Below are 72,089 nucleotides of genomic sequence, written 5' to 3'. Positions count from 1 at the left end.
CCATGCGTAGGTACTAGACTTGTGGATGGTGCATGCCATTTTGATGGCATTTTTGGTCTCAGAAGCCAATATTGTTGTACTAGAAAACAAGTGGATAATATGATATGTTCCTTTAACTTCAACCTTGTGTCATAAGCCTTATGGAAGTCACAGTTCGGTTCTTCTAAATTGCTACCACACAAGACCTGTAAAACCTAATTCTATTTTGTTGGTTGACTGATTAGAATGGTGTCATCAACATGGCATGGTTCTGCCATAGCTACCAAACTTACAAGGCGAAACAATGACTCCATGGGACTTGAAATTGAGATAATTAAGATTAACTATAGCTCATGAGTTTCCAATGTTTGTACCATTTGTGCATAATATACTTCCTTAGTATTGGATTAGGAATTTGTAACAAACATGTAACACTTAGAACAAAGCACCAAGGATACTATCCTAAGTGCTACACAAGAAGAAAAGTTGCATTTATTCAAGTATGCAGGACTTTGTGGCTTGTGCAGGCTCTTCTCTGGCACCTCCTTGTACCAAATTTTTTGTTATTATTAACCATTTTTTAATAACAAAATAAGTCTCATTCCTTTTCTGCTCCCCTTGCCTCTATATTAAATACCTATGGGCAAGGATACCCCTTTATTCCATGCAAATGATATAACCATTTTAAGGGGAGTAAATGCATCCTAACAGTGGGGCTTTATGCACTCTACATGTGGTGAACATTAGTTATTTATTCTTCACTTGTCAAAATTAAGATCATGTCATGGAAAATTTATAACAGAGATCTATCTTATATTAAAAACCACATAAGTATGTCATGAAACAACAACTTCAGAGTAATATAATCTCTTCATTCTCTAAATATTCTATTCAACAACGTAACTTTGTACAAGTAGTAAGAAGAATAGTTTTGTACCATTAACATTCAGAGTTAGACATGTGTGTGCAGGATGGACTGATGCACTCACAATATGGTGTTGATGTGGTGAAGTGAGACAGCAAGTTGACGTAGTCAAGGTTAAAGCACATTAACTTTATTGATGTTTAAGAACGATCATCCTCAATGTAATTCTGGGAGCACCAGCAACTAACAATGTAAAGACCAAGTCAACTTTGATCATTGATCAATCTAAGACAGTAAATGTAAGGGTGAGAAGCCTGATTATGATTAGACAAGTTAATTATGGTTTCTTTGTGAACCACTCATGTCACAATAATAGAGCAATATAGCAGAGTAAATTTGTCTTCATATGTTGAATATGGAGATAGTGAGCTTGTAGAGGTTATATGTATGGGACAACATAGCCCTAAATATTGAGCAGAGAGTTAATTAGTCATTAGTTGTACATGCAACATTTTTTTGTTGTAACATTAACATCGTACTAGTAGAGTCATACATCAAGTATTAAGTGAGAACTAGGTTGTACATGCAACAATTTGTTGTTTTAGCATATGTATTGTATTTACAATAGTTTAGGTAAGTGAAGTAAATAGCTTTTCTGTCAATCTATTGAGCAATAATTGCATGAATTTGAAATTTAAGTTCTTGTTATAGGTACATGAATAATACCCTTCTTCATTTAAAACATCGTGGCACTATCATTTTGAGTTTAGGTCCATTCCATTTCCAAGCATTGCCCATCCAGGGAGCATTGTGCGTTGATGCATTAAAAGATGTTGGTTGGGTAATTTTTGGTATTAAAAAAAAAGATATAGGTTTGTTACCTTTGAAGAAGGTAATAATTTCTTAGAGGTTGGGCATGGAGTTGTATAAGCATTAGAACCACTTTACCCATGTCGGTGAGGAATGCTTGAGTTGAGGGGGTATTGTTGGAGTATGACCATTTTTCTCAAAAGAGTGCTTAACATGTAGACACCTGAACTTGGGGAACACACCACCTTGGTTGTACAAACCCTATTGTTCCATGTGGAATTTATGCTTAATCTAGAATTTATGATAAGACTTATTATACTAATTTGGAATGAACTTAGGTATACTACTTTATCTAATATATTGTGATAATAAGGAGTTGAACCATTGTTGTCTTAAATTATCTTTTATCACATATATGATATTTATGTGTTTTGGGCAAGATTCATTGCTTTTTGGGTGTTCCGGTTTGTTGAATTAGCGAGACTTAAATGTTGAGTGATGTGGCACACTATTAGTTGAAAAAAAGCATATCTGAAATGTATTTTTATAGTTTTGTTGTCCACGAATGTAATTTTTATATTTTCATACTTAATTAGCTGCCCCTAAAGGGTTGTTGTATTGATCCAATTTTGAAGTATTTTATTTGGTGTTTATCTATTTGAACTTGCCAAGACTAAGGTTTGCATATGAAAATACTTTAGTGCAGCCCTAATTTTGGAAGTTCTGTGTGATAAATTCATGACCTAATTTAAAGTGAGGTGGAAATTTCAAAATTGGGCAGCTTTTCAAAATTTCTACAAATGTCATTAAGACATTGGGCTAGGATAATAATACCCCAAGGAATAATTCTTAGTGGCGTAACCTACTCCCCGCATGGCAAATATAGAAGGGAGATCTTTCATAACATCTAAGGGCATTTATTTCCCCACAAAAAGATATGGAACTAATGATGCATTGAGAAAATGTGTAGCTCTTTCCCAATCGGTGATGCATTGAAAGTTTTCATCTAACCGTATACGGTGATGTCAAGTAGCTTTAAGCACTCCCTTCTAATTCGAGAACTTGAATTAGAGTGTAATCCTATTATGGTCCTATCTTTTACCGTCTACTAAGGCCACAATGAGTGTGCATGGTCACTTCACCTTGTGCCTTTGTGGTGTAGGAATATCCTCTCTGCGAACAGAGACGATCCCTCTAGCCCAAGAGAGTGGGTCTAGCCACAAACAAGACAATCTAATGTAAATTTCCTTAGATTAGAATCGAATAAGAGGGCCTACCTCTTATAACACTAATCCACTTGATGGTGATCTTGCTTCCTTGCTCCAACTTCCTTTCATTCCTTTCGTTCAAGTACCTAAAACAAACATGTAAGAAACAACAACAAACATGATAGCATAAAATCGAATCCAATCTACTTAAAAGGTCAAGGAGTTCTAAGCTATCAAATGTAATATTACACTCGATATAGGAAATAAACCATTAGTTGTATTAAAATAAACTTCAAAGAGAAATACAACCGAAGCCTTGACGTTGGAGATCTCCTTTGCGGTATCCAAGTCCCACTACACGCCTTTTCAGCACTCTTTTCCTCCTCTAGCTTGAAATGAAATGGATTCCAATCTCTAACTCTCTCTCCACATGCTTTAGCTACCAAAGACTAGTCTTTTGTCATCTAAGACTAATAGTATTCTATCAAAAGTTATAGATTTCATAATTTTGTAGTTGGTTCTATCTCTCCACCACTTTCACTATGTTTTGTATTGTCTAACCAAAAAGGGTAAGAGGGAGTGGTTTATATAGGGAGAGGAGGATAAGAATGAGATCCACTGAAGGGGGAAGAAGGTCTTATCTCCTTGGGAAGGTCCACTTTTAAGGGGGAAATAACCTTATATGGAGTTCTCGGTCCTTATCCAACCAAATGAACATCCAGCACAACGCCACTAGAAGTTTGTAGACATGAAACTTTGTTTCCTTTTATAAAAACTTTCCAGAAGTAGACTGGCGTGGGTATTGGGCTAACAATAGCGCTGATCGGCACGGGTCGCAGTGTAAAACTCTACCATCAGTGGGGTGAGACACTAAGAAATAGTGATGCTCTTAAAAACTGGGTTTTAAGAAGGATTCTCTGGAAATTGTTGGAAATAATACTAAGAAGGGGGTGAATTAGTATTATCAGATCAATAATTTTATTTCCAAAACAGATTTATATAAGCTACTTCAGTGAAGTGAACTAGCATGTACACGCAATTGTGATTAAGGAAACCAACGCATATCCAGAGAACTTGTGATTTAGACAATTTATCATGTGTTGATCTTAAATCAGTATATCAGAGATTTATTAGAGAGTGCAATAAAAGAAGAATAAAGCATCTCGCATAAGCAACACACATGAACACCATGATGTAAAGTGGAAACCCAATGTGGGTAAAAACCACCTGTTGTTGTCGTCTTTGTCTTCTTTTAATAATAAGAAAAGTTGTTTACAATCTTGTATTGGTGCAGACTCATACCAGTACACAGGCTTCTACCTGCAGATTGTTACAACCTTCTCTCATTCTCCAGATTATACTGGAAGGGAGCTACAACCCCCTAGCTCTTGTACTAGCTAATATGTTTACTAATACGTAGGTGTCAGCCTACAGAAAAACTCCACACTTCCACCATGGACTACGTTTCATGAATTTTCAGACTAGATACTCTCGGATCACAACACCACAATATGAAGACCACGTTTCATCAAATTTTCACACTGGACCCATCATAAATTTTAAACTTAAACTGCATCAACCAATATTCAGATAATCTGAACAATTAGATCACTAACACCAGAAAACTATGCTGAACCCAGGACCGTGCATCATCATTTAGAACCAGCTATAACCTCAAAAATCATGCATTAGAGTGCATACGCTACTTGGCTGCATCCAAACTGTGTGTATACGCTACATCCGTTAATTGAACCTGCGTATACCTTCAGAACTACTGCAAACATAAACTTTTGAATCAAGTCTGTACCAACTATCAATATTCTGAATATCTACTGTCAACTTTCAGAGCTTTACATAGGTGGGATAGAGATCACTTCTTCTCACTTATACAATCAATCAATCCAATGCCAACCTCCTTATGAATTTAGTTTTACATTCATATCTAAGAAGACTTCATTGACAGACAGTAGTAAAATAACAGAATTTTATCAGATAGATCAATCAGATCTGAAAAGAAGCTTTTCTTTTATATACGCTACTTCAAAGAACCGAACCTACAAGAATACGCTCTTTGGCTGAGACAAACTTGCATACAGATCTGCAAATATTGACTCGGAACTTTGCTGCAATTCTAGACTTTAGAAAAACCCAAATCATGATAGATAACGAATAGAACAAGCGCAAAACATCAGATCTAGTCTCACCCAATATTAGATCATTCAAAAATAAGTTATTTCAAGTCTCATGATTCCTAATCCAATATTGAACTCAAGTTGCACATGAATATTTCAGATCTAGTCCCAAACATAACCCTGCAACATAAAATATACTTTAGATAGAAGTATTCCTTAGAATCTTATTGCTTGCACACCTGGCCTAATGATCTTCTCCTCCTTATATACTCTTAGGCCTTTCTCAATATCTTGGACCAAAACCACTTAGGACCAATACCTTTGACCAAATACCTAGGGTCAATACCTAGGACCAAATACCTCAGACCAAATACCCTGGACCAATACCTTGGATCAAATACTTGGTTTTCCAACATGTACATGCTTTTCCTCCTTTGAAAGTGCATGTATACATTATACGCTTATTTTTTTTCTGTTAACCTGCATGTATACACTTCTTGGACAAAGTGAACCAGCATATACCTCTCTCTCTTCATTCTTTGGAGTTTGATCTATAATCCTTTGTTGTTAACCTACTACACTGTGAATTGTCATCTGAGAGAATTGCCATCAAGGACAATACATGTATCATAATGCCAAAAATCTCCCCCTTTGGACTTGATGGCAACAACAACACCAAGACACTCTCCCCCTTTGACATCAAGGGCAAAGGGCGGACCAAGATATGCTCCCCTTTTGACATACATTATGTTGTCCATTCTCCCCTTGAGTACATGTTGAATTCTTTGATTGAGCTCCCCTTTGTACATGCTAAGATGTACTAAAACTGTCCATGCTCCCCCTGAGCACATGCAGAGTCTGCAAAAATATTTTCCAAAAGAATAACATGACTCTATAACTCAACTATGTGAGTATGACCTTCCTATCACCAAAGACTCATACATACATCCATCTCCCAACCAAGTGGGGATATACCAAATTTGACTCATCCACCCAACCAAGTGGGGATATACCAATTGTTTATACATGACAAAAATACAATAAATATTACATCATCCATCCCATGCAAAGTGGAGATACAAATTACATCATTTGTCCAATAAGACTCATTCAAAGGTATGAGAAGACATATCACATCCTAGAATTTTACATGACTTAAGCAACAAATGGTATAAATATTTGAAGCCATAGCTGGACTCAGCAACCATAATGCTAACAATGCAGAATGTGTGTGAAGACTAATGCTCCCCCTAAACCTATGCTACCTGTGCATTGTTAACAAGTAAATGATAAAGGCATCTTTGTCAGTAGATAAAAATTAATGAACAAAGCATATCGATAGACCATAATCATCAACAACAGACAGAGCACCCATATCAGAGTCTACCCCATTGTTTTTCTTGACTGAAAAACATATACGCTCCTTCACCCATAGAAACTCACGTGTATACGTGACTATACTTTATGAAACCTGCATATAATAACCTTTTTCTGAAGAAAAAAAAATGTATTTTAACAGCAGGATGATGCAGCAACTACTCCCAGTTTTTGTCCGAGATATTCAAATGTTTCTCTGGGTTGTGGCTTAGTGAGTATATCAGCAACCTATTCTTTGGAGGGAACATACTCTAATTTGACATTTTGTTCAAGCACTTGTTCTCGTAGAAAATGGTACTTGATGGGTATGTGCTTGGTCTTGGAGTGCATGATTGGATTCTTTGAAATACTGATGGCACTTGCATTATCACATAAAATGGAGATGGGTGGAGTACATGTGATCTGAATGTCTTGCAAAGTTTGCATCATCCAAAGTAATTGTGTGCAGAAAGATGCAGCAGCCACATATTATGCTTCAGCTATTGATAAAGCAATTGAACTTTGTTTCTTGCTAAACCAAGACACTAACATGGAACCCATATAGAATGCACCACCACTAGTGCTTTTTCTATCATCGACACTTCCTGCCCAATCTGCATTTGTATATGCATGAAGAGTGAGATATGCATCTCTAGGATACCATAAAAAAAAGTCCTGAGTTCCTTGAAAATATTTGAAAATTCTTTTGACTTCCTGAAGGTGTGATCCCTTTGGATTTGCTTGGAATATTCCAACTATTCCTATTGCATGCATGATGTCAGGTCAGGTACCTATTAGATAAAGAAGACTGCCAATCATGGATCTGTAAGTTGGTTGATGTACTGTTGTTGATTCATCATTTGAGATGATACTGCATCCTGTTACCATTGGGGTACATATAGGTTTAGAATCTTCCATTGCGTACCTTTTCAAGATATGTTTGAGATATTCTGTATGTGAAAGAAAAATACCTTCTTTATCTTGTTGAACTTGTAGACCAAGAAAATAGGTAAGTTCACCAAGCAAGGACATTTCAAATTCTTGTTGCATCACTGAAGCAAAATTCTAACTCATGGATTCTTCATTGCTACAAAAAATGATATCATCAACATAAAAAATAATAATTAGCAATTTATCAGTTTCAATCTTTGTATATAGATTGCTATATGTTGAACCTTTTGTAAAACCTTGTTGGTGTAGATATTTGTCAAGGTGGTAATACTAGTCCCTTGGTGCTTGTTTCAGACCATAGAGATCCTTTTTGATTCTGCATACAAGTTTTGCATCATTTCCAAGAATGAATCCTTTTGGTTGTTCAATATAAACTTCTTCTTCTAAATCTCCATTAAGGAAAGCTGATTTTACATCCATTTGGTATACTTTGAATTTATGAAAGCTAGAAAGAGCAAGAAACATCCTTATGGCTTCAAGTATGGCAACAAGTGTAAAAGTTTCTTCAAAATCTGTATCTTCTTGTTGAGCATACCATTTACAAACAAGTTTGGCCTTGTTTCTAATGACTTCTCCATTTTCATTCAGCCTGTTTTTGAATATCCATTTAGCTCCTATAATATTTTTATCATGAGGTCTAAGAAATCATTCCCAAGTATCATTATTTTCAATTTGCTCAAGTTCTTCATCCATGGCCTTGACCCAACATTCATCTTTGCATGCTTCATTTACATTTTGAGGTTCGGTGGAGGATAGTAATGCTAGATAGCTTGAGGTCCCTGTAATGGTTCTTCTTGTCTATATACCTACCATTTCCCCCCCTAAAATTTGAGTTTCTGGATGATTTTTCTAAACATACATGGACTTAGTCTTTTCTTCTACCATTATCTCTTCTTCTGGTGCTTCATTGGTTTCTTCTTCAATATCATTTTGATTTGCTGTGGGAAAATAATCCCTATATTATTCATTGTCCTAATCTTATGTTTTTATCTATTTTGGATTTTTGCATGCTTCATAAACTACAACATCAATGCTTTCAACAATTTTCCCAAGTCTTTTATTATAACATTTATATCCTTTACTTCTGGAAGAATAACCAAGAAGAATACCTTCATCTGCTCTGGGTTCAAACTTACCATGTTCTTCATCAGTCCTTTTGATAAAACATTTTCTTCCAAAGACTTTAAATTATTTTACAGTAGGAGTCTTACCATACCAAAGTTCATGTGGAGTTTGAGTGCTATTTACCCAAACATTTGCTTTGTTGAGAATAGTCACGACAGTGAATGCAGCTTCACCCCAGAAGGTTGTAGGAGTTCCAGATTCATCTAGCATAGCTCAAGCCATTTGTTGAATTTTTATGTTCATTCTTTCTACCACACCATTTTGCTGAGGATTCCTTGCGGTGGAGAATTTCCTTTTTATTCCATGTTGTTCACAAAAGTCAAAGAATTCATCTGATGTAAATTCCCCTCCTCGATCAGATCTGAGGCATTTGATTTTTTGATCTGATTCATTTTCAACCAAGGCTTTGAAGGCTTGGAACTTTTCAAATGCTTCATATTTATGCTTTATAAGACCTATCCAACACATTCTGGAAAAATCATCAATGAAAAAAATAAAGTATTCTTCTCCATGAGGTGACTTTTTCCTTGATGGTCCACATAAATCAGTATGGACACGTTCAAGTGGCTTCCTAGCTGACCCTTCTTTTTCCATGAAGTAAGCTCTGGTTTGCTTACCAATTTGACATGTTTTGCATATTGTATTTTCTGGGATGTTGATGTCTGGAAGATCACAAACAACCTTGAGTCTGCATCGTTTTCTTATTTGAGAAAAGCTTAGATGTCCCATATTCTATGCCACAACCAGTTTTCATCATTTTTGCTTAGATAGCACTGTCGTTATCCTCCCTTGAGTATGTATAAGTTGTTTGGAGTTCTTGTACCTTTGATCACGGTCTCTCCTGTATCAATCTCACGAACAACACACCTGGTTGATCGAAACACCACCTCATTTCCTTGATCACACATTTGACTGACACTCAACAAGTTATGCTTTAAACTGTCTACATACATAACATTTCTAGCTTTAACCTTTTCTTTCAAGAAAACATAACCTTTACCTTTTATGACAGCAGGAGTGTCATTTCCAAATGAGACATTCTTTTCTTTTTCTAAGGCATTATATGAGTGAAGTTTTTCTTTGTCACCTGTCATGTGTTTGGAGCATCCATTGTCGATGTACCACTGATTTTCTTGTCCTTCTGCATACAAGGCTATACCACATCTTTCTGTTTGAGATTCTTTCCTTCTCCATATCTTGGGATTTAATGGTGTTTTCTCCTTTTGAGATGTTTTCCAAAATTTTCTCCTGCATTCAGATTCTTCATGACCAAAGTTGTTACAGATTGAGCATTCTGTTTCATTTTCAAGAGGAGAAAATTTATTATAGGAACTTCTCTTGATTCCTATTACATTCCTTTGATTTCGTGCTTCTCTAGTCATGATGGTTTTGTAAGCAACACATTGAGTAGCTTTTTGCCCAAAATTATGACATGAAAAACATTGCCCATTAAAGAAGTTCTTGTGACTATCGAATCTATTAACCTGGTGATTGTAGTTTCTATTGATATTCATCTTTGGAGCAAATTGAGTATGATTTTCCTGAGGTTGGTTGTGGCTTCTATTCATTCTTGGAGTAAATTGAGTATGATTTACTTAGTGATCAGCTTTGTGCCTTTGTTGACGATTGTCATATTGTTCACTGGTCTTTGCTGCATCAAGATAGCTTTTGGTGGAGGTTGACGACTTCTGTCATTGAGATGATTCTTAAGTATATCCAAGACCTGTCTTTATCAGAGGAGAAAGTTGAACTTTGATAATTTCATTTAAAGTTTCTGATCCTTTAGCAAATCTAATATTGAGAGATTCTATTTTCTCAAGATCCTTTCTTAGACCCACAATTTCACATTCTAGTTTTTCATTGTGTTTTTCCTTTTCTGCAAGTTGGTATGTCAAGGTATCTATACTCATATTCTTTTCTTCTAAACAAATTTTGAGTTTAGATATTTCTTCATGAAGGTATTCCTCTTCTAAAGCATCCCAAAAATTATCATCATCATAAGCCATGAGAAGTCTATAATCATCACTATTAGATAAACCATCACTATCCTCTTCTAAACTATCCCAAAAATCATTGCTATCATAAGCCATGAGAAGTCTGTAATCTTGTCTAGTTTCATCTTCATCACTATTAGATAAACCATCGCTATCTTCATGAGTATAGTAACTCATTTTATTCACAACTTGTTTTCTATTCCCTTTTGCATATTCCTTTCCTTTTTCATATTTATCTTTATGAGGACATCTGGTAGCATAATGACTGACTCTGCCACAAGCAAAGCATTTGAAGGGTAGCTTACCTCTAAACCTTCCAGAACCCTGTTGAAGCTTCTTGACAAAGTTTACCTCATCTTCTTCTTCTGAAATATGTCCTGATTCATTGTGTTCTTCCTTTCCTTTTGTTGAGGCTTTAAATGCGGCTTCTCTCATATCTGATGGTCCTCCTTTTCTCATCTCGAAGGCAGTTAAAATTCCGTGAAGCTGTGTCATAGTGATATTCTGCAAATCCAGTTGTTCTTCTATCGCAGACACTTTTGATTCAAATTTAGCAAATAAGGATCTCAAAACTTTCTCAACTAAGGTAAATTCCTTTATTTATTCACCCATATTCTTCAAACAATTAACAACCTCATCTATACGTAAGAAGTAACTAGCTATTATTTCATCACTATGCATCTTAAGAGTTTCATACTGAATTCTGAGAGTTTAAAGCTTAACACGTTTTACCTGAGAGTCTCCTTTGTAGCTCAGAACAATTTTGTCCCATATTTCTTTGGCTAATTTGAGATGTATGACTTTGACAAACTTTTTGATTGTGACAGATTTCCCAATAAAGTATTGACAACTTTGGCATTGGTTTCATATTGCTTTTTACCTGCCGCATCTGTAGAAATTATTTTTGGAAATGTATATCCTCCTTCCAAAATTTCCCAGACATTCATTCCAAGTGATTGTAGATAGGTTTTGGTTCTTATTTTCCAATAAACAAATTTGTTCCCATTGAATATTGGCGGTCTAATGGATCCCATGCTTTCTTGATTATTCATGTTGATGGATCTCCCTTCAAGCGATCAAGATTCTTCTGAAGGACCTGCTCTGATTGGAAATAATACTGAGAGGTGGGTGAATCAGTATTATCAGATCAATAACTTTATTTTCCAAACAGATTTATATATGCTACTTCAGTGAAGATAACTAGCATGTACACCTGATTGTGATTAATGAAACCAGTGTATATCCAAAGAACTTGTGATTTAGACAATTTATCATGTGTCGATCTTAAAGCAGTATATCAGAGATTTATTAGACAATGAAGTAAAGGAAGAATAAAGAATCTCACATAAGCAACATACATGAACACCAAGATGTAAGGTGGAAACCCAATGAGGGTAAAAGCCACTTGCTATTGTTGTCTCTGTCTTCTTTTAATAATAAGAAAAGTTGTTTACAATCTTGTACTGGTGCAAACTCATACCAGTACACAAGATACTACTTGCAAAAGGTTACAACCTTCTCTCGTTCTCCAGCTTCTACTGGAAGGGAGCTACAACCCCCTAGCTCTTATACTAGCCAATATGTTTACTAGTACATAGGTGCCATCCTACAGAAAAACTCCACTTTTCCACCAGGGACCACGTTTCATGAATTTTCAGACTGGATACTCCTGGATCACAACACCACAATCTGAAGGCCACGTTTCATCAAATTTTCACATTGGACCCATCATAACTTTTAAACTTAAACTACATCAACCAATATTTAGATAATCTGAACAATCAGATCACTGACACCAAAACACCGTGTTGAACCCAGAACCCTACATCATCATTTAGACCTAGTGATAGCCTCAAAAATCATGCATTAGAGTGTATACACTTCTTGGCTGCATCCAAACTGCGTGTATACACTACTTCCGTCAATTGAACATGCGTATACCTTCAGAACTACTGCAAACATAAACTTTTGAATCAAGTTTGTACCAACTATCAATATTCTGAATATCTACTGTCAACTTTCAGAGCTTTACATAGGTGGGGACAGAGATCACTTCTTCTCACTTATACAATCAATCAATAAAATTCCAACCTCCTTATGAATTCAGTTTTACATTCATATCTATGAAGACTTCATTAACAGACAATAGTAAAATAACAGAATTGTATCAGATAGATCAATCAGATCTGAAAAGAAGCTTTTCTTTTTTATACGCTACTTGAAAGAACTGAACTTGTGTGTATACGTTCTTTGGCTGAGACAAACTTGCATACAGATCTGCAAATATTGACTCAGAACTTTGCTGCAATTCTAGACTTCAGACAAACCTAGATCATGATAGATAAAGAATAGAACAGGCGCAAAACATCAAATCTAGTCTCACCCAATATTAGATTATTCAAAAATAAGTTATTTCAAGTCTCATGATTCCTAATCTAATATTGAACTCAAGGTGCACATGAATATTTCAGATCTAGTCCCAAACATAACCCTTCAACATAAAATATACTTCAGATGGAAGTATTCCTTAGAATCTTATTGCTTGCACACCTGGCCTAATGATCTTCTCCTCCTTATATACTCTTAGGCCTTTCTTAATACCTTGGACCAAAACCACTTAGGACGAATACCTTGGACCAAATACCTAGGGTCAATACCTAGGACCAAATACCTCGAACTAAATACCTTGGATCAAATACTTGGTTTTCCAACATGTATGCGCTTTTCCTCCTGTGAAAGTGTGTGTATATGTTATACACTTCTTTTGTTATGTTAACCTGCGTGTATACGATTCTTGGACAAAGTGAACCAGCGTATACCTCTCTTTCTTCATTCTTTAGAGTCTGATATGTAATCCTTTGCTGTTAACCTGTTACATTGTGAACCGTAACCTGAGAGAGTTTCCATCAAGGACAATACCTTTATCATAATGCCAACATTCTAAAGGGAGTGGGGACTACTCTCTTCAAACTTCAAGGGATGCAAGAGCATAAGTTTCATGGTGAAAATATAACACATTAGTCACTACTAGGGTTCTTCAGGATCGAGAACGTGGAGTGACAAATTACTGTGTAACAGATTCCCCCCTAAAGCAGGAAGTCAGAGCTGAGATCGATGGCTAAAATGCTTTAAGACGGAATGAGGACTTGGAATACTAGCATCAGAAGACCTGCAACTCAAACATACATGCACATATTTGAAATCTGATAGTCATGCCTGATAAACATGAGAGGCATATAAAAATAAATGAATCCATGGTATAGGCACAACTATCCATAAAGAAAAGGATCATGTGCATCGACCCTCAGCATGGACACATCCATCCGACTGAAGGGATCATATGAAATAGATCCACAACATGGGCACAACCATCCATGTAGAGAGGATCAAAATGAAAATACCCATGGTATGGTCGCAGCCATTCAACTGAGAAGGATCAAAATGATACCCACGACATGGTCACAACCATTCGTCTAAAGAATCATGTATATAATCATGAATGACTCATCACTCCTTGCAACTTGGACTTTTGTGATCTAATCCTAGGGTCTTGCGCTCAAACATGACTCGATCAAAGTACAAAATCTAACATGTGAATAGACGTGTTGAAGTCGAACATGCTAGAAAATCACTTGATTACCAACTAATGATGTGAATCATTAACAATAGTGAGAGAAACCACCCATAATGTCAATGGCTCTCAAGGTACTATCAGTACAATTCACGAAGTGTGAATAAGGAACTAAAATCGAACACCTGTGAAATCACTCGATTGAAGGCGAATGATGAAAATGTGTCGTTGAGTGCGAAGAAATTGCCATTGAGGCATGCAAGCTCTAAGGTATTGGAAGGGAGTTTCTAGATCAACTTCCTGGATAATGAGCTGAAGTCAACAGGAAGTGATCTGTCGAAGGAAGGTCATAATGAATGCTTCATCAGCGACATGAAATGAGAAACACAATGAATGATAGTAATCCAAGATGGTGACATATGATCAGACAATGTACATGTAGGAAGACTTCTCTTGAACATGTGGATGACATGACTCCATATTTTGGCAGCATTTGACATCATAGGATCAGAAGTCATGGTGACGTGGTAGACACCATATGAGAGGTTTAAAATGGATAACCCAAAACCCATGGAGGCAAGTGACAGAGTGAGGATGTCCCAAAACCCAACACGAAAAAAAAATGAGTGTTCATGTTCAAGAGCGACATGATGCCTCAAGTGAATAATACAACTGATGAAATACTTCCAATTTCCCCCCACCATTTCTGGCGAGTACCCTAGTTATTTTTACACAAGCTTGACGGGGATAGCGTATGCTTGTAATATAAGTCCATCCTTCAGATGGATCCATCCTATTAATTTTTACGAGCCTTAAGAAGGAGTAGCTTGGCCTCATCATAATGACAAGTCCTATGTCGTTTAATCTTTTAACGAGTCCGACAAAGGTGAAACTTGGAATCTTTTTCATGTTTAGAGAGTTTGAAAAAGACACGGAAAAGAAAACTCCAAAAGGTCTCTTTTCGTAAAGTTGTCTCTCAAGCCCGAAGAGGTAGAAAACAATACTCGAGAGAACCTCCCATCCATGTTCGACTAAGGTGTACCTTTTTCATAAATAGTTTATCCCAGCCCGAAAAATGGGTAAAAGTATATTGGGTAAACGACATTTCGAAACCGTTTACGAGGTCAAAATGACAAGAGCTCGGCAATATTTTTGTGTTTTGAGAGTCGAAAAAGAGCTTAAAGTAGACTCCCCCTTTTATTTATTTTAACAAGTCAAAAAGGGAAAATACTCGACAATATTTTCATATTTTTGGAGTCTGAAAAGAGCCGAAAGAGGAATCTGCCTGGAGGAACTAGTGGTATGAAAGGATAGAAACTGGTTCCACAAATGATGGAACTACTCAAAACATGTAATGGTGAAGAGGCTGGCTAATAAGATCACTCATTGCATATGTTCCCCAGGCAAGGGTAAAACAACCAAGTGAAAGCGTATAATCAACCAAAGAGATGGTAGCGATGGAATGAAGAAAGCCAAGGCTCATCTGGAAAAAATCGTCTGATAAAAATGGCAATCACGAGATGTAAAGTGGGAATGGTTTCATTTTTACACAAGATTGAAACATGAGAAACTATGCTTGAGTATACTTGAATATAGTTTCATTTTTCACAAGCTTGAAACATGAGGAAAAATTGTGCTTGGATTTGGTTTCATTTTTACACAATCTTGAAACAAAGATAAATTATTCTTGGGATAAGTTTGCATGCCCTCAGCATAATGATTCAATTCGAGGTACATGACCCCCAAGATTTATTTCATTCATCTAGGTGGATGGAATGAAGGTTCACTTTCGAGATCTAGGAAAGACTCAACTGGGATTTTACAATATCTTAATCAAAGACTCAATTTGGAAAATGGAGTTGTTTCATTTTTTAACGAGGTTGACACAGTAAAATAACTATCCTCAGACATCTATTTCATTTTTTAACAAGGTAGATACAGGAATAAATTGTCCTTGGACATATTGTTTCATTTTTAACGAGGTAGAAACAAGAAAAACTATCCTCAGACATTTGTTTCATTTTTTAACGAGGTTGACATAGAAAAAGAACTATCCTCGTACATTGTTTCACTTTTTAACGTGGTTGACACAGAAAAAGAACTATCTTCATACACCTTATTTCATTTTTTAACGAGCTTGACACAAGACAAGGAACTATGCTCTGAGGTCCTTATTTCATTTTTTAAGGAGCTTGACACAAGATAAGGAACTCTACTCCGTACCCTATTCATGGACCATACGATAACATGGCTCCCAAGAGGTTCTCACTAGATAAGAGAACCACGCTCTAGGAGGAATACATGTCAACCGGTACCATTGAAAGATCGGGTTCCAATGCCCCCAGTACATAATGTACTATACCATATGTGTGATCATCAGCAAATGTGGAGACGGAACAGGTAGCCACATAATTAACCTATGGCAGGGAGGGTACTGCTTGCAAACAAGAACCAATAGGGGGCGATGGTTTCATAGGAGGCACCTGGTGACCAATGAACGACAATTGATCAATCGTCACTATTCTCCCTTCATGTGGAAAACAAATCACATAGAAAATGGAAGAAACAAGAGCTCCCATGACATAAATATAGTCACATCCAAGGAGAATATTGAAATCTAAGGGAGCATGGACTACCATCACATCTATATAGACAGTCTTTCCTCCCAAAGTAATAGGGAACTTTAGAAGGATCCATAAGGGCTGACTAGTTCACGACTGGTTCCTGCATTGAAAGCCAACAAATTATGGGTGACAGGCACAAGTTGTGGGGAACTCAAATATTTCTAAGTAGTAGAATACTGCATGATGCTAACAGATGCACCTTCATCTAAGACAGTGCCATGTACTACCATATTAGAGGCTTGTACTGTAATTTGGAAAGGCACATAAGATGGGAGGTGGAATGCGGTCAATTGAATCCAATAAAAAGAAACAACATAACTACTTGGTAGGGGTATCATAGAATTTCCCCCATGCTTTACAGGAATAGGAGAAGGACTCTCTTGAAAAACTGGGACGGGAGGGCCACTCTTCGATTCATGAGAATCTGAGGAGATGAGAATAACATGAGCAGTATGATCACTACTCTCTTCGTGAACAGAGTGAACAACTGAAGGGGTGGAGCCAAGTCAACACTCTTTTCGACCAATGGTTGGTCCGAACAGACACAAGAGAGTCATGCTCAGGAAGAGAAGGATGGTCAAGAGATGAATCCAAGTCAATCTCTTTACCAACTAGGAGAGGGTCAGAAGAAAGTCTTTAATAACCAACAGGGAGTTGGACTTGAGGAGCTATAAGGTTTTCCAAAATTTTGGAAGCTTTATCCATAAGAGGATAAAGATGAAGAAGATGCTTCCTTCACATAACCTACAGGGGAATCTAATCTTTCCCTTGTTCTTACCATCATTAGTTGAAGGTGTAGCATCGACATGATCTCCAGAGGTTGAAGGGGATGGTCAATTCAGGTCTTGAGACCATACCTCTAAGACTCTGGGAATGTCAGGACAGTCTCAAAGGAGATGGTAAGCCTTACACAACTTGCAAGGGAATCTGGCCTTCCGTGGAGGATCGAAAGGTTTGTCCACAGGAGGTGCATTTGGAGTAACAGTCACATGGTTGGCCTCTCACTTATCTGACTTCTTCTTCTTCATCTTCTTATTCTTATTCTTAGCCTCCTGGTTACTAGATTTCAAAATTTCACCAGGAGAAGTAGAAGAGGAAGGTGACAAAAGAGGGACAGAAGGTGAGAGGTCAACCTTAGAATAAACGTGAAGTGGTTCAAATGAAGGAGATGGTTGGTCAGGATTTGGGACACTCAGACCACCGAGGTCGAAAATAACCAAATAGGTAAACCAATGGTTAACCCAGGGAGGAACAACGTTGCCAAATAAGGAGTACTAGCGTTTCCAAAAGAAGGAAAATTATCAGGATTCCCATCCAAGGGGAATCCTTGACTGGTACACTCTGGAAATGTTGCCATTAGAATCGACCCTAAATAATCACTAAGGAAGATAACTTTAACCAAGAATATTTCGTAGGTAGTTAATTTTAAGACACTAAAACAAAACTTTGCCTTTTCATATTTTAAGAGTCGAGAAAAGAGTGAAAGGTGACTCTAGTCACTTTTGGAGTTAACGATCTCAAAAGGACAAGTGCTCAATGATATTTTAAATTTGAAGAGTAAAAAAGACCAAAATGACTACTCAGGATAATCTAAGCAAAAGGGATTACCAGGTAACCGTGAACTGTAGAATACCTCCTGGCGAACCGAAAAGTACGAGCAGGAAATCTCCCCGAATGTTGTGTTCAGTGTATCACGTTTACATGGCAGCATACTCGGCTTCCTATGGATAAATGATTTCAACCTCTATGGGTCTCCCTTTATATACGCGATGTTATGGGGAGCACAAGTCCGTACTAGCATTGTCTAAATTTAACGACAACTGCTAGGTTTAAAGACGCCAAAACACGTCTCTAGCCTAGACCACTAAATGTGAGTGTTACGTTTCAATTCCAAGGCCCTACCGCTATCATCTGAAAACTCCTATATGCAGTTGTATGAGAAAATAATTTTTTCTTCGATGAAAGTTAACGCTAATTGAGGGATACAGAGCACACAATCAATACAACAATCAAAGAATGAAATTTTTCACTAATACATGTCCTAAATGAACTTAATCTTCCCTTAGCAACAAAAAAAGTTTATTTCATTTCTCATGCCTATGATGATGCAATTCTAGCTTCTCAATAACACTACTAGTGCAATATTTTCACTTAAGTAAACTAGAATGATGTTCTTCTTTTCATAAAATGCAAAATGAATCTTTCACATAAAGCACTTTAATGAAAATTTTCAAAATTTCGAGCAAACAAGCATCAATCAAATCCAAAGCATGATAAATGAAACTAAAATCAACTTCTCCCCTGAATCAAACAAACCAAACACATAATTGCTTCAATCGACAAACCAAGCAATGTAATCTATGCTCGGAAAGAGAAAATAAACACTTGAAATAAGAGAACAAACGAGATTCTTTCACTCACTCAGTTGAAAATGATGCAATGAAGATGTTGCGACTGAAAGATGGATTAAATGAAGCAACAAATTAGAAACTTGACGCAATGAGTAAACAAAAAAATGAACGGTAATTGACCTAGATGCCCTAGGATCATAGAAACCATAAAAAAAAATCAAAAAGTCAAGAAATGAAACTTCAAGCCAATAAATCAATCAAACCCATCAAACAAAGCATCCTAGTCACTTCTAGGCAAAATAAGAGAGTCTGAGGATCAAGACACACTGGCACTGGAATGGGAGAAACTCTAATTTTTTCTCAACTCAAAAACCAGCATGACTTTTTGGCTGAAACTAGTGTTGATTGAGGAATCTGGTGTGAATGTCAGGGTAAAACTAGCATTGATTTGCCTAATCAGCATGATTGTTTGTCTGAAACTAGTGCTGATTGAGGGATTCAAAGAAAAAATAAAATAAAACTTCTCACAGGACCAAACTTAACACATTAGAGGGTGGGCTATTGTCTGTATGCCTTCAAACAGGTCAATATATATTCAAAAGACCATAAATAAACAAACTAGGCACACAAGTAGAAAAAATAGAGTGATTAAAAGGAGATGTATTTCCCTAGTGGAGTCGCCAATTTGTGGTGTAGGAATATCCTCTCTACAGACAGAGACGATACCTCTAGCCAAAGAGAGTGGGTCTAGCCACAAACAAGACAACCTAATGTAAATTTCCTTAGGTTAGAATCGAATAAGAGGTCCTACATCCCGTAACGCTAATCCACTTGATGGTGATCTTGCTTCCTTGCTCCAGATTCCTTTCGTTCAAGTACTTGAAACAAACATGCAAGAAACAACAAAAGATGTGATAGCATAAAATCGAATCCAATATGCTTAAAAGGTCAAGGAGTTCTAAGCTATCAAATGTAATATTACACCTGATATAGGAAATAGACCATTAGTTGTATGAAAATAAACTTCAAGGAGAAATACAACCGAAGCCTTGACGTTGGAGATCTCCTTTGGGGCATCCAAGTCCCATTACATGCCTTTTCAGCATTCTTTTCCTCCTCTAGCTTGACATGAAAGGGATTCCAAGCTCTAACTCTCTCTCCTCATGCTTTAGCTACCAAAGACTAGTCTTTTGTCATCTAAGACTAATCTTCTTCTATCAAAAGCTAAAGATTTCAGAATTTTGCATCTGGTTCTATCTCTCCACCACTTTCACTATGTGTTGTATTGTCTAACCAAAAAGGGTAAGAGGAAGTGGTTTATATAGGGAGAGGAGGATAAGAATGAGATCCACTGAAGGGGGAAGAAGGTCTTATCTCTTTGGGAAGGTCCACTTTTAAGGGGGAAATAACCTTATATGGAATTCTCTGCCCTTATCCAACCAAACAAACATCCAGCACATCACCACTAGAAGTTTCTAGACGTGAAACTTTGTTTCCTTTTATAAAAAATTTCTAGAAGTAGACTGGAGTGGGTATTAGGCTAATAGTAGCGCCGATAATCATGGGTCATAGTGTAAAACTCTGCCATCGGTGTGGGTGAGACATTGGAAAAGAGCGTTGATCTTAAAAATTGGGTTTTAAGAAGGATTCTCTAGAAATGTTTTGAAGGGAGTGGGAACCACTCTCTTCAAACTTCAAGGGATGCAAGAGCATAGGTTTCATGGTGAAAGTATAACACAGTGGTCACTACTAGGGTTCTCTAGGATCAGGAACAGGGAGTGACAAATTACTGTGTAACAACCTTGAAGAGCTAATTAAACATTGCCTTCTTTACAAGTCCAATAATGAATTCATTTTAAATAAGTGTAACACCATATCTTATGATTCTGGATCTCGTTTGAGGCGAAAAGTTAGATTAGCAGAATCGTCTCGATGAGATGAATCTAATGGTGAGGTTTGTTTTAAGTAGGTTTTGTTTTTGTTGTATACGGTCATAGAACACTGAGGACAGTGTTCCCCCAAGGGGGAGGGGTTGTAATGACCCTGGTCATTCTGCAATTATGTTAATTATCATGATCATCATGCACTCAATTAGATACAAAAAAGGTTGTCTTGGTTATACTTTACATGGCCATTGGGTTAGCTTTGTAAATATTGTCTACAACTCGAAAATGGTAAATATACATGCATGCCTTACCTCTTTGTTTATTTTTGTAAATATTGTCTACAACTTGAAAATGGTAAATATACATGTATGCCTTAACTCTTTGTTTATTTTTGTAACTATTACCTACGATAAATACAATTGCCTCCTTGGTAACTTTGCAATAGTGTGAATACTTGCTAGACATGTCCAAATTGCATAAGTGTTGTAAAGTGTATGTATTTAGCTATATGTGTGTGAACTTTAAATTTAGTGGGGATAGCATTAACTTGTAGTTAACACATAGATACATGCAAATTATTGTAAACTTCATGAATATATATATATATATATATATATATATATATATATATATATATATATATATATATATATATATATAGATATATATATATATATATATATATATATATATATATATATATATATATATATATATATATATATATATATATATATATAATAATCGAAGGAGAGAATAGTAAAAAGAAGAAAGAAGAAATCAAAGGACAAAACTGGGAAACGATGGGGAGATAGAGGGCGAAACACAGTTGTTGTGCTCGGTGTAAACCAAGGAGGATCATCACACAGGGGACAATGTAATAGCCAGTTAATTAGCATTAATTCACAACCCTTGGAGTCACATTTTATTAAGGGGTTGTCCTTGGTTGAATCTACATGTATACTGAAATTACAGTGAGCTTGATCCCTTATTTGTTTGTAAATTCATTGTGTCTATTTTTTTTCTTCTCATTGTTGCATTCACCTATTTGTTTTCTTTGGTGGTTGGACAAAACTATTGTCAAAATGATTTTGTGACACTAGTTTCTCACTGTGTAGTTTCACATGATCATTACTGTGTGTTTGATTTGGTGGTTAGACAAACTATTGTCAATAAGATTGTGTGTTACTAGCTTCTCACTATACATTATCATTCTTGCATTTGCTTGTACATTAACTTAAGCCATATGACTTTGGTTTTTGGGAAAATTATGGATGTTAAGACTATGCATCCACTAGCTCCTCACCTTGCAAATTTTGTGGTAGTCTCCACATACATGTTTGGGATGGCTTCTTTTACGAAATACTACAAGGAAGAGCTACAAATTGCATATCTCTTGTCGGTGTATTTCACTAGTATTCAACCTAACTAGTGTTGTAACTCTTAAAGATTTGTTTTGAATTAGTATTGGCATACCAAGTCAATTACAACTTGGGGATAATTTTGTGACACAAATAATCATGGAAACATGTCTCTACAATCCCTAAATTAATTTAGGGTGGAGGCTCTTACCTCTAGAGTCCCTCGGTGGCTAGTGTGTGGAGTAAGTGGGTGCCCAGGATAGTAAGTCAAATAGTATTCGGTCAAAAGAAATTCATCAAAATATTAAGCTTGTTGGAGTTGGTAAACCAATGCCATTATAGGATTGTAGTTTTAGTGATTTGTTAAACTCCATTTTTTTCTGAATAAAAGTCCTATATGACAAAAAAAAATAGACCCCATTCTCTTCACAGCACTTTGGGAGTCAAGTATGTTGGAAAAAATACTAAGAGGGGGGGGTGATCAGTGTTTTAAAACTTACTTAAACCTTTCAATTTCTTATTCATATTTTTGTACGCTGATGTCATTAACTAAACTAGCGTATGTACGAAACTTTAATGAACGTATATCTAGTAAGCTAACTTTTCATATATTCCATCATTTTCTCTACTTTAACCAGTATGTTATTACTTCATTAGCGTGTAATTGAACAGTAACCATGAGAAGTAAGAATAGAATAAATCATCATACATAAGCAACACATCACACATGAGGACACCAGGACTTTCAGGTGGAAACCCAATGTGGGAGAAAACCATCGTTGTCGTTGTCTCTAACTTCATCTTTTATTATAAAGGAAAACATCTTACAATATTGTACTAGTGCAGACTCATACTAGTATGTAGGCACCCACTTGTAGAAGGATACAACCTTCACTGATTCTCCAGGACCCACTGGAAGGGAGATCCAACCCCCTGATCTCATTTATCGGCACCCACGAGAAGGGAGCTCCAACCCCTGATCTGATTCACTAGCTACCACTAGAAGGAATCTTCAACTTCCTCGCTGAAGGATCCAACCCTTAGCACCTCTATGGACCACATTTCATAATATTTCATATTGGATCCACACAATCCAAAACATCAAACATGTAGGCCAATTTTCATCATATTTTCAGATTGGACCCACTACCATCATTTAAGCCCAATACCAAATAACAATACTGAAACCAATCATTGCATCAAATCACTTAATCATTTAACCAATCAAAGCAATGAATTTCTACCATTTCTTACAAAAAATCAAACCAAACTATTACAAATATAAACTGTAAGATACATAAATATACCAATCCAAGCATTGTTACCTGTCACATAATCCAATTGTTTCTATTGCAAAACCCTGATCATCCAAATCCCAGAATATATACGCTACTCTTCTAAGTCATACTTGTTACAGTTCTATTTGGGCACATCACTCCCGACATTCAGATCAATACAATTAGGGCTCATCAAACCATAATTCAGATGTTACATGCCCTAGACAAGTCACCTCATCGAATTCTTCCATCCATGAAAGTTTCCTAGCCTGAAGCCTTGCTGAAATGCCTCCTTGGGACACCAGCACAGCCTTGGTCAAGGGTAACTGCGATGCAGAGTAGGCAGGGACATTCAAGCCTGCACAACAATGCACTTAGGCCCTCTTTGACATGCACTGGGCGAGATTGAGAAAATTTTCACAGGGTTCTGAGAATATTCCTTGATTCTAGATGATTCTAGAAGGATCCCATCTCTTATATCCTCATATGAGCTCGAAATTGGATAGCTAAGGATCAATTAACCTCCTATCCTCTCATCCCTTGCTCCATGGAAACTAACTCCAAGTTTGGAAGGCCATTCAATACCCTCATTTATGACAAAACCACCTCCATTTCCCTATAAATTGAGCACTCATCATAGTGATCAAGGGGCTAGAATCTGAAGTTTGGAGAGAAATTATGTTGTTTTGAGATTTGATTTCATGTCAGGAATTGTTATGTTGCTGGATTGGTGTGCTTTTGATGTGGTGAGGGTTGGACTGAAGCTGGAGGAGTGGCGCAGGATCGAACTGTATTGGGTGAAAATCTTCCTTCTACATTAATAAAGTGTTTGTTCTTTTTCTCATATTCTTGTTCATATCTATGATGATTATGTGTTTCAATGTCTTAAATTCCATTGGCTTATAGTAGATAGATCATGTATTCTTTGATCATTGTTGTTTCTGTTTCTGTTGACAAAGGTACCTATTGAGCGGATTTAGTTCAAGTGGGAGTGACAAGAGCAATTCAAAGGAGATCAAGGAAGTGAAAGACTACAAGTAAGTTCCTTCATCTCATATATCTACTATATGAAAAGTTTAAACTACTTTCTTTCTATTGTTCTAGGTGTAGCTACCCACCTAGGGAAAATGTGTTTATCCATAATGAAAATTCCATATAAGAAATTGGCGACTCTGTTGGGGATTGACTGTCATTCCTGGTAGTTTATCCTCATCATATTACACCCTAGTAGACTTTTCTTGACTTCATTGATCTTATTTCAGTCTTTTTGAAGTTTTTTTGGTCAAAAATTATGCTTGAACATCTCTTGATTTGACTCCCTGGCACTAGCGCAGTGTTGGTCTTGACACAGTGCGTTGCAGAGCAGCCTTAGCTTAGAGACAGTGCACTGCTGTGAGCTATCTCCCACTCTAGCCTGCGTTGATCCCTCTTAGGCTAAAAAACCACCTTTGGTTTGATTTCTCCAAAGTTTCTTCTATTTTTGTTTGTTGAAAGATCAATGTTTCTTATGGTTTTCAAATCAAGTTATATTTCTCCTCCTAGACCTACTTTGGCGTTGATTGTTTAGTGTTTCTTAAATGATTTCTTTATCATTATCAATTCATTTTCAAAGTTAGCTTATAGTCGATTAATCTTTTCTGAAAATCAAGTGTCATAAAGTCTTCATTTCTTTGAAAAAGGAACTATCATAGAGTCTTCATTTCTTGCGAAAAGTATTGATTGATTCTATGTGCATTCAGTTTCCTTTTTTTCATCTAAACATTAAGGGAAATGAAAATAAAAACTTGCATTATGCATTTAGAGGTTTGTGTGTGCTTGTAGGAATAGTATAGGGAAAGTTGCATTATATGTGCTCTATTCTCTTTGATCGAAGATTCTGATTGCTCTATCCCTTGTAGTTAAGGTTTTCATTGTTCAAATAAAATGAAAAGAATGTTTCTCATCATAGTTGTACTCTAGGAATTTCAAAGACATCATGTGATGAACCTAAAAGAAAAACTCTTAAATAAGATCAACTTAAAAGTTATCTCAATTAACCTAATGGAGCATTGTCACTTAACGAATAACATTTATAGGTTCTAGGCTAGAGACGTGTTCTGTCATCGTAAAACATAGCAGCTATCATTAATTGTCTATGATACATTCCAAGTGTGATACCTCATTCCACGTACGTAAGTATATCATAGCTCGTCCATGTACCTTCAGGTATATAGGGCTGTGTTATAGTACGAAAAGTATAAAGGAATGTTGTCACTGTGCGGTTTCGCATTAGACATCGCTAACACAGATTGGGCCTCCACATACTTTCGCGTACATATGGGAGGACTACATTAGGTTGCTATCCATCCTTAGGTAACTGAGTTGGCTGTCTTGTACACTATGATACACCAAACATAGCATTCAGGGAGATTTCCTACACGTATGTTAAGTTCTTGGTTTACTGAGGCATATATTGCAGTTCACAGCTTCTTAGTAATCCTTTTGCCTAGATTACCCTCTTTTTGTAATAAAATCAATCATAAATCATGAAGGAACATCAACCTTTACCCCATCATTCGCGGAGGATAGTGAGTAAACCGCCTTTACCCCCTGAAGATACACCTAGCCGGCAAAAGTGATCTCATTTAACTGAGTCCAGTAGATCACAAAATTTTGGTTCTTCATCTAAATTACCAGAGTTACCTATACTGGTAAGTATTGTGACCTCAGTTACTCCTAAAATTATTGGTACATCGGTTACTGAAGTGGAACCTTTACAATTACCCGAGGACACTAAAAGTGAACTTGGTGAAACGGTAACCCAAGTTTTCCAACAAGAAGTTGATTCTCATCCCAAAGTTGTTCAACAAAAAATTACTTCTGAACTTGAATCTGTTCAACTAGAAGTTGATCCTGAACCTATCACAGTTCAACCAAAATTTGATCCTGAACCTATCACAGTTCAATCAGAAGTTACTTCTAAACTAGAAGTTGTTCAAGAAGCTCAACCTAAACATGTTGTTCTTTTACCAGAACACTTGGATCTTGAAGTTGAACAATCAAAAGTTGTTCATGTACCGGAAGACAATCAATCGGTTTATCCTCAGACATCTGTAACTGTTGAGACTTCCCCTTTACCACAGAGTCAAATACTTGAAATATATTACGGACCTGACGTTGAAATCCTTCCACCTGGTTTGATTTCTAATGAAGAGGAACTTGAAGAAGAAATACCCAGAACTCCAACTCGTTTTAGACTCGGGATTTATCTTTATCCTCATGCTCCTCATTTTACTACTCCTTTTGATCCTGTTTACTTTCAGAATCTCGTTGATTCATTAGGACATTTATTGGGTCATTTGATTATGGCTGAATCAACATCCCAGACTGTACCATCTATTACAGCTGTTACAGAATCTACTGTCGCTACTTCTTCGATGTTTACCACAACACCTGAGTCACATTTGTATGGTGTTCCGTCTGTCCCTCCGGGTTACCAATATTTTTCTAGAACTCACTCAGGAGTTGATTATAGTCCATGGTCTTCACCCATGTCGTCCATAGGAATTTTACCTGGTTCTTCACTTACGAATACTGAACAGTTTGATCCATCAAGTCAATATCAAGCTGGTCCATTTGGTTACCATCCAATGTATCCACTTTACCCTAGATTACCTCCATATGGAGAACAATATGCCCAATCTACTTATCCTCCATTTTCTAGGGGGAAACCATATGGAAGTATATCGTCATCTTTAGGTTAGCCCCGAATTATTGTTTGTCAGTGCAACCTACAATGCCCATTCAACCAAGGCTTGTGTATCCATCACAACCAATGCAATCTGTTTCATCCGTACCAACTACGCCTATCGTTACAACTTTACCACAGTCACAACATTAGTTAATTGTATCTCAACAATTGCAAGCTAGTCCTTCAAACCTTTGTCCCTCAATTTTCAGGTCTACAAACTCAATCATCTCAGGCCATTTTACAACAACCATTTGTGCCTAGAATCCAACAACCTCAGACTAGTTTACCATTTACTGGAACGACTCAGACTTATATTGGTTTAATTTATTCACAACCTGGTCAAACTTACATTGTTGGGCAATAGCCGTTACATCAACAATCGTGGCAGCCACAATATCAACAATAAACAATTCCAACAATACCAAACTTATCCTGGACTTGGTCAACAAGCCTATGCTAGGTTTGGTCAACAACAAGTTTACCTAGGCCCTAGTCAACAAGCCTATGTTGGGTTTGGACAACATCAAATTTATCCTAGTGCCCAACAACCACCTTATACCACATTTTCTCAACATACTTACCCCTATCAAGGCTACCAGCAATAGATTCCTTATGCTGGTATGAAAAGGCCTATTGCCCAGGCAATTCCATCTTACCCTGGTTATGCTCAACATGACCTCAATCGACAGTTTCCTTTTGTCATAATGCTTGAATTACCAGATTTAAATTCGCTTACCAATGATATAATTATTTATGCACCTTGGTGGCCGGTGATTCCTCATAAATTACCTTATGATATTCCTAAGTTTAATGGAAACCCTGGAGAAGATCCATCCAACCACGTTATGACTTTTCATTTATGGTGTTCATCCAACTCCTTGAATGATGATTCAGTCAGACTACGTCTTTTCCAGCGAATTATTATTGGTCTGGTAGCAAAGTGGTATATTCAATTACCACAAGCTTCATTTGACAACTTCACATCCTTAGCCCCCACATTTCTAACCCACTTCCAGTTACCCATTAGATATGAAACTGGAACGGAACTCTTAACCAACTTTAAGCAGACCACTGCTACTCACATTTCTGATCATATTCATGAGTGGCGTTGCTGTCGTCTAATGGTCAAAACTTTTGTTCCTAATCAACTTTTAGCTTAGTGGTTTATCAAATCCTTGTTGTCATCTATCACCGAGGATGTGGCTAAAGGAGGAGTTGTTACTGAAGAGCAAGTAATTGCTCATGCCCAATACTTAGACTTGATTTACACCCAGTCTGGCACGCTCTATGACAAAATTCCAAATGCACCCAGACCAACTTTTACTATTCCACCACCTCCATCTAGTAAGGACTCTTATGTCAGTGACAGCGTGATTGGTTCTTCAAGCACACAAACAGCAGGTAGACCATATGGTCAAACACTTACTATTTCCAATCAAACTTCTAGTGCATCTAATAATATTCCTGCTTCCGAAATAAATGTCATGTCATCTGATAAAGGTAAAAATGAAAAGAAAACTGGACGCAAGAAAAAGGGGAAAGCTAAAAAGAAACAAAATCATCCCCCTCAAGAGAAATCATCTGATTCCTCTTCTCTGGCTAGGAAACCTCGTTATCCATTTTTAATCTGTAATGAGGAGAATTTTATGCGAGACTGTGCTCACCACTTTGAAGTCTCAAAACTTCTTAAGACTTCTAGTGCATCCGCTGTGTTGACAGACCCTTTTCCGAATCCAGAGATGCATTTGGTTGCTACAGATCATGCTTCCACTTCACAAGTGCTTATGATATCTGCCACTAAGCCTAAGATTGATGTTTTGGTGACTACACGAAGTAAAGATTATGGTAATCCATTGTTGTCATCGAATAACCAGGCTACATATCAACCAAATACTTCGACTTCGACTTCATCTGATCCCATTCCACCACCCATTGCACCAGATTTAATAATAAAACCACCTAAAGGAGTTGTACATAAATCTACATTCAACCCTTGAGCTCGAGCAGTGCAAAATTATAAAATAGTATAATATTTGGCTCAATCACCTTCTGCTTGAGGTGCTTCAAAACTGTCCCTCCCAAAAGCAGGCTTTATTGTCAACAATTGGTGGAATTGATCCAATGGATTCCAATATTGTGGTTTTTAACCATGCAATTTATACGCCATAATTACCAGCTCAATTAGCATTTTTGATCCAAGTAAAAGCTTTGAATAAACTCATTCACCGAACCATTGTTGACGAGGGTGCATCTACTTGTATCATGTCAATGAATTGTTGGAAAACAATTGGCTCGCCGCCTTTGTCACGATCGCCTACAACGTTAGAAGCTTTTGATGGTCATACTTATACACCTTGTGGAATTTTAAGTAACCTATAGATAGAACTAGGGGTAAAAACTGTAACTGTTGAAGTTGAGGTTGTTGACGGACCCCTTGACTACAACATTTTACTAGGAAGACCATGGGTTTATGCTATGGCTGATGTTGTTTCAACATAATTTCATATGATAACTTTCCCTCATAAAATCAGAATCATAGTAATTGATTAACTCATCTTCTTCGCCTCTAGTTCATAAGCTATTGGAAGTTTTCCATTAGTTCACAGACCCCCGATATCTCTTCAGAATGTTGGAGTAGGTCTCTTCAAAGACTCTTCCCTAATGGGTACCTTTTCGCTACCATCACCATCACAAATGGTAGAAGTTGAAAAATTTGAGACTTGTAACATGATATCTTCCACTTCATCTTATTCATGGAAGATTTCCAATAATTTTGAAGATGATATGGGTAATGAAACCATGTTGCTAAGCCCCATTGAGCTTGCATAGCAATCAATATTTTTGGCTTGTGCAGCGAATCCAAATCCATCATCACCAATTGTATGGGTTGATTGTTCGTTAGAATATGGTACTTCCTCTTATCCTTTTTCATGTACATTTTCTATTAATGAAGGAATCCTCCAATCAATGATGACAGAAGAAGAACCATGGGCAGATTATCATCATTGATCCCATATTCTAGATCACATAGAAGATATTCCAAATGAACCAAATCAACCTTCAATTGTTGATTTCCTTTCAAATTCTATATTTATAAACACAGTCGATTCTGAACGAAACTTATCAAATATCGAAGAAACCATTTCTATCAATATTTTGACCAAACCTGGAATTGTAGAAAACATCCATGTTGGCAAATCTTGTTCTCCGTCGGAACTTGAAACTTACTGTGCTCTTTTCCGCGAATTCTGTGATATATTTGCTTGGTCATATGAGGAAACACTAGGTATTGATTCTAGTATAGTTGAACGTAGATTAAAATGTATCCTAATGTCAAACCAGTACGATAGTGCCTCCGTCTTGTTCATCCAAAGAAGGTTGTTGCCATTAAAGCATAAATTGGAAAACTTTTGCATGTTGGTTTCATATACCCTGTTCCTCTTACCAATTGGGTTTCAAATCTTGTTCCTGTCATGAAGAAACAAGGAACAATACGAGTGTTTTGATCATTGTGTTGGATGTGAAATATTCTCATTTATGGATGGCTTTTCCGGCTATAATCAGATCAATATCCACCCAGAAGACCAATATAAAACTGTTTTTATTTGTCCTTGGGGCACATTTGCATATAGGAAACTCCCTTTTGGTTTGAAGAACATTAGGGAAGCTTTTCAAAGGGAAATGAATTATGCCTTCCACGACATCAAACACATTGTTCAACCCTATCTAGATGATTTACCTGCTCATTCACGGAAATGGGATGATCACCCGCAACATCTGAGAGCTATCTTTTTACGGTGCCGACACTACAAAATTTGACTCAATCCACATAAATGTGTGTTTTGTGTTGGTTTTGGTCATTTTCTTGGTTTTGCAGTGTCTAAATAAGGAATTTGACTCGACCCTTTGAAGGTTAAGGCAATTCTTGATCTGCCCCCACCTTCCAATTTATTGCAGTTACAAAGACTCGAAGGGAAGGCTAACTCTCTAAGGAGGTTCATTCCCAACTATGATGAAATGGCTAAAGGATTTACTTGTATTTTGAAAAAGGAGATTCCCTTCCATTGGGACCAGGTTGCGCAAGCTTCCTTTGATGCTCTCAAAGATACCCTGATTCGACCATCATTAATGTATGCCCCTAATTATCAAAACGACTATTTCATGTATCTTGCTGCTGCAGATACAACCATTTCTATGGTTTTAGTCCAAGAAGAAGATGGGACTGAACATCCAATCTATTATTTGAGTCACAATCTCAATGATACAAAAGTTAAGTACTCTTATGTCAAAAATCTAGCTTTGGCTACTGTTCAATCTATACAGAGATTTTGCCACTATATCCTGCTTCAAAAGACCACTTTCATTTCGAATTGCAACCCTATGACATACATCTTGTCATGTCAATTGCTAGGGGGAAAATATTTGAAATGGATCATCATTTTGCAAGAATTTGATTTGGAATTCATCAAATCCAAGTCGAAGAAATCTCTAGTCTTCACCGAGCTTCTTTGCGACCTTCCCTCTACCGACATCAATTCAACAACGGAACCATCAATTCTGGATGTGTCTCTATTTCTGATTTCATCATATGACTCTTGGTATGGAGATATCTGATTTATATCTAGACCCAAAATTTTCGGCCTGATACCTCTCGCTTGCAACAACAACATATTCGATATCAATACAAATATTATCTAATCATTGGCAACACCCTTTACCATTGTGGTATTGATACAATTTTACGGAGGTGCCTCACACATGAGGAAGCCAAGAAAGTTTTGAATGATTGTCATTCTGGTGCTTGTGGTGGACATTTATCTAGTTATTCTACCGCACAGAAGATTCTCCGTGTTGGTTACTTATGGCCAACCATATTTAACGATTGCATTATTGCTGTCAGAAGTTGTCATGCATGCCAGATTTTTGACTGAAAAACTTGATTACCACCTGCACCACTGCATCCTATCATCATTGTTGGACCATTTGCAAAATGGGGCATTGATTTCATGACATGTAACCCTACCTTGGTAAGGGGGCATGGGTATATTATTGTCATCGTGGACTATTTTACCAAATGGGTCGAGGCCATGCCTACATTAAACAACAGTGGTGAGACGGATACTATTTTTTTCTTCAACCATGTGGTTGCATGGTTTGGTGTACCACAAGCTATAGTTACAGATCATGGTTCGCATTTTCGCAACCATATGATGACTGAATTGACTGCCAAGTTAGGACTTTCACATGATAGTTCTACTCCTTATTATCCACAAGCTAATGGAAAAGTTGAAGCTATCAACAAAATCCTTAAGCTAATGCTTCAACGAATGATATGAGTTCATAAATGAAACTAGCATAAAATCTGTACTCGGCTTTGTGGGCTTACCGAACTTCAGTGAGAAATGCAACTGGATTCACACCTTCTCAATTGGTGTATGGTTTGGAGGCAATCTTGCCTGTACAATGTGAAATTTCATCATTAAAACTTGTGATTGACCTGTTACCTGACACTTCTGATGAAGAAGCACGTTTCTTAGAACTCATCCATCTAGATGAAACATGTCAAGAAGCCGCATTGGCTAACAAAGCACATAAGAAATGAATTAAGTCGCAATATGACCGAAATGTCAAGCCTCACATTTTCTCAGAAGGATACTTGGTCTTACTTTATGATCAGGAAGCTGATAAATTAGGAGCAGTGAAATTTTAACTATTATGGATGGGCCCCTATATTTTCAAGAGTTTTTTGGCAAAAGGCGCTTAGGAGTTAGTTGATTATGATGGAATTCCATTGTCGTAACCCTGAAACAGGTTGTATTTGAAACGTTACTATGCTTGATTTTGCGTAGTAATAAACACTATATATATACTTTTATTGCATGTGTGTGCGTAACAATGTGAATTTTAGATTTTTTATGTGGTTAAGTAATCCGCTTTTCATTGGTTGCATATGTCAGAATATTTGGAACCATTTGTTGGTTATGCCGATGGTGTTAGTCATAGTACACAGAACCTATCTTCTGCGGCATGGGCCATATTCACTCCAAGTGGCAAGTTAGTGAGTTTTCAAGGGATTTGTATCAGTCATTTTACGAACAATATCATTGAGTATAGCGCATTGATCGAACTCCTCTATGATGCCATTTCGCTTGGCATTCACCGAATCATCATTAGGCTGCACTCACAACTTGTCATATTGGAACTTACAAATGTTTATACCATCTGAAATCAAACTATTTATCGTATGTTCCTTAGAGTTCGTCTCTTGGAAAGACATTTTGATTACATGCAAAATCAACACATTTCCAGGAACTTTAACACATTGACTGATTCGTTAGCAAACTATGTGTTAAACAGACATTTACGACACATGTAAAAGTAAATTTTCAATTCATATCAATAGTTGAATAGGATCACACATAACCATATATAAACACTGAAAGTGAAATAGATAGATGTTTAAAGTTATTACAAAATTTGTGTCCAAGACATGTTGGTCATCTGGCCTCAAAACTCAAAATGCATATAGAAAAACATCCTAAGTATACCTAATGATGCTCATGATAATAGGTCACAGCCTGAGCTATCATGTGCAATAACTTCATGCAATGGCTAGGTACACAGATAGTATGGTGTTGCAGCCTCATCGATAACTCATTGATTCGGACATCTGGAATACCAAGGGTTAACCCCTCTATATGATCCTGCAACTCTGCCAGTGTCTCGGTCAAATCCAAATCCTGGAGAACTACTCTTCTGACATTTCTCCGCGCTAGTTCACCTACCTCCTATTGATGACCCATTAGTCGAACAGTACCAACATATGTATGCATGAGAAATTTTTTAGTTTATTCTTGGAAACATCAAAAACACAAAAACATGTAGAAACTTAAAAAATTAAAAACACTTGGTCAAAACAATTTACCTATAGCACCCCATTGAGCACCCACTGGTAACCTCAAATCTAGATCTCCACGAAAGTCCATCCCTGCATATGGGTGCTCCTCAATGACAATGTGTTGTCGACTGAGCCAATTGAAGAATGTAGGAGGAAATGAGATTGATGATTGACCAACATGTCGAGCCATCAACTCAACCCATCTCTGCATCCATGGATCTCTAGGACCATTAAAACGCAATGACACATGCTGAGTTTGCATCAATGGAATTCTCTCTAAGGTAAAGGAGATCACGATCAAACCATAGCTAAAATTATTTGTCTTACTGCTATTTACTTTGGTAAGCTACTCTTTCATTGAAGAGAGAACTGCTTCACACCAATTTAATATATTTTTCTCAAGGCACTCAAGCGCAAACTACATGTATGATTTGTTCGCCAGATGAAGTGTCACACTACCTTCCAACTTTGCGATAGTGAAAAGGATTGTCCACAAAGGCAAATCACGAACATCCTTGATATTTATCTTCCCATATTTTCTAGGATGTCTACCTGGCCGACAGAACTATCGAATGTAGTCCCTCACTAATTCACCCCCATGGGAAGAACCTGAAAGAGATATGGGGGCACCACGTCTCGATAATCCTATAAGGAAGTAAACATCATTGATCAATATAGGAAGCACCTTGCCACCTATGTGAAAAGCCTAATCCACTGGTCCCATGAATGAACTAAGAACTGCAATAGTTCTAATTGTTGCGTCATCCCAGACAACCTGAAGTATTTGAGTAACCCACAGTCTCTGAGGGCCTCAATAGTACCCAGATCATTTAGGGCAACCATATCCTGCTCTTCATGTTCTCTTTCACACCAAGTAATAGTCCTTCTCATCTGATCAAATCCTATAATCAAACCATAAGCTTAGTTAAGATCCATTTCATGCAAAAAATTGAAGAGTTTTTGGGTAAAATAGGAGAAACAAATTTCTCAACTGTGCTTAGCATAGCCCAGGACTTGAGATAGTGCATTGTAGATTAGGTACCCTTATGTTTGGGTGCACTGCAACATAGTTTTTGATGTGTTAGGTTGCGTTGATCCCAGGGCGAGCTATATTTTCCCTAGGGACCCCAAAACCCTAAAAAACTTGCCTGAAACTGCAAAAGAATGAACTTAAATGGAAGAGAAAAGGTAGATCTCCTACCTGGTCCTAACGGCACAACAAATGATCCACAGAATCTCTCACAAATAGTTGCTGAAGTTCGAGGTAAAAACTTGTTCAAAGCACAAAATTGGATGGTAAATATCTAATGGTGAAAATGACTTGGTAAATTCTTGTTTTATGGTTATTTCATGTTCATTTAATGAATAAACTATAGTTTTTACCTATTTTTACCAATGAAACAGGTATGTTTAATCCGTTTGGTGGTTCTTTGAGTAGGTTTACAACTGATATATTGAATTTGACGTGCATGATCATGAATTGTAATTTTGACCACAGAGCATACTTTTATCTCTTTTTCGAGCTCTGTTAAACATCAAAAAAGGAACCCCCTTGGAGTCCTCTTTAAGCTCTTTTCAGATTCTTGAAATATGAAAAGATTGTCGAGCGCTTGTCCTTTTCAGCTCGTTAACGGATTGGAAACGACATCTACTCAGTATAAGTTAAACCATTTTCTAGACTGAGATAGATTATTTATGAAAAATGAATACGTTGATCGAACATGGTCAATAGGTTCTCTCTTGTATTATTTTACACTTTTTCGAACTTGAGAGACAAACTTACAAAAAAGAACTTGTGGAGTTTTCTTTTCTCCCTTTTCAAACTCTCTAAATATGAAAAGGACCGAGTTCTCTTTGTCGTTAAACTCGTTAAAACATCAAATAGCGACAAAATTGTCAATCATGACAAGACCGAGTTTCACCTTCGCTAGGCTCATTAAAACATCACATAGCGATGGATTCACCCGAAGGGTGGAATTATACTACAAGCATATGTTATCCTCCTCAAGCTTGTTAAAAAATAAAGAGGCACTGGTCAACAATGACTGGGAAAATTGGAAAAGGGGTAAATCACTTTATGGTAGCAAGTCCCTCTTGAACATGACACTTTCACTTCATCTCTATGACTATTTGGGTTGGGTTATCTATTTGATGGTTATCATACCTATGGTCTATCACACCATCCATCACTTTGGTTTTGGGTCAATGCTGCCAATTCATTCAGTGTCTCCGACATGTCAAGAGAACTCACTCAGTAAACCCCATCATAAACCTTCATTTTCAGGACCGCCATTCCTGAACCTTGTGTCGTCTATCAAATTATGTCTTAAAAATAATTACACTCGTTTCATGTCGTTGATGGGGTGTTATAAAAAAATTTTGGCACTGCAACCATAATCATAAATGTCCATAAACCAAGGGCTCTTAAGTCCCTAAAAGTGTTGTTCCAACCTCTAAAAGAACAAGGTCAACTGATTACATCTTCTCCCAGAAGTTCTCCATGAAAAACTACTCAGAACTGGTCAAACTGGACCATCTCACCTGCTCCATGGTCAAAGTGCATTGCATCCCACCTAAATACACACAGGAGGTGCGATGCATACTGAAAATCCCTTCTATGGGGTGCGATGGGCGAGAGTGGACAAATGGCAGGGTCAATCTGCAAGGTGGAGGATCATGGAATCTTCCAGAAACTTCTCCTGTGACACTTGCCTCTCCGCATTCGCCCAGGGATGAGTAAGAGATCATCAATCTCCAAGTGGAATCAAGAACTATCAGAGAGAGGACACTAATCGAATCTCAAAAGTTGACTCACCCCCTTGCGAACATCTATATATGGATCCCTCATCCCAGAGATCCAGAGGCTAGAATTTTGTATCTTGTAAGGAAGTGCTGCTGGTTTCTTGGTGCAACATCATAGTGTTGGGTGATCTAAGCTTTTAATGAGGTGAAGAAGGGCTTTCTTGCTGAGAGGATGATGCTGGGTCAAAACAATTGGTTGTAATCCTCTTTGCTATTCTTGATTATTAATAAAGCTATTCAAGTTTTCCTCCACATTCTTGTATGATTGATGATATATGCATTTGTGTGGTCAATATATATCTGGTCCTATATTGTTTATGATAGTAGATCTATGTTCTTGGATAGTATTATGCTGCTTTGATTCTACAGGTTCCCTTTGAAGCTGGGTAGACGAGGAAGCGAGTGGCAAAGATCTATCAGAAGGGAGAGGAATCAAGCAAGAAACCAAGCGCAAGACAGAGGTTGGTCTCCTTTATTCCCCTCTTATCTATTTCTCATAAAGGAAAACAAAAGTGGTTTTAGTTTGTTTGTTTCTAAGGTAGCTACCAGCCTTAGTGGGACTAGCAGCTTTGCATAGACACTAGATTTCCCGATAACAAAATGGCGACTCCACTGGGGAACGAATAGATTGTTTGTTTATCTACATTTGTTTACTTTATAAACTTACAGACTGAGCCTGAAGTCAAGCCAGCTAGCCTTCGAACTGCATTTTCTATGCAAGTGCAAAGTAGATCAATGTTGCTTCAGTCTATCTCCGGGTTTTGTTTATGAACTGAACAATCGATTTACAAGCTCTCTAATTGCCCTTGTGGTGGCTCTAGTAACCTCCTTATATCTACCCCTGTGATTTGTTTACTGATTACCACTTACTCAGCCTAAATCCCTGAATTGAGTTGCAAACTGTGACCCAGAACCCAGTTGAAGTCTCGTCCCTGGACCATCGCACTGTCTCTTCTTTGGAATCTGGATTCATCGCACTTACCGATTGTAATAGGTGCACTGCATCTCATTTTCCCTGTGTTACAGGTGCGCTGATCAGACAAGGCCTCTTCTGCTCTTAGATTTTGGTTTCTGTGTTCACACTTTTCGGCTCTATTAAGGAGTTTTGTTGTCTGTAGTCAGTGTACCTCTGTTGAAACCACCTTCCTTGCCATTATTCTGCCTCCATTGTGCAATGAATTGTAAATGTTTTTTTGTATTGTGATCCATTTTCAGTTCTTTTTACAAAGAAGTAGCGTAATTGAACTGTCTTTCTTGATTTGAAAGTGTCGCAAGTGTCATTTTTAGTCATAGAAGAGAATCTGATTGTTCTTGATAGTCGATTACACTGTTACTCTTGTATTTGATTTGAATTAGTAGTTTTTCAAGTGTCAAAATCAAGTTCTCAATTCCAAATCACAAAGTGTCGTCATTGCCTTCATTTTGTTTTGAAAAGAAACTTGTTAGTAATGTCACTTTGAAAAATAATTCAGATTTGCGCTTAGCTTTCTTTTTATCATTCACACATTAAGAAGGCTAAAAACAAATACATGCATGTGCATTTGCATTTAGACTATTTGTTGGTTTGATTTAGGACAGTGCATATAGTGTGTGCTCTCTGCTCTATGTTGAAAGAATATCATCTCTCTTTCCTTAGTAGCTAGGATTTTCATTGCAAAAAGAAGATTAAACGATTGTTTATCATCTTAGATTGCATTTTAGGAATTGTACATCTACATCATGCAGTGAACCTGAAAGGAAAATTTCTTAAGCAAGATCAACTGTAAAATAAATTTAATGAATCTAAAAACACTTTGGAACCTAACGCAGAACATTTAGAAGTCTAGGCTAGAGACGTATTCCGGCGTCGTAAAGCCTGGTAACTGTTGTTTTCATTGATGGTTGGGTGATTCCTCCACTTTGAGAGGATAAGTGCCAGTATGGACTTGTGCTCCCACGTACCGTCGAGTATATATTGGGATACCACAATAGGTTTTATCCTTTATCCATAGGAAGCCGTGTCTGTCACCCTATCGATCGCAATGCACTGAACACAACATTCGGGAAGATTGACTGCCGTAACTTAAAAAGTATTCTACAGTTTTGCGATTGATTTGGTAATCCCTCTGTCTAGATTTCTAGAGCAGTCTCTTTCGTTCCTTTTCAAACTCCTTAAAGGAAAAGGTCCATCTGAGCACTTGTCACTTCAAGCTCATTAAAAATCGAAGGCGACTAGAGTCATCTTTTGTTTTTTCTCGACTCTTAAAAATTGAAAAACAAGTTGTGTCAAAGCGTCTAAAATTCATTTAATTCAGAAACATATTTCCCCTTGATTTTTAGTTGATCAAGTAATCCGTAATCATGGAAGAAAGTCAATTGAAACCCCGTCATTCGCAGAGGCTTACGGGTCAACCGTCTTTGTCTCCAGAATCGAAACTGTTACGGACAAAGCGAACTCGTTTAATCGGTTCCAAATCCCCTGGTAAAGTTAGAAAAAGTGTTCCAACACCATCGACACTCCAGTTACTCCAAACATTTATGGTATCCCTGCCTTTACATAAGAAGTTCAGCAGCCACCAAAGGATAGTAGAACTGATCCTAGTGTGAAGGTAAACACTTGTATTACTGAACCAGATCCATCTACAGCTGATTCGGAAGGTGTTATTCCCCAAACATCTTTCGCTACAGATTCTATACCTTCTTCGGCACCAGAAATATTTTACGGACCTGACGGTCTACCTCTTCCACCTGGTCTGATTGCTATAGAAGAGATTGTGGAGGATCCTCCATCTAGTACTCCATCACGATTTGGAGTCGGGATCACTCTATATCCTTCTTCATCAGAAATTAGTCTACCGTCATCAGAAGCTCCTGTAGAATCGCTAGGCAATCTTTTGGATAGACTAGAAATGTCTGAACAACCGTCGACATCTAGGACTGTGTCATCCGACACAGCAACGACAGAACTTCCTGCTGTCACTCCAACAATGTTCGTCGGCATACCATCTGTCCCAACTAGCTCTCAATCGCTAGAAGGGGCCCACTCAGGGGCTATTTCGACAGTATGGTCCATTCCTGTTTTTTCATCCGGAATAGTATCCGGGAACTCTTATGTTGAGTCTCAGCAAATTGATCCTTCAGGGTGTCAATTTGGGCAGTCCGGTCCTCAAGGACAAACAATTCCTTTGAGTACCAGATTACCGCCGTATGGGGGGCAATATATCCTTTCATTGTCTCCTCTGGGAGGACAACCATATGAGAGTTCACAGCAAAATTTAGGTTATGCTGGAATTACATCTAGCGGTTGGGTGCCAATACTGCCTCAACAACCAAGAGTTGTATATTCGATGCAACAATGTTTACCTATGTCAAATATACAAACTACGTCGGCTATTGTGACGGTGTCGCAAGTACAAGCGTTGCCTGTTGTATGCCAACCTCAGGTTTCTCAGGTTGTAATGCAACAACCTCTTGTCCCTGCGACTCAACCACAATCGCCAACTAGTGGAATGACACAGGCCCAATCGGGTACAATTACCCCTCATCTTGGTCAAACGGCCAGTATTGGACAACAGCACATGGATTCACAACCATGGCTGGTGCAATACCAACAAACGCAATTCCAACAAGTATACCAAGGATATGATCGAGCAACAAATCTTTGCAAATAATGGGCAGCCATATATTCAAAACGGTCAAAATCAACCATTCTACAATGGTTATGCCCATCAACCTTACCAAAGTTACCAGCATCAAATGCATTATGCTGGTATGCAAAGACCAATTGCTCAAGCCATTCCATCCTATCCTAGGTATGCTTCGCCAAACCTGAATCAACAGTTACCCTTCGTGGCAACTTTCGAGTTACCAGATCTAAATCAGCTAACGAATGATCCAATTGCTTACGCCCCTTGGTGGCCAGCGATTCCAAATAAACTTCCGTCAGATATTCCTAAATTTAATGGAAATCTGGGTGAATACCCGTCGAATCATGTGATGACATTTCATCTGTGGTGTTCATCAAACACCCTAAACGATGATTCGATTAGGCTTCACCTTTTTCAGAGGACGTTAACTGGTCCGGCAACAAAATGGTGTATCGAATTACCCAGAGCTTCGTTTGACAACTTCAGTGCCCTAGCCACAACCTTTTTAACCCATTTTCAGTTACTGATAAGGTACGAAATGGGAACAGAACTTCTTACCAATTTCAAGCAAACAACGGCCACTCACATATCCGATCATATTCACGAGTGGCGACGTCGTCGTAGAATGGTAAAAACGTATGTCCCTGATCAGCTTTTAGCTGAATGGTTTATTAAGTCATTATTACCTTCCATTACAGAAGATGTGGCAAAAGGAGGAGTCGTCACTGAAGAGCAAGTTATTGCTCGTGCGCAATATTTAGACTTGATTTATACTCAGTCTGGCACGCTCTACGATAAAATCCCTGATGCTCCCAGATCGGAATTTTCCGTCCCTCCTCCTCCTAAATCAAACAATGACTCTCATGCTGGCGATGGCGTGATTGGTACGACAGACACAAGATCGACAAAGGCTACATCTAAAAAGGCCCGTAATATTTCTAGTCAAAATACAAAGAAGAACTTCTTGCCTCGGAAGTAAATGTTGTATCGACTGATAAAGGCAAAGAAACCAAGCAACTAGGAGGCAAGAAGAAAAACAAAGGGAAGAAGAAGAAATAGGAGGAATCATCACCTGAAAAATATTCTGCAAACCCTTCTGGAGATAAGAAACTAAGTCATCCATGTCTTATATGTGATTAGGATCATTGGACAAGATATTGTCCATATAAAGCTGAGCTTAGAAAATTTTTCAAGAATTCAAAAACCTCGGCGGTATTGACTGATCCATTTCCAAATCCAGGAACAAATCTGGTTGCTAGTAAAAATGCTTCCCCGTCCCAAGTGCTGATGTTGTTGTTTTCGAAATAGCAAAATGATGCTTTGATATCGACAAGGAATAAAGATTACGGGAATCCACAGCTGTCGAACAACAAGGATAAAGATCAACCTAGTAGTTCGACAACAACTTCAACAGAAGTTGCACCGCCCATCATTCCAGAGCTAACAATAAAATCGCTAAAGGGAGTAGTATACAAGTCGACGTTTAATCCTCGCGCCAGAGCAACACAACATTATAATATATTGGAATATCTGGCCCAATCACCGTCCGCTATGTCGACACTTGAGGTACTGCAAAATTGCCCCTCCCAAAAGCAGGCTTTATTATCAGCAATAGGTGGGATAGACCCAAAGGATTCTAATCTTGTGTCCTTTAATCACAAAGGATATGATCCTCAATTACCAGCTCAACTAGCTTTCCTCATTCAAGTAAAATCCCTCAACAAAACTTTTCATCGAACAATTATTGATGAGGGGGCATCTACATGTATTATGTCGATGAGTTGCTGGAAAACTCTAGGATCTCCAACCTTGTCACGATCTTTGATGACATTAAAAGCATTTGATGGACAAACATATACCCCATACGGGATTCTAAGTAACTTGCAAGTTGAACTGGGGGGAAAAATAGTAGAAATAGATGTTGAAGTAATCAACGGAAACCTCGATTACAACATCCTACTAGGAAGGCCCTAGATATATGCTATGGTTGCGGTTGTGTCGACCTACTTTAGAAAGATTGCATTTCCTTTTCAAGGAGGAATTACGATCGTCAACCAACAAACATTTCTCCCCAATAGTTCCCAAGTTACGAGAAGCATTCCGATGATCCATGGAAGCCCCCATCTACTTCAAAATATCGGAGTAGGCCTACTAAAAGACCCTATATTAATGGGGACTTTTTCCCTCCTGCCTCCAATCAATCTGGCGGAGGTGGTGACAGTAGGAACCTACAATATGATATATTTGATTTAAAAGATCTCAGAAAAACGATATTAACATGGATCATCTGCAGGTATTGCCTCCAAGACCAATAGAAATATTGTAGCAATCAATGTTTTCGGCATGGGAGGCAGACCCGAATCAATGCTCATCAAGCGTTTGGATAGATAGGTCTAAGGAATATGGCACCCCTTCAGATCCTTGGTCGCAAGTGCATTACACAGACAAAGGAATTGTTCAGTCAATGATAATTGAAGAGGCGCCATGGGAAGATTACCACCATCATTCCCATCTTCTGGATTGTCAAGAAGATACTCCTGATGACCTTCATAATCCTTTAGTTTTTGATTTCCTATCAAATACTGTAAACACGGTGGATTCCGAGCAAAACTTGTCCAATATTGAAGAGACTATCGCCATAAATATCTCAACCAAAACAGATGTTGTAGAGAATATTTATGTTGGCAAATGTTGTTCTCCTTTAGAACTGGAAATATATAACACTCTTTTTCGCGAATTCAGAGATGTCTTTGCTTGGTCATATGATGAAATGCCAGGCATTGACTCGAGTATAGTTGAACACGAAAACAAGATGTATCCAGATGTCAAACCGGTACGACAACGGCTATGGCAGGTGCACCCCAAGAAAGCCACTGCCATCAAGGCAGAAGTTGGAAAACTTCTCCATGCTGGTTTTATTTACTCGGTTCCTCTAACCGATTGGGTATCAAACATTTTTCCTGTGATGAAAAAGCAAGGAACGATTAGAGTGTGCGTCGATTATAGGGATGTAAATCAATCTTGCCAAAAAGAAAACTACCCTACACCCTTTATTGACCAGACAATTGATGAATGCGCTGGATGTGAAATATTTTCATTTATGGATGGATTCTCCGGGTATAATCAAATAAATATCCGCCCACAGGACCAGTCAAAGACTGCATTTATTTGTCCGTGGGGCACATTTGCATATCGCAAATTACCCTTTGGTATAAAGAACGCAGGGGAAACATTTCAGAGGGCAATGAATTATGCCTTCCATGACATCAAAAACATCGTTCAACCATATCTCGATGACCTTCCAGCTCAATTGCGAAAGTGGACCAATCATCCGTAGCATTTGAGAGCGATATTTCTACGTTGCCGACACTACAAGATACGACTCAATCCACACAAATGTGTGTTCTATGTCAGTTCTGGTCATTTGCTTGGCCTTGTAGTCTCAAAGGATGGGATTCATCTCAACCCATGTAAGGTTCAAGCAATCATAAATTTGCCTCCACCTTCAAATTTTCTTCAGATTCAGAAACTCTAAGGGAAAGCAAACTTTCTGAGGAGGTTCATTCCAAATTATGCCGAACTTGCTAAAGGTTATACACGTCTATTTAAAAAAGAAGTACCCTTCGTCTGGGATCAGGTCGCGCAAGATTCCTTTGATGCTTTAAAAGAATCCCTAATGAAATCATCATTAATGTACGCTCTTGATTATCAAAAAGACTTTAACCTGTATCTGGCTACAGCGGATACAACCATCGCAATGGTTTTAGTTCAAGAAGGCAATGGAATTGAACATCCTAAATATTATTTGAGTAGGAACTTAAATGATACAGAAAGCAAGTATTCCTATGTTGAAAAGCTGGCTCTCGCAGCCGTTCAAGTGATACAGAGATTTCGACACTATGTCCTCTTTCGAAAAACTACCATTTCGTCAAATTGCAACCCCTTGACTTATATATTGTCGCGACAGTTGCTGGGGGGAAAATATTCAAAATGGATAGCAATTTTTCAAGAGTTTGATATGGAATTCATAAAATCCAAATCAAAGAAATCCCTGGTTTTCGCGGAATTACTATGCGATCTCCCATTTTCGTCCAACGATGAAACATCCGAAGAAACCATCGTGGATGAATCTTTGTTTCTGATATCTTCAAGCAATCCTTGGTATGGAGATATAATCATCTATCTCCAAACCCAAAAATATAGGTCTAATACCTCTCACTCGGAAAAAAACGTATTTGATACCAATCAAAAGACTACATGATCGTCGGTGATACACTTTAACATCGTGGTGTCAATACAATTCTGAGGAGGTGCCTCACTCATGAGGAGGCTAAAAAAGTCCTAAATGATTTCCAGTCAGGCGCGTGTGGGGGGCATCAATCTGGTTATGCTATGACGCAAAAATTTTTACGAGCAGGATACTTCTGGCCAACAATGTTCAAAGATTGCATAACTGCAGTCAGAAGTTGCCATGCATGTCAAATTTTCGATAGCAAAACCAGAAAACCACCCGCACCCCTGCAACCGATAGTTTCAATTGGGCCATTCACCAAATGGGGCATTGATTTCATGACATGTAACCCCACCTCGACCGGGGGGCATGTATATCATAGTCGCAGTAGACTATTTTACTAAATGGGCGGAGGCGATGCCTACATTAGATAACATTGGTGAAATAGCTTCCCTTTTCCTTTTCAATCATGTAGTCGCCAGATTCGGCGTTCCATAGGCTATAGTCACATATCATGGATCGCATTTTCGCAATCACATGATGGTCGAATTGGCTGCCAAATTAGCGTTGTCCCACGACAGCTCTACTCCATATTACTCGCAGGATAATGGACAAGTTGAAGCAATCAACAAAGTCCTGAAGCGGATGCTGCAAAGGATGATTGGAGTCCACAAAAGGATTTTGCACCTAATCCTGTACTCAGCCTTGTGGGCATACCGAACATCAGTAAGAAATGCAACCGGGTTCACACCTTTTCAACTGGTATATGGCCTAGAAGCAATCTTACCAGTTCAGTGTGAAATCTCGTCTCTCAAACTCGTAGTCGACCTTCTCCCCAGAACTTCAGAAGAGGAGGCTCATTTCTTGGAACTAATCCAATTGGATGAAACCCGTCGTGATGTCGCTTTGGCTAACAAAGCCCATAAGAAACGAGTGAAGGTGCAGTTCGACAAAAATGTCAAACCTCGTGTCTTCTCAGAAGGTGACTTGGTCTTACTTTACGACCAGGAATCTGATAAATTGGGAGCAGGTAAGTTCAAGTCTTTGTGGATGGGCCCCTATATTGTTAAGCGTGTATTAGCAAAAGGAGCCTACGAGTTAATGGATTACGACAGGATTCCACTGGCGCAACCCCGTAACGGGTTGTACCTTAAGCGTTACTACGCATGATTCAGTATAGTAACCCATATGCTTTTGTTACATTTTTGTTTTCGCTAAGAGTAATTGTTTTGGTCAAGTAATCCACTTTTTACATTTGTCGTAGATGTCGAACCTATTGGAATATTTTGTTGGATATGCCGACGGAGCGAGTCATAGTTCATGGAATCTATCTTCTGCGGCCTGGGCCATTTTTGATCTAAGTGGCGAGTTAGTAAGTTTCAGAGGGGTATGTATTGGTCGGTCAACAAATAACATCGCTGAATATAGCACGTTGATAGAACTCCTCTCTGATGCCATCACACATGGCATAAGCCGACTTGTCGTCAGGCTAGACTCACAACTCGTCATACTGCAACTCACTGGTATCTACTCCGTCTGAAATCCAGCTATCTATCACATGTTCCTAAGGGTCAAGATTTTGGAAAGGCAATTTGATTTTATTCAATATCAGCATATTTCCATAAAATTAAACACATTAACAGACTCATTGGCAAATTATGTGTTAGATAGACATTTGCAACATTTATAAAAAGAAGCATTTCATCAGTATTTGCATCAAGATCATGTAACTTAATAAAAAAAAAACTTCGAAAATAAAAAAATATATATAACTGTTTATGGTTTACACATAATGTTCTGTAACCAAGACAAAATTGGTCAAATGACCCAAAAATCAAAACGCTAGGGGGCACCCTAGTCTAATGATGCTGGTGATAACAAGTCACCGCCTATGCAATCATGTGTAAAATCCTAGTCCAATGACTCGGCACGCCGGTAATATGTCGTTGCAACCTCAGGGGTAGCTCGTCATTCCTCACGTTTGGAATACCAAGAGTGAGGCCTTCAACCTGATCCTGCAATGCTGAAAGAGTCTCAGCCACATCAAGGTCACAAAGGATAGCCCTTCCCACATCCTCTCCTGCTGGGGTGGCAGCTGGCACTCTCAGGCATACTACTGACCGGACTGGTCCAACATCTACATGAGCACATGAGTTTTGATTAGTCCTGATAGAAGAAAGCACAAGAAAATTATAAAGAGAAACAATAAACAGAGATATGGTCAGAGAATTTACCGATGACACCCCACTACTCGCCAGCCGGTAGTACCAAATCCGGATCACCCCGGAAGTCCATACCAGCATATGGATACTCAGAAAAAACCATCTCCTCATGGTTGAACCACTCGAAAAAGGTATCATAAAATGAAACCTGAGACTGACCAGCATGTCTAGCCATAAGGTCGACCCATCTCTGCATCTGTGGCTCAGTCGGTGGAGGTAAACCAAGTGAAACATACTGTGGCTGCATCAGCGGGATCTTTTCCAAGGCAAAATTTGTCAAGATAGAACCATATACAAATTTCTTCAACCTTCCATTTTTCACCTTGGTCAGTTGTTCTTTCATCACAGAGAGTACTGCATCACACCAGTTGAACACCTTTAGTTCAAGGAATTCCAAGGCGTACTGCATATAAGACCTGTTGGCCACGTGAAGTGCCGCACTACCAGCCAGTCTAGCAAAAGTGAACAGAATGGTCCTTAGGGACCTGTCAGTGACATCTCATATATTGATCTTGCCATCCTTACTCGGCTGAGATCCCTCTCTGCAATACCTGCAAATGTAATCTCTCACAGATTCACCCCCACGGGCCGAACCTGATAGTGAGATAGGGGCGCCCCGCCTCAATAAGCTGGTCAAAAAATAAATGTCCACGATAGTTAAGGGGATGGACTTGCCCCTAATCTGGAACACCTGGGTGGTAGGATCCCATGCATCGAGAAAATATTGCAACAGGTTGATTTGTTGCCTCATGCAAGAGATGCGGAAAAACTTGAACAGACCACAGTTTCGTAGTGCATTTACCGTAACCAGATCATGTAAAGCAAGCATGTCCTCTTCTTCATGCTCACGTTATCGCCATGTAACAGGCATTTTGCTCCAATCAATCTCTGAAACAAGCAAGGGAAGAGTCAAGATCCTGATTTGGTGAAAAACAGGCAAAATTGTGCATAAATTGCCCTCTTTGCGCCCATCGCACCCCCAACAGTGTTCTAGGTGGGATGCATGCTGACTGGCCAATGGCCAAGCCAACATGCATCGCACCTTTCGATATAGAAGAGGTTCGATGGAGCCAGGGCGAGTTTTTCAAACCCCAGAGGCTAAATAAAAACCAGAAAACATGCTCAAAATTCAAAAAGGATGAAATTAAAGAGCTCAGGTTTAGCTCCTACCTGATCCAGACGGCGCTGAGAATCGTCCACAGAATCTCCAAGAATCAGCTAGTGAAAATCAAGGGGGAAAGCACCTCCAAAGCTCCAACAAACCAAAGTTCAAATGAAATGGTAAAATGAGAGGTAAAAAACAATTTTAAATTACTTTTCACGTAATTCAAGTAAAATATTAGTGTTTTAACTCATTTTTCAAACATGTATTGTTCGTTTCTAACTAGTTTGATGAAGCAATTGAGCAAGCAGTACAACCTTTGAAAGAACAGAGTTGTCAATGGTAAAATCAGGATAATCAATGACCATTATATCGAGCAATTTTAACGCGGAATTCAAGCTCGTTAAAAAATAAACATAAGCGATGAGCAAATGTTCCCCCAATGTTTAAGCTCATTAAAAAATAAACCATTTTCCAGTAAATAACCATTGTGAATGTATTATCATCAACCTTTGAAGCCTTGGTCGTATTCTCATCATCACCTCCACTCTGTATTGGCCGATCATTCACCTCCATTTGATTGTTTACCCTTTTTGAGGAACAACAGCGAAGAGTGATCCTGTTAGCCATCCTTGTGACACTGCCATGATTGGAAAATTCCAAACCTTACCTGGAATCAGCTGCTACCTAAATTTATCACTCGTTCCTCAAAAAACGAGTCTTCTTTAAGCTCTTTTCAACTGACTCGTAAAATATGAAAAGATTGCCGAGCAATTGGCCTCTCCAGCTCGTTAAAGTGACCGGAAGTGCTATCCCTCCTTTAGATTTTAATCTTTTTGGACCTGAGAGATTATTACACAAAAAGATCGAACGCTTGTTTTGTTCGGCTCGTTAAAATTACCAAAAATTCATCCCTTTTGTATTGTTTTATACTTTTTCAGACTTAAGGGATTATATGACGAAAAAGGATTATTGGAGTTTTCTCTACGTCTCTTTTTCAAACTCTCTAAAATTGAAAAGGACCGAGTTATCTTTGTCGTTAAACTCATTAAAACTGAATAGCGACAAACTTGTCCATACAGACAAGAACGAGTTTCACTATCGCTAGGCTCGTTAAAACATAGCGATGGGTTTGCCCGAAGGGAAAATTATAGAACATGCATATGTTATCCTCCTCAAGCTTGACAAAAATAAAGAGGTACTGGTCAGCAATGACTGGGGAAAAATTGGGAAGAAAACTTGAAGAAACTTTATTGGTAGCAAGTCGCTCTTGAACATGACACTTTCACTCCGCATCCGAGTCGGGTTGGGTTGTTCCGTTAACTGGTCATATCACCATGGGTCCATCACACCATCCATATTTGGGGTTAACGCTACCAATCCATCATGTCAGTGTCGCCGATATGTTCAAGAGAAGTCGCTCAGAGAATTCACCTGTGTCTCATCCACTGCAATACATTTACGCTCCATCCTTTCATGACCACCATCCTGAACCTTATATCATCAGATCGTTTTCACCTCCATTAAAATCATTTGCTCCATTTTGTGTCATTGATGTGGGATTCGCTAAGGCCTTCATATGACGGATCACTTCTTGTCGACATCAGCTCATTATCCAAGAAGTCGATCTAGGAACAACCCTTTCAGTACTTTGAAGCTTACATGCCTCAATGGCAAGTTTCTCACTTCCGGTGACAAGTTTACGTCAATGGCCTTCGATCAAAATATTTCACGTGGTGTTCGACGCCAAGTCCCTTATTCACACCACGTGAATTGTACTGTAGTACCTTGAGGGTCATCATCATTATCGGTGATTCCTCTCATGCCTATTAACAACTTACATCATTGGCTGGTAATCAGGTGATGTCTTTCCATGTTCGACTCTAGAACATCTCTCACATGGATCGACGTGTACTTTGAGTGAAGATCGAACGATATTGAAGACCCTGGATCTAGTTTCATCCATCCGGGCTGCGATATATATTCAAGAAAATAAAGACATCAAATGTACATCATTACTACACAGATAATCATCCAATCCGAGGGATGATGGCTGTTGGTCAGGTAAATCCCCTCTGCGGACAGAGGCGATCCCACTAGCCTATAACAGAACTAGCCACAATCAAACCACGCTGCTACGCAAGTTCCTAGTTATGCATCAAAGGTGAATCAAGAAGACTAACCTGGAGTCCAACGCTATGATTGAAGCAGAGTTGATATCCCCGCTCCCTTGCTCCAACAGATCACAAACGAACACCTGCACATGCAAAGGAAGAGACAAATACCAACATAAAAACTACCAAGGCACAACTATATTTCAGTCAGAAAGGAAATAAATCAACACATCACCATGATAGATAATGAGATTGGAACTATAATAGCAGTCGCTCATCAATTAATAAACAGGAAAAGTTACAACCATTGTTCTGACGTCGACCCTTCTCCTGGCTGGGCGAATAACTATATGTGTCTTGCAATGCATCTCCTCTCCGGCAGCATAACCTCTCTAGCACTCACTAGCATTCCTCCAAGAACTCAAGAACTCAACATCTAACACTCCATGACCAATAATCATCACTACTATCACTCAATCACTAAATCACTAGCACTAACACTAGCTTGTCCAATGCATAATGACAAGCTTATATAGATGAAGAAGGGAGGAGGATACGATGAACCGGGACACCTTTTGCGGATTAGCATTATCCTCAAAAGCCATAAAGATGGATAAAGCTCGACAAAAGACTGATTTTTTATCCTCAGAAAAGCTCCATGTAATGAAGGAAACAACAGTCGGACGTGCATTAAGGCAAAAAGCACGACTAAATTTGGTTGGCGCGACTGTTGCTCTAAGACAGAGCGCCAATGGTCGCGCCCTCTTTTGAGGATCTCCACCATTGGCGCGGGTAGAATGCTGTGGACTTGCGCCAATGGAAAAAGATCACTTTTCAGGGATAATCTGCAGAAGATGTCTTCAGGGAACATGGAGTACATACTCAGGGGAACATAATGCAAGTGTTTTTAGACTTTGTCACTTCTTATAACTCCCGGGATGGGTCCTCCAAGGTACGACAAGAGGAGTAACAGGGATGGTGACAAATTACTGTGTAACAGATGCCCCCTAAAGCATGAAGTCCGAGAGGTGGAGAGGGGTGAAATGCTTTACAAGAACACACATAAGAACACATAAGAGCACATATAGTTACTGTCGCCGAGGAGCTGTATTAAGAGACATGACTGATAGTTCAATTACATGATGTACGTGGTATGGTCGCGACCATCCATAAGAGAGTACATAAATAATCTGGATCCATAGTATGGACGCAGCCATCTGGTTAGGATCAATGAACTCACTCAGGTATGGTCGCAGCCATCCAGTGAATGAGTCAAGTACCAAGAATCACGCCTGGATTACAACAGACACAATCCAGGGTCTTGCGCTCCATCTCGACCTGAACAAGAGTACAAGTCCAAGCATGTGAATATATGAGCTGAAGTCGAACATGCATGAACATCGTCTGATTACCAGTCAATAATGGAAACTGTTAACAGACGCGAGAGGTACCACCAATAATGACAATGGCCCTCAAGGTACTATAGGTACAATCTACGGCGTGTGAATCAATGGTCTGAAGTCGAACACCCGTAGAATCATTCGATCGGAGGCCAATGATGAAAACCTCACGTCGAACACGAAGAACCTGCCATTGAGGCATGCAGGCTCCAAGGCACCGGAAAGGAGTCTCTAGATCAATTCCCTGGATAATGAGTTGAAGTCGACAGGGAGTGACCTTGATCGAAGGTGGGCCATAATGTTTCCCACATCATCGACACGAGACAGAGAGATGAAGTTGTGAATCAAGATTGTGCGAACTATCAGAGGGAGGTTGTTTTGCAGAGGTCAACTTCTCTTGAACATATCGGCGGCACATTAACGGAATTGGCAGTATTTGACATCAATGTATCAAAGGTCATGATGACGAGGCAATGAGTGAATGAGAGGTCAAATAGGGTACCCAAGTCCATGGAAGCAAGTGAAAGATATGAGATGAAATATCCCCACCCCGGACACGAAAGCAAAAAGTGCCATGTTCAAGAGCGACATACTGCCGTTACAGTAATAATTATGGTTCAAAAATTTTCTTTTCCCCCCGCCATTTCTGGCGAGTACCCCAGTTATTTTTAACAAGCTTGATGGGGATAGCATATGCTTGTGTTGTGACAAAATCCGATGTCATTCAGTTTTAACGAGTCTGACAAAGGAAGAACTCGGCGTCTTTTCATGTTTAGAGAGTTTGAAAAGACAGCAGAAAAGGAAACTCCAGGGATGTCCTTTTTCGTAAAGTTGTGTCTCTCGGGCCCGAAAAAGTATAAAATAATACCCGAAAGAACCGCCCGATCATTACGATCGAGGAGTACTTTTCATGATTAGTGACTTCGACCTGAAAAAGTAAAAAAGCGGTCAAAACCACGTCGTTTCGTAACCACTAACGAGTTTGAAACGACAAAAACCCGGTAATCTTTTTATGTTTTAACGGTCGACAAAAAGAACTTAAAACGACCGCCCCTTATCACCATTTAACGAGTCAAGAGGAGCGACTCGGCAATCTTTTCCTCTTTAAATGGTCAGAAAAGAGCTGAAAGCGGACCTTGAAATAACCTTTTTCGTGTTTTACCGAGCTCGAAAAACCGAAAAAAGGAGCTCGTTATGTTGCTTGAGTGGCACTAATCCCTGTCACCATACAAAAACAGCGTAAAATCCTACTTTGACATAAAAATATTCACAAAAACATGATTTTAATGTGTTTTTTGAGTCAAAAGAAGTTATAAATAGTGAAATAGTAAAAAAATAAAATTACTTTTCACTTTTTACCTTGTAAGTTTATCGTTGGAGGGTTTTGGGTGCAAACTTCAACTGCTGATTGCGACCAATCCAGGAGACCATTCGAGTCGCCGTTTGAAACAGGTAAGAGACCTCATCTTTAGCTCCATTTCTATTCAATTTATTTAGTTTTTCTTCCACAGAATGATCTTCTGCAAGGAGGATTGCAAAAATTAGGGTTGCGTCCATTGGCGCGAGTTTTCCTCACGGGACCGCGCCAATGGGCAAATTTCTCTAAAGGAGACGCGCCATTGGCGCGACTGTTTTGAAAACAGTCGCGCCAATCGCGCGAACCAATTTTCACGTAATTTTGACCGTTGAACCTGCAATTTTCTTTGATTTTTGGTTTCACCATTGATCTCATGATGTCATTTTGGTGTTTTGGTTACAGGAATTGGTCAAAATGGCTATAGAATGGAGAGAAAGGGAACATGAGGCCATAGATGCTTTGGCATTGGAAGATGACGCATGCATGGATGCTTTGCGAGATTGTGGCTTGAAAAAATTCTTCCTTACCTCATATCTACGTGCACAGCCCAAGTTACTAAGGTTTATTGTGGATGCCTGGGATATTGAGGATCAGGTATTCCGCCTGAAAGACCAGACATTGGAGTTGGATGTCTCTGATGTCTATTTTATTACTGGACTATCTCGGCGGGGCGCACGGCCCATCTTGACCGGTAGTAGACCTTCTGGGGAAAAGATGGGGGAGGTAATGGCCAGAGTTTGTCCTGGGGCCCATTTTGGATCCAATAGTGCCAAGGTGGACATTGTCACTATCCCAGATTTGGTGCTACGAGTGGTACTATTTACTATCACTCGGACGGCTGGGGTACAGGCACCCCACGAGGCCAGCAAGAATCACTTGCTGCTGGCAACTGAGTGCCTACACCCTACATTATTTGATTGGGCCACGGCAGTAACAACAAATATCAAGAGGCAGCTTACCAAATGTAAGCGTGATGGCAATAAACAGTTCGGATATGGATCCATCATAGTATCGTTTTTCCTGGAGCGACTACCGATATTCCGGATCCCAGGAGGTATAGTGGCAGATCCAGTGCCACGGGAGCCGAGGTTGGCTCGATGGGCGCCACTTATGCCCAGAGGAGGTGGGGGCCAGCAGATGGCCTGGAGGCCCGAGTTCTTCATTTGGCTCCAACATCAGTTGATCGTCGTGGAGGACTGGCCCTATGCGGGCACTGATTTTACTGGAGATCCAGACCTCCCGTTGCCTGAGGGAGAGGACTGGGACGAGGAGCTAGGTAAGGACCTTTTATGTTTTTAATATTTTAACATATTCAAGTTTTTATAATTCATGTCTATTTCTTACAGCACCTATATATGTATGCAGACGTTGGTGCAGAACGACCAGCCGACTTGCCTCACAACGTACGGAGAGTACAACCGGCAGCGGACCCTCAGGCAGAGGGTGACGATGATGACCTAGTACAGAACCTCGAGGCACTTACTCGAGGGATCCCAGATTATGGCAGACTGGTGGACGTGCCTAGAGCGTACCAGAGGCATACGGTGGGAGTATCTACTCGCGTCCATCGTCTGTTGAGACGTTTGGTGCGGGCGGTGACATGCTATCATGAGCATCACCGCAATTAGACGCCTAGGTTTCATTTTTTGCACGTTTTTGAGAGACATGTTGTCGACGGCTGTATGAGTTTCGGACATGTATTATTTTTTGGATTATGTAATGCGTGGGGCGCAAACATTTTGACACACACGTATATATATACATATTTTCATGGTTCATTATTGTGTTTTCATGTGCTTGCTTACATAATGTTTTAATTACAAATTATGCAGATGTCTATCTAAGACATGATTGGCCAATGCATCAGATAATGTGTTTAATTGTCTCGGAACATGTTGATATGTAATAAAATCAAACTGCCTTTCTAACAATCTTACACGTAAATACAACCTTAGTATATGATGGTTTCTGACGGAATATTGCCCGTTGAGCTGGTGGACAACAAGTTGAGAGTCCAGGTTTACTATCAATGTGCGAATACCGAAATTAATTGCTCTAGCAAGTAGCTCGATTACAGCACAGTATTCGGCGATATTGTTAGTAGTACGGCCTAAACACACACCCTGGCAATCTATTAGCTCGCTATGAGGATCGTAGATTACCCATGCCGCAGAAGACAAATCGCGGGTACTGCGGTAGGCACCATCAGCGAAACCAACATAAGGTGCATCCGGCATCTGCACAAGAAGCGAAAAACACAATAAGTGGTAGCTATGTCTCGAAAACTGACACACAATACACCAAAGTACATGTATGTACACAATAAAATGTACCAGCATCACGCATAGTACTTTTTCAAGTAAAGCCCATTTCGGGGCTTCCCAAGAGGGTTTCCTTCATAATCAATCAGCTCGTAGGCCCCTTTCTGCAGGACTCTCTTGACAATATAAGGGCCTAGCCACATAGACTCGAGCTTTCCTGCGCCTAGCTTATCTTTCGCTTGATCATAAAGTAGGACCAAGTCTCCCTCAACGAAAGAACGCGGATGGACGGTCTGATCGAAGTGAGTCTTGACTCGCTTCTTTTGTGTTTCGATGGCCAAAGAGGCCAGGCGACGAGTCTCATCTAACCGTTCTAGGTAAAGAAGGCGTTCTTCTAACGGGGTAGTGTTGGGAAGCAGTTCGATGGCTAATTTCAATGAAGAGATCTCACATTCAATTGGAAGGGTAGCCTCTAGTCCATAAACTAGTTGAAATGGAGTGAAACCAGTGGCATCCTTCACGGAGGTTCGGTAAGCCCATAAGGCAGGGAATAACATCAAATGCCAGTTAGATTTATGCACACCAACGATACGTTGAAGCATTGTAACCAAGATTTTATTGACAGCTTCAACTTGACCATTGGACTGAGGGTAGTATGGAGTTGAACTATCGTGTTGCAAGCCTAGCTGGGTTGTTAATTCCGACATCATATGATTACGGAAATGCTTTCCGTGATCAGTGACAATGGCTTGAGGGACGCCGAATCGCGAAATAACATGATTGAATAAAAATTGCGCCGCAGTGTGACCGTCTTCAGTTAATGTAGGCATCGCCTCGGCCCATTTAGTAAAGTAATCGACGACAACGATGACAAACCCATGCCCCCCGGCCGAGCGAGGGTTACAGGTCATATAATCAATTCCCCATTTTGCAAAGGGACCGACGGAAACCACAGGGTGCAACGGATCAGAAGGCGCTCGCATTTTCCGCTGGTATATCTGGCACTCATGACAAGAACGGACGGCAAGGATGCAATCCTTGAAAATAGAGAGCCAAAAATAGCCAGCACGAAGGATTTTTTGGGCTGTAGCATATCCAGACATATGTCCGCCACAAGCGCCAGAGTGGCAGTCATTTAGAACCCGTTCAGCTTCCTCTAGAGTAAGACAACGGCGGAGAATGGAGTCTGCACCAAGGCGATATAATGTATCTCCAATGATACGGTAGGGTTGAGATTGATGACGAAGCCTCCGCCGAGCGTCTTTAGACACACCCGGGCGGAAGGAGGACGTTTGCAGATATGTGATTATATCTCCGTACCATGGATTGAGGGTGCTAATGAGGAACAGGGTTTCATCTGGGATTTGGTCTTCTGCAGGCGAGGTTGACGAAGAAGATGGCAAAGAGCAAATTAACTCAGCAAACACAAGGGATTTCTTAGACTTGGCAGTGGTAAATTCCAAGTCAAACTCTTGGAGGATAACAATCCACTTTGAGTATTTGCCCCCTAGTAACTGGTGCGACAATATATACGTCATGGGGTTGCAATCAGAAATCACAGTAGTAGTACGCAAAAGAATATAATGACGGAAGCGTTGTACAGCACAAACTGCGGCTAGTGCCAACTTTTCGATATAAGCATATCGAGTTTCCGTGTCTAACAGGTTGCGGCTGAGATAGTAAATAACATGTTCAGTGTTATCATCATCAGTTTGGACAAGAACCATGCCGATAGTGGTATCGGCGGCAACCAAATACAAGGTGTAGTCGCGATAATAATTCGGAGGACGAAGCAATGGAGCAGAAATAAGTAAACTCTTGAGACGTTCAAAAGATTCCTGAGCTGTGGCATCCCAATGGAAAGGGATATCACGCTTCAATAATCGCGTAAAACCTTTAGCTACCTCGGCATAGTTGGGAACAAAACGGCGTAAAAAATTGGCTTTCCCCTGCAAACTTTGCAACTGATGCAAAGAATTTGGGGGAGGGAGATTGACGATAGCTTCGACTTTAAGGGGATCCAAACGGATGCCTTCTCTAGAAACGATAAAACCGAGAAGTCTGCCAGATTCAACGCAGAAGACACATTTGTGGGGATTTAGCCGGATTCGGTAGTACCGACAGCGAAGAAAGATTTCGCGAAGGTGTTTAGGGTGGTCCTGACGTTTAGCTGAATGAGCAGGAAGATCATCCAGATAAGGTTGCAAAATATGCCGAATGTCATGAAATGCATACGACATTGCGCGCTGGAAGGTAGCACCGGCATTTTTAAGACTGAAAGGGAGCTTCTTATAGGCAAAAGTCCCCCATGGGCAAATAAAGGCCGTCTTGTGTTGATCAACAGGAGCAATATTGATCTGGTTATAACCGGAGAAACCGTCCATAAAAGAATACATTTCACTGCTGGCACACTCGTCAATGATCTGATCAATGAATGGTGTGGGAAAATTATCTTTAGGACAGGCTTTGTTTATATCACGGTAATCAACACAAACCCGGATCGTACCTTGTTTTTTAGTTACAGGGACTATGTTAGAAACCCAATCTGTAAGAGGAATAGGGTAAATAAAACCGGCGTTAAGAAGCTTTTCTACTTCGGCCTTAATTGCCGCAGCCTTCCGAGGGTGTACAGGGCGTAGACGTTGACGAACAGGCTTAGCATCTGGGTACGTGATTATTTCATGCATCACTATACTAGAATCAATGCCAGGCATTTCTTCATAGGACCAAGCGAAAACATCACGAAATTCGCGAAAAAGTTCGGAATAAAGTTGAATCTCCGCTGGAGTACAAGTGACTCCGATATGAAGATGCTCGACTATCCCGGGTTTAACAGAGATGTCGAGGGGTTGGGTTCGTGTAATGTTTGCCATATTTCCTTCAGAAAAAACCTGATCAATTTGAATAGGTGTTTGAAGGATTTGTGATGGTAGACAAGGAGCAAACCGCTCGAGGCATGTCAGGAAATGCTGCGAGGCAGGGAGAAATGAGGAACGATGGTGAGAACTATACCAGGGAGGTTCCTCTAGAGACATAGTCTCAATAATAGCTTCGTCGGAGAGGAATATTTCTCCTAGAGAATCCGAAGAAGCCTTATCTAGAAGTCCTGAGGATGGAGTAAGCGTAGAGGAGGGAGCCGAGGCAGCAATGATTTCAATATAATTAAACTCGGCGGGACTCAATGGCATCTGGTCGCCCCAGGAATCTACTTGGTCTGTAGGGGGTATGAGCCACGGATCAGAGCCAGTAGCGATCATATTGACAGAGGCGACATTTAGAGGAGGGAGTGGAAAAACACCCATAAGATCAGGATCTTTGAAGAGTCCAGCTCCCAGAGTCTTAGGTAATTTGGAGGTATGGTCCACGAACGGGATGGTGCCTTCGGAAGAAGAAGCAAAAAAAGGGAGCTGGTCAACGGTAACGATCTTCCCTTGATGAGGAAAACGGATGATTCGGAAGAAAGATGAAGCAACAACTTGCATTGCGTATATCCAGCTACGTCCGAGAAGGAGGTTGTAGGTTAGAGTAGCATCAACGACTTCAACTTCCATCTCGACCGTCTTCCCTTCCAAAGAGATTGGTAAACGTTGGAGTATACCGTAAGGACGGGACGCTCTTCCATCAAAAGCTTCCAAGGTAGTAGGAGATTGACTCAACGTCGGAGATCCAATAGCTTTCCAACAGGCAATGAACATGATGTAAGTTGAGGCACCTTCATCAATAACTGTACGATGAATCGTCTTGGAATCAATAATCACCTGTATGAGGAAGGTGATTTGGGGCGGTAGTCTTAGAGTGTGGCGTTCTAAGTCAAAAGTTATTAAGTCCGAATCGGCCGGGTCTATGCCACCAATGGCAGATAGCATGCACTTCCTCTGAGAAGGGCAGCTCTGGAGAACCTCTAAAGCGGACATAGCCGATGGAGTCTGTGCTAAGTCCTCAATGATGTTGTAGTGTTGTGCAGCACGAGCATTCGGATTATACGAGGATTTCCGGAGTACTCCTTTTGGAGGGGGTCAAAGAGGCGTTTCAGTGGTAGGTCTCTCGATGTGGAGCGGACCTGAACTGAACGGGGGAGCACTAGGGGGAACCTCAGGCTCCTTCCCGGCAGATGACGAATAATCTTTCGTTCGAGTACTGATATTAATGGGTATTGTACCAGCCATAAACACTTGAGAACCAAAGGAAGAGGGAGGTTGAGTAGGGTCAGCCACCATTTGAGTTTTTTGAGTGTGTTGGGTGGGAAAGGGCTCTTTGAGCACCGCAGGAGTCCCAGAGGTGCCTTTTAATAAACGACTAACTTCGGACCGCCTCGGGCAATCCTTGGTATAGTGATTTTCATCGCAAATAAGACAAGGATATTTGGGTTTACGTTTAGTGCCGTCCTCAGGTTGAGGTTTTGGGGTTTCCTGCTTAGGTTGCTCCGGCTTATTTTTTGCTTTCCCTTTTTTCTTCTCTTTCGAAGCCTTGTTTGCCGTATTAGATTGGACGGCATTAACCTCAGAAGTAACATTCGAACCAGGCGATGCCTGGGAAGGTTTTCCATTCGAAGCAGATGTTTTTGGCTTTGCAGGGTTCGTCGAATTTTTCTTTGAGGATGAATTAACCGAACCAATGATACCGTCAACAGTGGGTGTTGGCGGGGCTTTAGATGTTCCTTGTCTTGGGACATCAGGAAGATAATCATATAATGTACCTGACTGAGAATAAACCAAGTCAAGGTACTGAGCTCGAGCAATAGCTTGCTCTTCAGTGACACACGCCCCCATGGCAATATCCCGAGCTATCGGAGGCACGAACGAAGTCGTAAACCAATCGGTAAGAAGCTGGTCGGGAATCCAAAATTTGATCATACGTCTACGCCGCCTCCATTCATGGATATGATCAGAGATATGCGTAGTTGTCGTTTGTCTTAAGGAAGTGAGGAGGTGCGTACCCGTTTCGTATCGAATGGGTAATTGGAAGTGAGTGAGAAATGCCATAGCCAAGGAATTGAAATCTTGAAAGGACCCGCGATGAAGTTCGATATACCACTTAGCGGCAGAGCCAGTGAGAGTCCTTTGAAAAAGGCAAAGCCGAATTGAATCGTCAAGCCATGAATTAGATGAACACCACAAATGATAGGTCATAATATGGGCTTGTGGGTCTTCATTGGCTTTACCATCGAATTTTGGACAGTCACCAGGTATTTTAGTTGGAACTGGAGGCCAATAAGGATTATGAAGAATAGGATCATTGGTTAATTTGGATACATCTGGTAATTCTAAAGTCGCTAAGAATGGTAATTGAGGATTGAAAGGCATCTGGGGTTGTTGGTAGGGTGGAGCACCAGGGTTCCAGCCAGGTGGTGGTTGCCCCCATAGAGTTTGTCCGGAAGGATTTGGCCCCATAGTGGATTGGCCGTAGGGATTTGTATAGTGCCCCCCAGCATAAGGATTACCAAATGATTCTGCAGGTGTGCCGTATTGTTGTTGATAAGTTTGCGAGGGATTCGGTTGCGGTTGCTGGTAGTTCTGGTACGGGGCAAACGAAAATTGCCCTTAAGGTTGTTGGTAGCCATACAGTGGTGGGGCTCCGAATTGAGTTGAAGGACCAGGCTGGGTTGGATAAAAAGTTTGTGATTGAGACCCAGCCTGCATTTTAAGACCAGATGGGTATTGGGGTCCCATTTGGGGCCATGGACCGGATTGAGCAGCGCCAATGGACTGTCCTATAGGTTGGGCTATCTGGCCAGAAGGAAAACCTTGTTGATGGTGAGGTTGGCCGATCTGTCCAGAAGGTTGTACCTGCTGATACTGAGGTTGGCCTACCTGCTGGAACTGTTGTTGCGCAGTTTAAGGTTGTCCTAGCAGACTAGATGGTTGAGGAGACTGGGCAGTTGGTTGGCCCAACTGTGTTTGAGGCTGACCAACCTGCCCAGAGGGTTGTGAATACTGGACAGTAGGTTGACCGAGTGGTTGAGTAACTTGTCCAGACATTGGACTATACTGGACATTGGATTGGTTTGGGTTAATAGTTTGTTGACCACTTTGTCCAGCGGGATAGCCTTGCTGGATACCAGGTTGGACTTGTTGAAAAGACGACTGACCTGAGTTACCAGAAGGTTGCATATAAGAAGAGGAAAAAGGAGCAACAGTAACGAAAGGGTTTCCATGAACAGATTGCCCTGGTTGGTCTTGAGGGGGTTGTATTGGAGATTGCGCAGATAAAACTTGACCACCACGGAAAGAGGTGGAGGTCCAATCAATTGACAATGGGACCGATACCTCAACAACCGGTTGAGATGACAAATATGGATCATATGGCTCCTGCATTGGGACATTTGTCATGGGGTCAAAGACTCCAAACAAAGAAGCTGAGGGACGACTAGAAATAGAAGTCAAGGGGGCTGCACATACCGTTGGAGCGGTCGTGACGAAGGTAACAGATAAACTGCGACTTGGTGGAGTAAAAGGCTCCGTAGTAGGAAAAGTGTGTGATGACCAAATGGGACCTATGAACGGAGTTCTAGAAGGCGCAGCATCTCTCAAAGCTTTATAGCCCAGTGGTAAATTTGTAGTAGTAGGCGTACTACTAACATGTATAGGGTCCGTTGAAGTGGGAATTTCACCGCTCGTTGCAACGGACTCATCGGTCGTTGTAGGAGACAGATCATCCATGTCGGATGAAACTGGTGGGACTGACCCACGAGGAGAAGGATGGTCCCAAAAAGGGATACTGTCCTCAAAAGGTTCCCACGTAGGGTTCCAATGAAACTGGTAAGTCTCGTCACCCGTGGCACGAGAACTAAGTGGTTGTATACTTAGAACCACAGGAAGACTCACCACCGGTGTTTCGGTAGAAGACGAAACCGGTAATTCTGCCAGGATGAAACTTGAGAAGTTTATCGAGATAACTCCTACTTCGGACTGATACAAACGAAAGCTAATTGGGTAGATGTTATCGTGGCCAATAATTTTTAAAACACTGAACTTAACCTTTTCATTTTTTAAGAGTCGAGAAAAGGATAAAAGATGACTCTAGTCTCCTTCGAATATTTAATGAGCACGAAGTGACAAGACGCTCACAGGCACCTTTTCGTTTAGGGAGTCCGAAAAGGATCAAAAGTGACTGCTCTGGAATTCTAGGTAGAGGGTGTGCCAAACTTTTCGTAAAACCACAGAATACTTTTTAGGGTACAGGTGGTCGATCTTTGTGAATGCTGTGTTCACTGCATTGCGAATCGTAGGGTGGCTGACACGGCTTCCTATGGATAAAGGCTTTATTCCTATAGGGGTCTCCCAATATATACTCGACGGTACGTGGGAGCACAGTCCGTATTGGCAGCTATCGTTTCACCGTGGAGGAATCACCCAACCACTCGACGATAAACTACCAGGTTTAAAGACGCCGGAACACGTCTCTAACCTAGACCTCTAGAGTGTTTGCGTTATGTTCCAATGCGTTGTTATGTTCATTGAGTTCATTTTAAAGTTTATCTTTGATTATGTTTCAGTTTTTTGGTCCTACCGTATGTGATATCTCAAAAAACTTCTTACATGCAAACTATATGCTAAAATTAAATCATTTGATTCGATGAATTCTATCTACATGAGGGTTGAGATCTTTTTCACAAACGAAACGATCACTTCAACAAACAACAAAGATCCTAGTGCAGCTAATAACAAGAAACAGAATTTTGTCTTTTTCTTTTTAATAGCAACAAATAACAATAAATGCTAACTACTATGATGCAAGAGATTTTTTTTTCTTTCCTTTAAGATGGCATGATGCATGTAAACAAATTCTAAGAGATATGCACAATCCAAGTTCAATCAATGAAATAGAACCAATTCTGAAACACTAAAATGAACCATGCAAGCAAGGAAAAACACAAAGACTAGTGAACTTCAAAGAGGCTAGAAGTGAAGTATTCAGAGTATAGAAGATCAAGCTTTAACAAAGCACTGGATAGGTGCAGAACACAACCAACAAGCTGACTGGATAATCAAGAGATCGAAACTTCCCACAGAAGGCTAGACATGCAAAGTCACTAGATATCCTAGGGCTGAGATGAAAATCAATAGAAATGAGCAAACAGCTGAGGGATACAGGCTAAGACCAGTCAAGCAGAGGTTCAACACAGTTCCAGAGGCTGAGAGAGATATATAAAGAGACTGAAAGAGCTTTCCACCCACACACAGGCAAAAATTACAGAGCTGGCGCGACTGTCAGCCTGCAACTTGCGCTACCACAGGATTGGCGTGAGTTACTTTTGAGCAACATGCGCCAACTGGCGCGACTGTTAGAGAAATAACCGCGCCAATTAAGCTTGCCAACTAGAAAAATAAATGATACGACCTCAGGTCGGGTTGACGGTGCTCAGATGGGTCAAACAGTAAAGAATAAACTCAAAACTGACTCAGGAAGCTCATTGACTCAAGCAAGCAGAAGAAAATTGACATGCAAGACAAAAATCAAATAGTTAATCCCCAGTGGAGTCGCCAATTTGTTGGTCAGGTAAATCCCCTCTGCGGACAAAGGCGATCCCACTAGCCTATAACAGAACTAGCCACAATCAAACCACGCTGCTACGCAAGTTCCTAGTTATGCATCAAAGGTGAATCAAGAAGACTAACCTGGAGTCCAACGCTATGATTGAAGCAGAGTTGATATCCCCGCTCCCTTGCTCCAACAGATCACAAACGAACACCTGCACATGCAAAGGAAGAGACAAATACCAACATAAAAACTACCAAGGAACAACTATATTTCAGTCAGAAAGGAAATAAATCAACACATCACCATGATAGATAATGAGATTGGAACTATAATAGCAGTCGCTCATCAATTAATAAACAGGAAAAGTTACAACCATTGTTCTGACGTCGACCCTTCTCCTGGCTGGGCGAATAACTATATGTGTCTTGCAATGCATCTCCTCTCCGGCAGCATAACCTCTCTAGCACTCACTAGCATTCCTCCAAGAACTCAAGAACTCAACATCTAACACTCCATGACCAATAATCATCACTACTATCACTCAATCACTAAATCACTAGCACTAACACTAGCTTGTCCAATGCATAATGACAAGCTTATATAGATGAAGAAGGGAGGAGGATACGATGAACCGGGACACCTTTTGCGGATTAGCATTATCCTCAAAAGCCATAAAGATGGATAAAGCTCGACAAAAGACTGATTTTTTATCCTCAGAAAAGCTCCATGTAATGAAGGAAACAACAGTCGGACGTGCATTAAGGCAAAAAGCACGACTAAATTTGGTTGGCGCGACTGTTGCTCTAAGACAGAGCGCCAATGGTCGCGCCCTCTTTTGAGGATCTCCACCATTGGCGCGGGTAGAATGCTGTGGACTTGCGCCAATGGAAAAAGATCACTTTTCAGGGATAATCTGCAGAAGATGTCTTCAGGGAACATGGAGTACATACTCAGGGGAACATAATGCAAGTGTTTTTAGACTTTGTCACTTCTTATAACTCCCGGGATGGGTCCTCCAAGGTATGACAAGAGGAGTAACAGGGATGGTGACAAATTACTGTGTAACAATGGCTCTACCAGAATCATCAGTATACACTCAGACGATTGTCTGTCTTATGTACATGAAAATGAATTTATAAAGCTGAGCATGGGACTGCCCGCCTCAGCTAGATCATGAAAATATTATGAAGATAATGTATTGTATTGTATCTTATTATAGGTCGCCTTCCAGCTCGAAAAAACTTCAGATCCTCATGATAAATCATTTCACCCGACATCAACGGATTAACAACCTCATGCTTTAGGGGGAAATTGTTATAGACATTTTTGGGCACTGCAACCCCAATCATAAATGTCCATAAACCAAGGGATCTTAAGTCCCTAAAAGTGTTGTTCCAACCTCTAAAAGAACAAGGTCAACTGATTACATCTTCTCCCAGAAGTTCTCCATGAAAAACTACTCATAACTGGTCAAAACTGGACCATCTCACCTGCTCCATGGTCAAAGTGCACTGCATCCCACCTAAATACACACCAGAGGTGCGATGCATACTGAAAAGCCCTTCTATGGGGTGCGATGGGCGAGAGTGGACAAATGGTAGGGTCAATCTGCAAGGTAGAGGATCATGGAATCTTCCAGAAACTTCTCCTGTGACACTTGCCTCTCTGCATTTGCCTAGGGATGAGTAAGAGATCATCAATCTCCAAGTGTAATCAAGAACTATCAGAGAGAGGACACTAATCAAATCTCAAAAGCTGACTCACCCCCCTTGCAAACATCTATATATGGATCCCTCATCCCAGAGATCCAGAGGCTGGAATTTTGTATCTTGTAAGGAAGTGTTGCTGGTTTCTTGGTGCAACATCATAGTGTTGGGTGATCTAAGCTTTTCATGAGGTGAAGAAGGGCTTTCTTGCTGAGAGGATGATGCTGGGTCAGAACAATTGGTTGTAATCCTCTTTGCTATTCTTGATTATTAATAAAGCTATTCAAGTTTTCCTCCACATTCTTGTATGATTGATGATATATGAATTTGTGTGGTCAATATATATCTGGTCCTATATTGTTTATGATAGAAGATATATGTTCTTGGATAGTGTTATGCTGCTTTGATTCTACAGGTGCCCTTTGAAGCTGGGTAGACGAGGAAGCGAGTGGCAAAGATCTATCAGAAGGGAGAGGAATCAAGCAAGCAACCAAGTGCAAGACAGAGGTTGGTCTCCTTTATTCCCCTCTTATCTATTTCTCATAAAGGAAAATGAAAGTGGTTTTAGTTTGTTTGTTTCTAAGGTAGCTACCTGCCTTAGTGGGACTAGCAGCTCTGCATAGACACTAGATTTCCTGATAACATGGGGGATACATCAAGGCCCTCCTGCGATGAGTCACTTCTTGTCAACATCAACACATTATCCAAGAAGTTGACTTAGAAACACCTTTCTAATACCTTGAGGCTTGCATACATCAATGGAAAGTTTCTCGCTTCCGGTGACAAGTTGACATCACTGGCCTAAAACATTTATTCACATCATGCAGAATGTACTGCAATACCTTGAAAATCATTATCATTATCGGTGATCTATCTCGTGTCTATTAATGATTTACATCATTGGCTGGTAATCAAACGGTGTCTTCCCATGTTCGACTTTAGATCACATATTCACATGGTTAGACTCGTACTTGAGAGAATGATTGGACAAGATAGAAGACCCCAGATCTAGTTTCATCGATCCGAGCTGCGATTTTAGGAGAGTACTAAATCATCTGTACGATGGCTTTACACAGATGGTCATCCTATCAAGGGTCTATATCTATAGACAACTATCTGATTTATGTACATGTAATGAAAAGTTTATACGCTGAGTATGGGTATGCCTTCCCTCATCAATTCATGAAAAAATAAAAATATCATGATGTTATGTATTGTAATCGATGCAGGTCATCGTCCTCTTCAGATCCTCCCTGCCACATCGTAAAGCATATCACTCGACATTATCATTGTCAACTTCATGCTTTAGGGGGAAATTGTTACAAGTCTATTTGAGCACATCAATCCTGACATTCAGATTAGTACAATTAGGGCTCATCAAACCCTAATTCAGTTGTTACATGCCCTAGACAAGTCACCTCATTGAATGCTTCCATCCATGAAAGTTTCCTAGCTTGAAGCCTTGCTAAAATGCCTCCTTGGGACATCAGTGCAGCCTTGGTTGGGGGTAACTATGATGCAGAGCAGGCATGCCCATTCAAGCCTGCACTGCAGTGCATTTAGGCCCTCTTTGACCTACGTTGGGTGAGATTGAGCGAAATTTGCATAGGGTTATGAGAATATTCCTTGATTCTAGATCATTATAGAAGGATCTCATCTCTTATCACCTCCTATGAGCTCGAAATCGGATAGTCTAAGGATCAACTAACCTCCTATCCTCTCATCCCTTGCTCCATGGAAACTAAATCCAAGTTTGGAAGGCCATTCAATACCCTCATTTATGACAAAACCACCTCCATTTCCTTATAAATTGAGAACTCATCGTAGTGATCAAGGGGCTAGAATTTGAAGTTTTTAAAGAAATTCTGTTGGTTTGAGATTTGATTTCATGTCAAGAAATGTTATGTTGTTGGATTGGTGTGCTTTTGATGTGGCGAGGGTTGGACTGAAGCTGGAGGAGGGGCACAGGATCACACTGTATTGGGTGAAACTCTTCCTTCTACATTAATAAAGTGCTTATTCCTTTTCTCATATTCTTGTTCATATCTATGATGATTATGTGTTTCAATGTCTTCGATTCCATTGGTTTATAGTAGATAATTCATGTATGCTTTGATCATTGTTGTTTCTGTTTCTGTTGACACGGGTACCTATTGAGCGGATTTAGTTCAAGTGGGAGTGATGGGAGCAATTCAAAGGGGATCAAGGAAGTGAAAGACTACAAGTAAGTTCCTTCATCTCATATATCTACTATAGGAAAAGGTTAAACTACTTTCTTTTTGTTGTTCTAGGTGTAGCTACCCACCTAGGGAAAATGCAAATTCCATATAACAATACCCATGTATGTATACGCTTCTTCTTAAGCCGACCTGCGTACAAATCTCAAAATACTAACAACTAATTCTAAATTACTGTCACACTAAATCAATTACTGAATCACATACTAAACCCATCACAAATCACTGAACCAGATACAGATCATCACATGGTAACATCATTTCTAGTCAACACACTATTCCATAAATAATTTCAATCCAACCAGAATTGTCAAACATAGGTTATCATGAGAGAAACATCATTAACAATTAGTAGCAAACACAATAGAACTGATCATACATCATTAACATCTCACACTACAAAACCCTAGTAGATGCATGTGACTCTTATGAATCATATCTACGCATGTACGCTCTTATCATTCAACACACCTGCGTACATATTTGTCCATACTGCAAAATATGTATGTGGCTACCCAGTAGAAGATCCACGTATGTACGTGACTTCTCAATGTCAAATTCGCATATAGATCTGTAATCACTGAGACATACCTTCACTACAACACAACATCTGTTAAACCCAAATCTCGACATGAAAACTATTACAAACACACATCATAATATCATAACAGATCTATCAAACCATAAATAGATTATTCAATATGTGGTCATTTTCAGATCTATTAGATCTGATCCATCTCCATGCTCCTTAGTGCACTCTTATTTCATATCAATTCATTCATAAATAATCCATCATATACACCCTATAATACTTGATTTTTATCTCCTTATAAGTATAAGCCTTAGCCAATACCTTAGGCAAATCCCTTAGTAATGTCGATGGTATTATTTGACGGGATCAAATATCTGTTGTCATGATCAATATTATGGGTTAATACCATGATAAAGACCCTTGGTATTGATAATACCATGGTGCAGAAATTGTACGCAGCTTTTCTTCATAATATATGTGTATGTACTTGGTTTTTCTTCACAGGACCCGCGTATACTTTCCTAAAATTCATGTTTATCATCTTTCTATCTCTAAACTGATATTCCTTTGTCCATTCTCACCTGTAGCATTTGCATAACCATCGTGTTAACATCTTTATCAAGTAGGAATTATCACCTGTAGCATTTTCATAACCATCATGTTGACATATTTATCAAGTAGGTTTCCATTAAGGACAACACATTAGTCATAATTCCAACAAGGTATACTTAATAACCACCTCCTTTGGTTCAGAAACATAAGGGGGGTTGTTACAAATCTACAATATTTCAAGAATCTGTAATTATTGTGATCTCTCAAAACTTTGAAATTTTTGTACATTCTGAAATTCCTTTAATTCCTATAAATTTTGATTCAACTTTGTTAAGTACACCAATTTTTTCTTTGCATTCTCTTCTATGACAACATTTTCAAGAAACATGTACTGAGGATGGCTTAAAATCATCTTATTTATCAGTTTTTCCTTTAGACTCAATATCAAATCCTTACAATAAAGTTATTGAAATATATCCTGGAAAGACTTTAAATATCAATTCTAAATTGGAAAAATTCTAGCAAGATCAATTGATTATGTTACTACAAAAAAATTCTAAAGCTTATGCTTGGGAATAAACTGGTATGCCAGGAATACATCTTCATATATGCACACATCATATTTACATTTAAGAAAATGTTAAACCTATTAGACAACTAAAAAGAAGAATGAACCATGCATTGAAAGAACTTGTCAAAAGGAACTTCAAAAACTATTAGATGTAGATTTTACCTACCCCATATCTGACATCCAATGGTTTTCACCCTTGGTTATTGTTCCTAAAAATAATGGTAAATGGAGGGCATGCATAGACTACAAGGAACTTAATAAAGCCACTCTAAAATACTGTTTTCCTTTACCTTTCATAGATCAAGTCTTGGATAAATTGGCTGGAAAGAGATACTTTTCTTTCCTCAATGGTTTTAGTGGCTATAATTTGATAAGAACAGCTCTCGAAGATCAAGACAAAACAAATTTCAGTTTCCCATGGGGAACCTATGCTTATAAAGTACTAACTTTTGGACTTTGTAATGTGCCTGCTACATTTCAAAGGGCATTCTTGGTTATTTTTATTGATTTAATTCATGATTGTGTGGAGGTATATATGGATGATTTCACTATTTACGGAAACACTTTTGAGGAAGCCATTGATAACCTAGAAAAAATCCTAAAAGATTCCAAGAGTCAAATCTTTCTTTAAGCAATGAAAAATGTTTTTTAATGTTTAATGAAGAATTTGTCCTTCGACATCATATCTCTTTCTTAGGTATCAAGGTAGATCCACATAAGGTTGAAGTAATTCTTAACTTTCCAATTCCATCTTCTCATAGAGATGTAAGAAGTATTTTAGGACATGTGGGGTATTATAGGTGTTTTATTATAAAAAATAAAAAATTACCTCACCATTATTTAAACTTCTTGCAAAAGATATTGAGTTTTATTGGAATAATGATTGCCAAATTATTTTTGATGTACTTAAAGAAAAAAATTATGCAACTCATGTGTTAAGAGGACTTGATTGGACATTACCTTTTCATATATCTAGCTTTTTATTCAGCCATAGGATCAATTTTAGGGAAAAAGGAACAAAAAAGAATGTATGTCATTTACTATATAAAAATTGACTCTGCCTAAAACTAATTACACTGTTACAAAAAAACAATTGCAGTTGTTTATGTAGTTAACAATTTTCATCATTACATTACAGGTTATGAATTCATTGTGCATACTAACTATTCTGTTATTTTATACATAATGAAAAGACAATAACAAATGGTAGAATTTCGAGATGGTTGCTAGTATTACAGGAATTTAACATCACAATGTTGGACAGGCCAGGAAGAGAAAATTAGGTATAATATTTCTCTCTCGAATCAACAATTCAAGTGAGACCTTTCCTGTAGTAGATAACATTATAGATGAAAATTTATTTGTAATTTCTATTATAACATCTTGGTTCACTGACATTGCCAATTATTTGTCTACATGAAAATTTCCACCACACTTTTCATTGAAAGAAGAGCAAAAAGTGATCAGTCAAAGTTCTAGATACTTCTGGATTCAAGGAGATATTTTCTATACAAGAGTAGATATGGCCATCCATATATGTGTTAGAGAAGATGAGATGTTGGATATATTGAAAGCATGTCATGATGAGCCATGTGGTGGACACCTTTCAGATAAGAGGAAAACCTATAAAATTCTCCAGTTATGATACTATTGTCCAAGTCTTTTTAAAGATGCCAAAAAGTATGTGAGAAGTTGTGATAGTTTCCAAAGAATAAATTGTCCAGTTGCAGTTGATCAAATGCCTCTTCATCCACAAGTTCTTGTAGAACCTCTCAAGAAATGGGCCTTAGTATTTGTGGGACCCATTAATCCAGTATCAAAGAAAAATATATACATATTAGTTTGCACATATTATGTGTCAAAGTGAGCAGAGGTGAAGGCTTTGGTAAAAGATAATGAATAGTCAATAGTGGATTTTCTTTTTGAAGATATTTTTGTTAATTTTGGGGTACCTAGAGAGATAGTTATTGATCAGGGGACTCTATTTAAATCAAATATCGTTGAGTCAATTATGAAGGAATATGAAATTAAACACAAGAAGTCCACTCCTTATCATCCATGGGCCAATGGCCAAGTGGAATCTACCAATAAGGTTTTGGAAGGCATCTTAACAAAGAATTTTAAACTTCACCGAATAGATTGGGCGGAAAGGCTTCCTAGGGCCTTATGGTCATATAAAACAACATGGAAGAGTACATCTTATCATACCCCATACGAACTAGTTTATGGAAAACATGTACTTTTTCCCATTAAATTTCAAGTTAAAACTTTTAAAATTGCAGAAAAAATGGGATTAAACTTGTCTGAAGCTCAACAACAAAGCGTCCTACAAGTAAATGAACTATATGAGATTCGATTAAATGCTCTAATGAAAACCACTCTTATGTAGCAACAAAGAGCTAAATGGCATGACAGTTTTATAAAGAAGAAAGAGTTCAAAGTTGGAGATTGGGCCCTATTGCTTGACTCAATATTTAATGACTTCAAGAGTAAGTTTACTACTAATTGGTTGGGATCCTATGAAATTAAAATTGTGTTTGATAATGATGTTTTAAAAATAAAAACTGTTGATGGGTCAAACATCTCATTTATAGTCAATGGCCATAGGTTGAAGTTGTATCATCAACCAGTTTCTAGAGATGATTTTGTTTCAAATTTTTAGCATGCAGAGATGGATATTGTGGATAAAGGGGGTAATTCCCCTCATCCACTTTCATAAAAAATTTACATTTTTGAAATAATGAGCTAATTTTGTTCCTTCTTGTGCTAATTAAATA

This window comes from Pinus tabuliformis, chromosome 3_2, assembly GCF_031772625.1.
Source record: "Pinus tabuliformis cultivar Carrire ecotype Pingquan chromosome 3_2, CPIR1, whole genome shotgun sequence".
Lineage (NCBI taxonomy): Eukaryota > Viridiplantae > Streptophyta > Pinopsida > Pinales > Pinaceae > Pinus > Pinus tabuliformis.
This window is presented reverse-complemented; position numbering follows the sequence as displayed.